Consider the following 72,089-nt stretch of genomic DNA (forward strand, 5'->3'; position numbering starts at 1 on the left):
GTGTCAGAATGTCTGCTGCAGTCCCACTATAAGTTGCTGATCGCTGCTATTACTAGTAAAAATTAAAAAAAGGCCAGTATGTATACCGCCATTTGTAAACGCTATTACTTTCACCAATTAATTTACATATATTTGGATTTTTTTTCCGCAAAGACATGTAGCAGAATATAATTTGGCCTATTACGAAATTAGATTTTTTTACTGGACATGTTTAATAGCAAAAGGTCAAAAATAGTTTTTTTCAAAATTGTTGGCCTTTTTAATAAAAAAAATATAAAAAAGGCACAGACGATCAAATACCACCAAAAAAAAGCTCAATTCGTGGGAAAAAAAAAAAGGATGAAAATGTAATTTGGGTGCAACACAGTAACACAAAAAATGGCCTGGGCAGGAAGGGGGTAAATCCTCAGGAGGATTAACATAACAAAAAGCAATGCTGGCATAGGCAAAACTTCCCTTACAAATAAACATCTTATATGAAATGGCAACAAGAATGGGTACAAAAGAACAGAACACGTTAACTACAAATTATAAAAACTTTGTGATCCACGCTCCTCTATAGAAGGGTAATTGGCGGCTGACTGTGGAAGAGGTGGAGGAGCTTGGACTAGGGCCCGGTTCCAATGGTGAGTATTATGTTAGGAAACGGAATGGATTCCATTCCAGTATTTCAAGGGGGGGGGGGGGGTGACCAAAGGAATTGGGGAAGGGATGGGATAAGGCATTCTGGAGCACAGGGCTTCATATACAGAGGATGTGTAATTAAAACATGAAGAAGAAGGGAGAGGATTATATGGTTAAGGTTGTCATTGGCTTCAAGGAAATGAAAAAGGAGGTTTTGGTGGCAGCACGTGCTGGCTGTGGAAATTGAGAATCCTGGCAGGGCATTGAGAATGAGTGCAGTAATTCTTGCACTGCAATTCTCATCTCAAAAAAACACTCCGACAATCCATTTTTACTTAGGGGAACTAAACTCATGGCCAAAATCGTATGCGGACAGAAATGAGATTCAGTTTTCTCTGTTATACCAGATAGGCTGCTGGAGATACTATCAGTAGCTACAGAGCTTGCTGCAGAAAGTGGTCTCCCAACTGCAGACGTTTGTCTGTTGGGCATGGCCTTTGGCAGGAATTGAAGGTGGGTCAGGTGTTGGGTAAGGCATTGGAGTACAAGCCTGCAGCATTAGGGCTGTGTCCATGATCTTGAAGTACTGGGTAAAGGTGGCTGTTCCCATGATTATTCTTCAAGGTCACCACTTGTTCTTCCAGGGCATCCTATTCCTCCCAAGAGGCTTGTGTGCTCTAACTATATATGTATTTTTTTTGGTTAACACAATGTCATATCACAAATACATTTCTATGACAAATGGTAGCTTACTCTTCCAAGACTTGTCTCAGAAATGCCAGGTCATCAGTGATCTTTCACCCATTTCTGACATGTTTTCTGTACGTGTCCCTCATGCTACACCACCCAGTACATAAGGCTGTCACTAAAAACATAACGGAAATAATTATTTTTCCCTTTCGTTTTAGGTGCCTAGATGCACGTACATCATTTGCAAGTCTGCCGTATGAGTGTATCCACTTAAAAATTGCTCACAATACTGAGGGCAGGAGCCCAAAAAGGTACGACGACGTAGCTAAAGGTTGCTGGCCTCTTCTGCGTACAGGGCATGTGCGTCCCTGCCCAACTGTACACAGCAGGAGTTTATCAGCAAGTTCTAGCCAATGATCCATGGCCAGGACCTGCTGATCAGTCATGTCCAAACACAGGGCTCTGTAGTGAGGGAAGAATCTCTTTGTTTCTTCTCCCTGCAAAGCAGGGGGAAGGAACAAAGACTTTTAGTAAAAAGCAGCATACAATACCCACATTAACAATAGTTAGGCACACAATTAACCCCTTGATTACCCCAAGATGTTAACCCCTTCCTACCCAGTGTCATTAGTGCAGTGACATATAGTATTGTCACTGATTAATGTCTTTATGACACTGGTGATGTCACTGTTAAGATTGCCTACTGAATCACAGTCCCAAAAAAAGTTGCTGATCACCTCCCATGAGTAGTTTAAAAAAAAAATCCATTATATACCATAGTTTGAAGACACTATAACCTTGTTATGGTTACCTTGTATGGTGTTTGCTTCATACTCCTATTAATTTGAACATGGGGAATTATATCTCTGCTGTAAAGTAGCATATAAACTCCACAATTTTGTCCATGAACGTGATGGCTACCTTCACTAACACATGACATGGAAGGAGCACCACCACTGTGGTACACACACATTCATAAGGAATTTAAATCATTCTTTAGGTCTCCAGCTAGTCAGGTGTCATGGCAACTTGATGCTATTATATAATTCTGTTCCAAAAGGTGAGTATCCTGTGGGGGGTTTTTTCCCGTCAATGAAAAAAATTTTTGATGTTCACATTAGTGTAGTTTATGACAGCATCATGCTATTGGATAATATAAAAATATTACACTGTCCTGAAAAAAAAAAATATCCTGTGTTTTTAAATGAAAATATATTCTGCTGTTTACAAGTCTAATCTTTTCTTCATGTGGTTGCATACTGAGAGTAGCATCACATATCATCCAGATAACATCTTCTATAGCAGACACACTATGGGTTAGTAAAAAATATATAAGTGAACAGCGCAAACATAGACCTCTACATCAAATCAATATACAAAGTGCAAACATATATAAAAAATTAAATAAATAGTGAAGTCCATCAAAATTAATAAACATAAAATTCAAAAATAGTTTGTGCAAACAGAAATTTTCAAATTTTTCTTCTATTATAAAGAAACTTCCACCTTCCACCCGTGAAAACCAACATCAAATGCACTCACCAGATTAAGGTGAATGAAACGCCTTTTAGGAGTTTATGGGATCCTAAACCCTCTTTGGTATCCACTCTATAGGAATCCTCACCTCCAGCATAGACTCCACCATCAACTCCACCATCCAACCAGGGAGAAAAAAACTCAGATAGTGTAATATTGCAAAACACCATTCATAAGTGAAATCAAGGATTAAGGCCACTCACATTATAATCACTTTAAAAAGGCATATTTATTAAGACCAGCTTCTTTCCAGATGAACAGTAGATGTAAGGCAACCTCTCACAGAATCTCACATCACAGCTCCAGGTTACAGCAGAAGCTCCACAGAGACCACACATATACAGATCCCAAAAGATGGCCGCTGGAACGCACCGCTCAGCGTGCGCTCCACTCACCGGAAGTGACGTCAGACGTACGGGGTAGTGACCGGAAATGCGTCATCTACTGTTCATCTGGAAAGAAGCTGGTCTTAATAAATATGCCTTTTTAAAGTGATTATAATGTGAGTGGCCTTAATCCTTGATTTCACTTATGAATGGTGTTTTGCAATATTACACTATCTGAGTTTTTTTCTCCCTGGTTGGATGGTGGAGTTGATGGTGGAGTCTATGCTGGAGGTGAGGATTCCTATAGAGTGGATACCAAAGAGGGTTTAGGATCCCATAAACTCCTAAAAGGCGTTTCATTCACCTTAATCTGGTGAGTGCATTTGATGTTGGTTTTCACGGGTGGAAGGTGGAAGTTTCTTTATAATAGAAGAAAAATTTGAAAATTTCTGTTTGCACAAACTATTTTTGAATTTTATGTTTATTAATTTTGATGGACTTCACTATTTATTTAATTTTTTATATATGTTTGCACTTTGTATATTGATTTGATGTAGAGGTCTATGTTTGCGCTGTTCACTTATATATTTTTTACAATTTGTGTTGATCACATTGCACAGCAGCAGGATAGAACCTAGAGTAGGGTGTTTCACTAGGCGCAGGAATAATTTTTTTAGTTTACACTATGGGTTAGGTTTGCTAAAACTGGTGCACTCAGAATCTGGTGCAGCCATTCATGGTAGCCAATCACCTTCTAAATTTAGCTTGTTCAATCTCACCACATGAGGCCAGGCATTGTCATGCACCAGGAGGAACACAAGGACCCACTGCACCAGCGTAGGGTCTGACAATGGGTCCAAGGATTTCATCCCGATACCTAATGGCAGTCAGGGTGCCATTGTCTAGCCTGTAGAGGTCTGTGCGTCCCTCCATGGATATGCCTCCCCAGACCATCACTGACCCACCACCAAAACGCTCATGGTGAACGATGTTACAGACAAAAAAACGTTCTCCACGGCTTCTCCAGACCCTTTCACATATGTCACGTGCTCAGGGTGAACCCGCTCTCATTTGTGAAAAGCACATGGCACCAGTGGTGGACTTGCCTATTCTGGTATTCAATGGCAAATGCCAATCAAGCTCTATGGTGATGGGCAGTGAGCACAGGGACCACTAGGGGGAGTCAGGCCCTTAAGAAGTCTGTTTCTGATTGTTTGGTCATTCACACCAGTGGCCTGCAGGAGGTCATTTTGTAGGGCTCTGGCAGTGCTCATCCTGTTCCTCCTTGCACAAAGGAGCAGATACCGGTCCTGCTAATGAGTTAATGACCTTTTACGGCCCTGTCAAGCTCTCCTAGAGTAACTGCCTGTCTCCTGGAATCTCCTCCATGCTCTTGAGACTGTGCTGGGGGACACAGCAAACCTTCTGGCAATGGTACGTATTGATGTGCCATCCTGGAGGTGTTGGACTGCCTCTGCAAACTCTGTAGGGTCCAGGTATCGCCTCATGTTACCAGTAGTGACACTGACCCTAGCCAAATGCAAAACTAGTGAAAAACAGTCAGAAAAGATGAGCATGGAAAATTATGTCAGTGGTCTCCGCCTGTAAAGCCATTCCTGTTTTAGGGATCATCTCAATGTTGCCCATCTAGTGCACCTAATAAACATAAAATTAGTGAAGCGCTTGTATCTCATGAATACAATCATATGTCTCCATAAAGTATAATAGTAAATCAAAGTGACCACTATATATATTAAAAATATGTGAACTCCCTCTAGTGGATAGAAAAAATAATGTCAACCGAAATGACTATAATAGCTAAATATCACACATTAAGAACCTAAATATGTAGTGCATAAATCAGATATACTAAACAAAGTATATATACATGAAAACAGAATAATTGGCCACATACAATGGTGTCTAAATCAAACATAACTAATATATGCCATAAGTGAAAAAGACAATATCAAAGGTGAAAAAATATTCCATGCATGTGACTGTGCTTTAAGCTGGAACACACACGTGATCTCCACTTCTAAGTGCAAGTACTCTCCTTCAAATGGCAGCAATGCCTGCTCACCTCCCTTCCTCGACCCACACAGGGCCTCAAAGCAGTTACCACCTCAGTGGTGTATTCCTCTGGCAGACTCCTTAATCCTCCTCCTCTCTTATGCAACTCATAAAAAGACAAGAAAGCCTTCCATAGTGTAGTAAGTTTTAATAGGCAAAGTAAAAAGTGACAAAGTAAACCACTCACATGCTCCTTTCCATAAACAAGCGTTTTTCCCAGCCTGTGGGTAGATATGCATGCACCTGGGGGAATCCAATATGGCCACTGCGTCCGGACATACGTCACCAGGAAGTAGACAAACCGACGCATTGCGTCACGTGCGTCGTGACTTCATCAGGGTACCCTTTTTCACTTATGGCATATATTAGTTATGTTTGATTTAGACACCATTGTATGTGGCCAATTATTCTGTTTTCATGTATATATACTTTGTTTAGTATATCTGATTTATGCACTACATATTTAGGTTCTTAATGTGTGATATTTAGCTATTATAGTCATTTCGGTTGACATTATTTTTTCTATCCACTAGAGGGAGTTCACATATTTTTAATATATATAGTGGTCACTTTGATTTACTATTATACTTTATGGAGACACATGATTGTATTCATGAGATACAAACGCTTCACTAATTTTATGTTTATTTCTTGCACTTATTGGTATTAGTTAAAGTGACAGCAGCTGTATTGTGTTAGTTATTCCCATGAGCGCAGGAGGATCCCATACCATTTAGCATCTAGTGCACCTGTTAATTTCATTAACACCAAAGCAGCTGAAACTGATTAACAACCTACGTACTGACCAGATCAATAACCCGGGAGTTTGACTTGATGCTATACGCTGATTAAGAAGTGTTCCTTTAATTTTTTTTGAGCAGTGTATATAGCATCCATAGGAACATAACTTACTTTTGTCTGTCCCCTCTGTGGCAAAAAAGGTGTCCCAGTCTGGCAGAAGCGTTTGGGCAATATCCAGCCAAGCTCTTTCTTTCCTATTGTGGTCTTTATACTAGGGGTCCCTGGTGTCATAAGAAGAGTCTCTCCCAGACCAGGCGGATGAGCTCCTCATTATAAATAGCTTCTTTCCTCTTCCTAGATACCTTTCTACATCTGGACTCCATAACTTGTCTTCCTCATGTGCCAATGAGAAGTGAGCAGGTGAGGTGGAGAGGAGGGGAGGAACAGGACGAGGAGAGCAAAGACCGGATGAAAATGTGCTGGAATGGTGTCACAACTGAACAGATAAGTGATCTGGAAGTCTTCACGTTCACATCTACAGCAGTGTGGTACAATTTCTAGCCTCACAAACGTACATAGGGCTCTTTTCAAAAATCGCACTGTGGCTGGACTGCATATGCAGTAAGTGAGTGGCCTCCACAGAAACCCATGTTATTTCACTTGTCATGCGATTCAATGCATTCTGCAACAATTAAAAAATCAGACCAGTGTGAACTAGGGCTTTAGTAGAAAGGTTTGTAGCCCAAAACAAGTCTGGAAAGTTACCATTTATTTTTTCATGGTGCTTTTCTGAAAGCCAACTTAGGTTTATTGATAACTCTGTTCCCAGGAAGTTTTAACTTTAGTTTTCCAAGGACAGCATTAGTTCCACTTTGTTCATTGTGACAACTGACCAGCAGTCTCTTGGGACCTCCTTTTAAGACCTTTTACATTAAGCTCTTCCTAGTTGTGATGGAAGGAGGGGGCTAAGTTACCTTCAAGTCTAACTTTAGTTTTTGTGGCTTTTATCTTTATTTTTACCTTGTGATCGTGCCATTAACTCAATTACTGTTCTAGGGTGACAAAAATCACCCACCACACTATATATACACAAAAGGAGAAGTGCTGTCAACCTTGGACAGGAAAGGTTTTAGTACAAAAGAAAAGGGGAAAAAAAAAAACACACCTTTTCTACCCTCATCTCCATACACAGAAAGAACTGGGAAGGCTGACACCATGGTTTGAGATTTTGGTTACGTGCACAATAAGTTACAAGGATACTGGATTTTTGGCAGTTTCAAACCAATATTTTTCTATAATTGCAGAAAATGTTCTTAGCTTAAGAAAAACAAACACTAATGCAGCCACAACATCTAAGGACTGGTAAGAGGCAATATAGAACATTTTTGCTCTTGGATTTAGACATACTAGAACATAAAGGGGTTGATTTCCTAAAGGAAAATATACTGTTTGCTGTGACTGCCATTGTTTTAGATCGGAGGGGAAACTCTGAAATCATGTGCAAGCAAAAATGCTGTTTTTTAAAATTTTCCTTTCATGTGATTGGGTATTCTTTGCAAAGTGAAGCTTTACCTTATTTACCAAGCTCTGGTGCAACTGCACTTGCAGTGAACAGTATATTTGCCTTTAGTAAATCAACTCCCAGTTGTCTTAATTCTGCTAAGTAACACCGGCACAATCCATAAAAAGACCAGAAAAACTGTAATGACTCATTAAAGCAATTTATGGAACCACTGTTTTTTTTTTTTTCTCTGGCAATAAAATAAGTTCAAGCTGCAACTCTTAATATTGACAATGTAGAATACATAATACACTCTACAATCCAAAGGGATCTCATTTCTCATTTACAGGACAGCAAGGCACATACAGAATTTTCCCTCATTTATACATGGCAGATGTAATCCCTGAAATAGAATTTTTTAAAAATTCTGAGACAACTTAGAAATACTATAAAGTTAGCATTTTTTTCTGGTTAAAAACTGTAGAATTTCATGCAATCTTTTTAAAAAGTGATGTCACAGATTATATACATACATCCTCTGATGCTTATATGAAGCTTTAGTGGAAAAAACACCCTGAACTAGAACACAATAGAGACAGTTATTGCTTTCCGCTTAGGTCGCACCATAAAGCTTTCAATACGCTGGGAAAATGAAACACAAAACAATGTGTTCCATATATAATACAATACTATCTCTTGACAAATTTCTGTATGGGAAACAAAAACCATCTGTGTATGTTACCACTTCAGTTCTTACATTACAGCACCCATACATTTATCTTTGCTTAGCCAGTTCAAGGCATTATGGGAAACAAATATTGATGTGTATCAAATCACACATATCTCTGCAAATATAAATTATAAGCTGCCTATTATATTGGTATTTGAAGGAAAACGTGATATGTCAACATTTGGAGAAGTGAGAAGATTGGACTACAAAGTCAAAATGTCCAGTGTGGTTTAGTCATCAGTGCATAATGGACACTATTTAGTATTTTATTTTTTTTTTTTAAAAGACAAGTCTGCTGATGGTGCTGAAACCTCCATCTCCACCACCGCCACTAGGCCCGCAACTGCCTGGAGGGTCATTGTCATCAAATCCATTGGGTCTGAACGAGCAGGAAGCAGATGCTGCTTGTAGAGCCCGTGCACGGGCATTAAGTTCCTGTTCCTGTGAACACAAGACAGATTACTATTAAAAGGGAGCCTTCATTAATTAATATTTATCTTTGTATATGCAAACTACCTAAATGACCTTTCAGAAACTCTTTGTAATATTACTGCTCTTCTGCAGCAATTTATAATATCAATGCTTCATCAAACATTAGTGACAACTGCTATTAACATCCCTCCTGAGCTGAACTACACTAACCTGATTCCCAGGTCTTTCACTCCAAAACACCACAACCTCAAGTTACTTACTGTTCATAGATCAGCTGCGGTCTGCAGCCGTATATACAGTGTCTGCAAAAAAACTATGTGCCATATATCAAGACTAGAGTTCCCTGATGTACAGTCCCATTTAAGACTATTGGGAAGAAGGCAGAGCACCTCATTCACTGCAATATCAGGCAGTGCAGTGAGTTTCAACCTGGTGCACTGCAATAAAATTATTAGGAAATAATTGTTTCCTGTGTGTCCCAGCGGTAACAGACATTTTACCATGTGATAAAACATCTGTCACTGCATAGTGTGAATTGGCTAGTGATGCAGACCTCCCAGCTCTTTTATATCTCCTGCCATTATCCATTGTGTCACCTGGTGTGAGCGACATGCTTTTCCATACCCAGAAATACCAGGTATTTTTGTCTCTCCCCCTGACTTTTAACAGAGTAGTAGTGAAATGAGGGAAAGGTGAGCATATGCTGCTGGGTGTGGGTGGATTAAACTATGTCCAACCAAAACTTTAATAGTATGAATAGAGTGGAAAAGCGTTATAAACCCCATCAGGTTTTTTAGATTTATTCCCACTCCCTGTCCTGCTGCTGATTTACCAGACAGGAAGGGCAACTCTCTAACAGCAACAAATACAGAAATAAAAAGCTTTTCTAAAGTAAAGTAGGGAAGTAGGTATATACTTACTCAATTTCCAGTCACGTGATCCCCTGTGTCAGCCAGTGGAGCTGCAGGGGAATGTAGAGGGGCACCTGAAAATTGCTCTAACAGCTGTAGAAGATGTCGTCACCCATAGAATCCCAAGATGCAGCCATTTTTGATAGTCCTTCCCCTTCTCTGCAGCCACCGCTGGCTGACACGGGAGCCAGATCACATGACCGGATCAGAGCTGGCTAAAAATAGGCAAGTATATGCATGTTTTTTACTCAGGTTGCTTAGTATGCGTGTTAGGAGGGGGAAGGGAGCATTTTTAATACTAGTTAGGATTTAGTTAGAATTTCTCTTTAAAGTATATTTGAAATCACCCACTTCAATAGAGGCCATCAAAACAAATGGTCCCACTGGAAGATTTTCCCTCAATTACAGTTCCAGCTACAACCCAAACATTTTGGACTTTCCCTCACAGGTCTAGCAGAAATAGTCCCCAGGACAAAAAAAAAAATGGGTGACCCTAGAACAGACACAAACAAGAACAATCTGCCAGATGCTCTAACCCTTCTCCCGTCTATTAAAAACATAAAAAGTGTTTTGGCTCAGATGCAAGCGGCATAGAACAGGTTTTAGAATTGTTTCTTTGACTGGCTGGATAACCATGTGGGTGGAAAACAACCAATAAACTAGATGTAATTGTACCTGTAAGTAGAGCTTATTGTCCTTGGTAATGGCATCCATCAGCTCCTTCTGAAGTGGTGGTTCCCCATTTACCCAAAGTCCATTTACTGAACTAGGATGTATATTACTGGCATCACTACAACTGTGCTTTTTATATAACAGCACATAAGCTGTGTCCTTTGGAAACCGACTGGTGATATTTAAAACAGACTGAAATGAAGTAAATGTCACTCTGCTATCATTAAACAGAAACCATTCTTTAGACATGTCATTACATGCAGTGTCATTTTCAACTACCGAGTTTGAGGTCTCTTTGCTCACTAAATGACCTTGGTAAGGTTTCTCATGGCAGAGATATCGCGATGTACTGGTGACATTCCTTGCATATGAATAGTAATGGCCGCTTTCTGAAGAGGTACCAGAATGGACCACAATAGAGCTTAGAACATAGGGGACAAGCTGTGTGCAGCATAGATCTTCAATACCAGATGGTTTCAGCTTTTTAGCCAGGTTCTCACTGACATCAGGAACATCTGCATCTTGAGTTCTATCTCCAGAACAAGCCACCGAGGTAGATCTTTCAACTGGCAATTCAAGTGCCAGTGGAATGGACACATTATCCAGGATTTTCCGTCTCACGTGACATTTAGGGTCATATGAAAACCTTAATAGCGTTAAAATGAGGTATTCTGGTTCTTCTATAATATGCATAGTCTTTTCAGCGTTCTGGAGGGAAGCACATTTTTCACAATGATATCGATTTTCTCCATCAAGTATCTCTGGTGCTAGAAAATAGCTCAACAAGTCCGTAACAGAGAGCGTTTCATTCTTATCAGTCTTTCTACACAGGTCACTGTCAGGCGGCAATGTGTTGTTACATGCTGGTACATCCACAGAGGTGTTACTGCTGGATTGACAACCGCCGACCGTGGACTTTAGTTCAGTAGACTTTCCACAATCATCTTGTGCTGAAAGAACAAAAACACTCTGCGCTTCGCCAGATGGGGTAACATCTATTTCTATGCAATCATCATCTTTCTCCTTTGGGGAGCAGACCATGCTTTGGACAGGTTTATCTGATGACGGACAAAAGGCCAGAGAAAGGTCAGTGAAGGCTTCCATCTTCTGAGAAGTGCTTTTACAGTTCAGGCAGCAAATGGTAGTTTGTAGCTTCCCTCCAAACATACTTTCTATTAAAGTCTTCTCTTCATGACCCCACCCTGTGTTCTGCACTCGGGGAAGGACGTCTGTCCCTCCAGATGCTGCTGCTTGCAAACCACCATCAGTAATCATTGGATCAGCAGCAGGCATTGAGGACAGAGCTCTGAAGGACTTCTCTTCTTCATGTAGTCTAAAATAAAATAAAAAGATATACTGTTTTACCAATTACAGACATCATTAATGTACTGTATGACTATTCCACAATCTTAAAACTCTATTATTGTTTGCAAGTTTGAAGTTAAAGCTAAACTCCAAAATATTTAAAGAAGAAAAAAAAAAACCACCACCAACAACACACAATGAACTGCATGTGTTAAATACTTGTTATTCCCAGGGGTACTGGATGAGACTATTACTTAACCAACCCACACCCGCCCTACTAGCCTATTCTCCTTGCAACTCTAGGTGGTCCTTTGACATTATCACGTACAATGCCTTGTACATGGAAGAGGCAGGCATGCAACTTCAGAAGCAAGCCACCTTTGAGAGGCAACAGCGCTGAACCAGTCACATGGATGTAGGAAGCCTGCTGCAGCCGAGAATACGGCAAGTATTACTACCTATTCCTGCATCCCTAGAAATAACAAGCTTTGATTTTTTTGTTTTTTTTCCAGCCCAGAGTTCAGCTCTGACAAATGGAAGTCTATATCTTTACTTCCAAGAAGACCCTTACCAGTAGATATAATATCAATCTTATTTAACAACACAGTGCAGAGAGTAGTGTCTATATGTAGGGTACAGGGACCAACAAACTTTTTTTTTTTTTACTTGTGAGCACAGTAAAATGAAATCAGACTGGTTGCTTTGGGCACATTGCAATGACTACCTAAAAGCCCATAATAATCCACAAGCCATTTGTAATGGCATTTAAAAAACGTCATATAACACTTTCCAGCATGTACAACAGAGACAATGATTATTCTCTTTTTAAACAAAATGATAATATGTAGTGTTTTCTTGCCAAAAGCTATTTATTAAGAACAATAACTGTAAGAAAATGAAGCTACCTGTCTAAAAGAAAGCGAAGGTACTCTGAACAGTCCTGCTGGGATCGTGGGGTGAACCAAGGTGGCCTAGAAGCCTCAAAGAAAATCTGAGGAGCATAAGCTTCCCTCTGAACACAGAGAAATAAAAGTTAGATTTTCTTTTTCTTAGTCACGACTGATCAAAGGCAATGGTCAAGGTCAAGAATGATGAAAAAGGTACCTGAGTGTGTGCCAGGAAAGCAAAGAGATGTTGCAGTTTTTTCATTAGTAAATTACACCCATTCAAATTCAGTGACAACACGTGCCTCCTGAAACTAAATATAGATTTAGATTATTAACTCATGCCATTAACATACAATAAACTCAGATAAAGAATATATAAACCCAACATTTCATATTCCTGGTATGTGCCTGCTGTACCATGTACTTGTATGAAAAAGTATCCTGTTCTCTTTGTATTGCTTTTTTTGTGTGAAATCTCTGGTGTTCCTGCCAGTCCCTCTGTGCTCCTATTAAAAACTGACCACACTAAGCATGAGAGCACAGCGTGGTCAGTTCTCCAATTGTGCTGGAAACTGAATCTGATCTCCAGTGATCAGACTTGTCCTGACAGCCCCCCCCCCCACACCAATTCACTGGGGGTAAGAATAATAAAAAAAAAATAATCTGTGTGCTGTGGTTTCTCCACCCCCAGCTCTTATGCAGCTGAGAACAGAGGGTATGCGATATATATATATATATATATATATATATATATAAATAAATAAATAAATAAAAAGGAGGGGGGGGGGGGCGTTTATAATGTATATGATATCTATACACAAAAATGTTCTGCCTTTCATTTCTAATATATAATGAATGAGTTGTTTTACAAGGCGAGTGTTTACAGATATTTTGCCTTGCATTTTATCAAACCTCACTGAGAAATGAAAGCATATTACTGGGCTTAACAATTCTGAATTTTGGATGGCACAGGTAAGAATTACACTCCATGTCAAATGTTTACAGCTGTCTGATCCCCTACTGTGTTTGTCTTGATGAGATCATATCACTTTGCCCTGCAGGGAAAAGTGACCGTGTCTCCCTAAAAATGTTTTCAATACCCTCTTTTACGTAAAGAATAAAACCGACATGCAATGATCTTTTGTTGCTTTGCAATCTATATTGTTTAATGGTCAACATTTCCCATTGGCCCATCCACATAGCCACTTTAAAAACTGAGCTACACTCACTTCTCTGTGTGTCAAGTGTGGCGAGTACAAAATCCTGCTTGCTGTATCTTTGGTGCAGTTTCTAGCAAAATGCTCCTTCCTTGGGGATGCATGATATTGCACGTGAAACGAATCAAAGGCGAATGAAAGTACCAACTACATACCAAATGGTACTAATAACATAGTTTCAGCAATAAGAGTGCTGTAATGGGTAGAAGGGGGGCGCCGTCAATATTAAGCAATAGAAAATTCCTTAATCTGACTTTGTCACCAGCAGAAGCAATGTTTAACATTTAGGACCCTGCACAGCCCTGAAAAGTTGATCCCAGTCTCTGGTGGTCAAAATAAGGTTTTGGTGTGCCTGCCGTATGGGATTTTTAAAAACACACTACATTACAACTACACCACAAAACAGATGTGTTAATGCAGATTCGGATTTCAGGTGACCTCTGACACTAGAAAATATTTCCATGTTTCTTTCATGCCCATTTTCATTTAAAGTTTAAAAGAGTAGAGATGATAAAATGGATCAGAAGCCTTTTTAGTTCCTGCTAAGAATTGCACCAGGTAATCATATCACATATATCTGTACAAGTGTACAATATGTAAATTAAATGACAGAACTTACTCTGTAGCCATAAAAAGTGCTTGTAGGACACTATTCATATAACAGGTATTCCCCAGGTTAATTAGACCAGTTTTTCCAGTTTCAGATTTCCCTGATAGCCTGGGTAGACATGATGCCAAAGCATTGGATTGCGATGTCCAGGCACTTTGGTTTAATATGAGTTTTACTTTCTCTTCAGAGGGCTTTGGCAAGTCCTGAGTGTATAAGAAGAATAAAAGAAATATATGCAGTCAACAAATTTATTTCACTTTAGCAAATGCTTCAGAAAATTCCCCCATGTTGCTGTTGCCTACAGTGATAAAACCCTTTATTAACTCCAACAATGTGCCAAAAAAAATTCCTTAAAAGAAATTGTGAACAATCCTTCCTTGCTGAAGGGCCAAAGTCTTTCTCCCGTTGTTTACTATACATCGGACTTGTAATGAACTCAAAAGCCTGTGCCTTGCATTCCAATACTTACATGTACACAAACACGTTATCAAAACCGTTTTCTTTCCATGTGTCAACATTTCCATAATACAACTTCTGACAGACTTAATGTGAAGCAAAAAACAGAGTGCAGTGGCCTTGTGAAGTCTGAAAAGCTTATTTACTGGAGAAAAAATAAATGCAACTCATGAACGTAAGTAACCAAAATCGCCATATAAAAACCATTCATAAGGCAGCATGCATGGGAAGGGTTAACCAACAGCTACCATCAGCATCCAACAAGTTAATCACCACAACTTGGTACTTGAAATGGCTCTATGTGTTTCTGGTGCCTAACCCTTTACCTCACACCCTCAGTGTCCTCGTGTATAATGCTTATATCACAAACTCTTGCTGGCAAGAGCCAACTCTTAGGAGTCTGCAATTCCATACAAAATTTGAGCACCATATAAGTCCCACAAAAGGTAAGAGTTGTTCCGAGTGACTCACCAGGTTGTCAAGCAGCCAATAAGAGCCATGGCCCACCTCAGCTTACGTTGGGTTTTCATAACAGCTTGTACACAATCCTGAATGACAAGTCTGGAAGCCAGCAACAGGGCCATATTGAGATGCAAAGGCACTACCCCTTGCTATGCCCACTTGGTTGTCTAAGCAACCTGTAAATGATCTAGAAAAGGTAGATAAGCAGTAGATCGCATAGGTCATCCATCACAATTGAAGGAAAACAGAAAACCATGATTTATTACTTATTAGAGGATGTAATACAGCACTTGTTAAACACATTATAAAAATACATTTTTTCACATTCATTTTTTTACGTATAATTTTGTAGGAGTTTGAAGAACACCTTTGCATCTCCTCTGCCATTTGTTACTTTTTTATACATACAGTTGTGTTCAAAATAATAGCAGTGTGTTGAAAAAAAGTGAATAAAGCTCAAAATCCTTCTAATAGCTTTTATTTCCATACACACAAATGCATTGGGAACACTACACATTCTACTCCAAATCAAAACATGAAGAAAAATAGATCAAATGTGTTGTTCCTCTAAAATCATTAAAGAAAAGTGAATATTAGACGGTTCAAAAAAATAGCAGTGTTTGTATTCTTCTTTACAAACTCAAACATTCACTATATAACCTGAAAATTTTTTGAAAATTTTGCTTTCCTTTGAATCACTTAATATTTAGGTGTATAAGGACTGTTTCTGAGAACTGCTGTACATCCGTGTTGCATGGAGTCAGCCAACTTCTGGCACCTGTGAACAGGTATTCCAGCCCAGGATGATTGGACTACATTCCACATTTCTTCTCTATTTCTTGGTTTTACCTCAGAAACTGCATTTTTGATGTCACCCCACAAGTTTTCTATTGGATTAAGATCCGGGGATTGGGCTGGCCACTCCATAACGTCAATCTTGTTAGTCCGGAACCAAGATGTAGCACGTTTACTGGTGCGTTTGGGGTCATTGTCTTGTTGGAACACCCATTTCAAGGGCATTTCCTCTTCAGCATAAGGCAGCATGACCTCTTTATGTATTCTGATGTATTCAAACTGATCCATGATCCCTGGTATGCGATAAATAGACCCAACACCGTAGTATGAGAAACATCCCCATATCATGATGCTTGTGCAACCATGCTTCACTGTCTTCACAGTGTACTGTGGCTTGCATTCAGTGTTTGGGGGTCGTCTGACAAACTGTCTCCGGCCACTAGACCCAAAAAGAACAATCTTACTTTTATCAGTCCATAAAATGTTGCACCATTTCTCTTTAGGCCAGTCAATGTGCTCTTTGGCAAATTGTAACCTCTTCAGCGCGTCTTTTTCAACAGTGGGACTTTGCGGGGGCTTCTTGCAGATAGCTTGGCTTCACATAGGCGTCTTCTAATTGTAACAGTACTCACAGGTAACTTTAGACCTTCTTTTATCTTCCTGGAGCTGATTGTTGGCTGAGTCCTTGCCATTTTGGCTATTCTTCTATCCATTCAAATGGTAGTTTTTCACTTTCTTTCGCGTCTTTCAGGTTTTGGTTGCCATTTTAAAGCATTTACGATCATTTTAGCTGAGCAGCCTATCATTTTCTGCACTTCTTTATAGGTTTTCCCCTCTCCAATCAACTTTTTAATCAAGGTACGCTGTTCTTCTGAACAATGTCTGGAACGACCCATTTTCCTCAGAATTTCAGAGAGAAATGCACTGTAACCAGCATGTACAACATTTGCTGCCTTCCTTCCTTAAATAAGGGCAATCATTGCCACCTGTTTTTAAAAAAATGAATGACCTCACTAATAGAACTCCACACTGCTATTATTTTGAACATGCCCCTTTCAATTAGTGATTCAATTACACAGAATCAGCAGCATGCATGTCATGACTGTTGGGTCTGTTGGATTTCTATTACTCTACTACACCTGCTAGTAAATTATTTGCCATGTAGAAATATCATTTCTACCAAAAACAGTGATTGATCAGGTTAGTGATGTCTGACTGCTATTATTTTGAACACAACTGTATATTTTATTCAATATGAAATTAAAGTTATATTATGCCATTTTTTGTATTTATTGTTGTAGTTAATTATAGATCAAGTCCTAGTAATTGACTTAGAACCTAGATTTCAAAGTTGTAATATTATCATCGAATAGTAATGTGTGTTAAGCAAGCTATTTATATTAGCACGTTTATAGGTGTAGTTGATGTGCTGTATTCGGTGCTCTAATAGTTTGGTTTGCCATTTTCCTTCACTTGTCACCATCATATTCAACCTGCTACTTTTCAGTTATTTACTACCTTTCCTAGACTGTTTGCAGGTAGCTTAGACACCAGAGGCAGTGCCAGATCAACAGGCTGGCCTCCCTGCTAATTGCCAAGAATTGCGTCATTTAGGATTGTGTACAGGTTGTCACGGAAACCAGAGGTAAACTGTGGCAGGCCAAGTCTCTTACTGGCTAACACTGCCAGGCCTTGCATCACCTGTAACAACTCTTACCTTTTGCTGTACTTACATGGCACTTAAATTTTGCACTGAACTGTAGGCATCTGATAGTTATGACCATTGAGGGTTTGTGATATAAGCAGCATATGAGAGGACATCAGGTATACTCTGAACAATAGGGACAAAGCCCACAGAAAAGCATCAGTCATTTCTAGTATTGCGCTGTGGTGATTAACTTGTTGGATACTAGTGGTAGCCATTACTAGCCAAATGTTATCAGACTGCCCTGTCATAAGCCACCCAATGTGTGAATATTGAAGATCTTTGTGTGACACACCAGCTGGTTTTGTTTGCCTATACCTGAAGCAGTGTAGAACTAAAATTACTAAGACTTAAAGAAGAATTCCAGACAGTGGGGCTGAGCCCACACTGCACAGGTTAAGTGCTCGTTTTTGTCTACGGATTTGGAAAGTGGAGATATACTTTCCTAATCCACCAACCCTCCGAGCACAAGACCACCTCCCCCCTACGCTAGCAGTCTTGTGAATGGGCTGTTCCTGATGTCACCAAGCCCATAGATCGGCTCCAGATGGCAAGAACAGTCCACCGCTGGACATGGGGGAGAAATGTTTTCTGGATGATTGGAAGACGAGGCAAATATAGCTTTTCCCTAAACCCCGGGACAAAACGAGCGGTTAATCCATGAAGTGCAGGCACAGCCCCACTGAATGGGAAAATAAAACATTTTGATCAGAGTTCTGCTTTAATGTGAACATTTAAAGCTGAATGCAAGGTAGATAATGTAGGTTTGCATAATATATGGATACAAATATATTCATCTGGATGACTCTGGGCAATCAGAGAGCTAAAAAGGAGGCACAAAACAGTAAATAAAAATGATAGAATACAAACCAATATAGATGTAGGAGTATCCTTCGGACACTCTTTATAACTGAAAAAAATAGCTTGGAGAAGCGATAAAAATTTATTTAACAATACAGAACAAGTGCAGCTCAGTGAGATTAACTACTACTAGCTTTAAATCCAAATGGTTTCTCAAGATGCATCTCAATGAAACAGTAGTTTTGGATTTTACAAGATAAACATTTTATCTGCCATTTTTAAAGCTCTCCGTGTGCCCACAGTCTTCACTTTATCACAATTTTTTCCCCAGAGAGCACCAAGGCACTGACCTCAGTTTTAGTGTGGATAACAACTCCCTTTTTTATATATGCACTGTATTTATGGGGGATAGATCTTCATTACTACACAAAAATATTCACTTTCTGTTGAACGTGAAAACAGTGTAATTCCATTTTAAATATACTTCTGCCAAATGTAGGTGTACATGCTGTAACAATGGTAAATCTGACAAAGGGTTAGTCTCTGCATTTTATAGGCTTCATTTTCAGCTTGTTCTATGTAGGCTCTTTTCACAAAGTGCTATTGTTCAGTATTACATGCATTGTATGGATTTACCATTGTTCTAGTGTGTATAGCTTATACAACAAAGCATTTTAGGGTACTGAATGTTTTGTCCAGTGTCTCATGCTTTGCTTTTCTACATAGTGTGTGATCAGATTACACATTTTGTGGCCTATAAACAATGTTAAAAAAAAAAAATTATCTTTTGGGGATACTATGAAAAAAACACAGAAAACAATACTATTTTTCAGATTCTGTTCTATTTTACATTAGAACAAATTTGCCTATTTGTTATCAGCACCCTTGAGTTTTAAAACTATGTATTATACAGTGTATATAGAAAAGAATCTCCCCCCTTTAAAATATTAACATTATTATCGCTTTGCAGCCCGAAATGGAGAGAAACAGTTTGTTTTATCCAGGTGGATTAAGTGCAACTTACAGTCAGGTCCATAAATATTGGGACATCAACACAATTCTAACATTTTTGGCTCTATACACCACCACAATGGATTTGAAATGAAACAAACAAGATGTGCTTTAACTGCAGACTGTCAGCTTTAATTTGAGGGTATTTACATCCAAATCAGGTGAACGGTGTAGGAATTACAACAGTTTGCATATGTGCCTCCCACTTGTTAAGGGACCAAAAGTAATGGGACAATTGGCTTCTCAGCTGTTCCTTGGCCAGGTGTGTGTTATTCCTTCATTATCCCAATTACAATGAGCAGATAAAAGGTCCAGAGTTCATTTCAAGTGTGCTATTTGCATTTGGAATCTGTTGCTGTCAAATCTCAAGATGAGATCCAAAGAGCTGTCACTATCAGTGAAGCAAGCCATCATTAGGTTGAAAAAACAAAACAAACCCATCAGAGAGATAGAAAAAACATTAGGCGTGGCCAAAACGGTTTGGAACATTCTTAAAAAGAAAGAACGCACCGGTGAGCTCAGCAACACCAAAAGACCCGGAAGACCACGAAAAATAACTGTGGTGGATGACCGAAGAATTCTTTCCCTGGTGAAGAAAACACTCTTCACAACAGCTGGCCAGATCAAGAACACTCTCCAGAAGGTAGGTGTATGTGTGTCAAAGTCAACAATCAAGAGAAGACTTCACCAGAGTGAATACAGAGGGTTCACCACAAGATGTAAACCATTGGTGAGCCTCAAAAACAGGAAGGCCAGATTAGAGTTTGCCAAACGACATCTAAAAAAGCCTTCACAGTTCTGGAACAACATCCTATGGACAGATGAGACCAAGATCAACTTGTACCAGAGTGATGGGAAGAGAAGAGTATGGAGAAGGAAAGGAACTGCTCATAATCCTAAGCATACCACCTCATCAGTGAAGCATGGTGGTGGTAGTGTCATGGTGTGGGCCTGTATGGCGTCCAATGGAACTGGTTCTCTTGTATTTATTGATGATGTGACTGCTGACAAAAGCAGCAGGGTGAATTCTGAAGTGTTTCGGGCAATATTATCTGCTCATATTCAGCCAAATGCTTCAGAACTCATTGGACGCCGCTTCACAGTACAGATGGACAATGACCCAAAGCATACTGCAAAAGCAATCAAAGAGTTTAAGGGCTTTAAAGAAGTGGAATGTTATGCAATGGCCAAGTCAATCACCTGACCTGAATCCGATTGAGCATGCATTTCACTTGCTGAAGACAAAACTGAAGGGAAAATGCCCCCAGAACAAGCAGGAACTGAAGACAGTTGCAGTAGAGGCCTGGCAGAGCATCACCAGGGATGAAACCCAGCGTCTGGTGATGTCTATGCGTTCCAGACTTCAGGCTGTAATTGACTGCAAAGGATTTGCAACCAAGTATTAAAAAGTGAAAGTTTGATTTATGATTATTATTCTGTCCCATTATTTTTGGTCCCTTAACAAGTGGGAGGCACATATGCAAACTGTTGTAATTCCTACACCGTTCACCTGATTTGGATGTAAATACCCTCAAATTAAAGCTGACAGTCTGCAGTTAAAGCACATCTTGTTCATTTCATTTCAAATCCATTGTGGTGGTGTATAGAGCCAAAAATGTTAGAATTGTGTCGATGTCCCAATATTTATGGACCCGACTGTATAACATCCAAATGAAAGATAACACCAACATGTCAGAAAAAAAATTCAAAAACAGAATCAGAAACAGAGTAGGAAAAAGGATCACCCCCTTCTAATGCAGGCCATAGATGGTTCGTTTATCGGCCGATTTTTCGTCCGAAAGAATAAATTGGCCGATTTTCACACCGTTAGTGGGGCATCGGCCGATTTTCGCAGTTCCTCCTCATTTCTTTTATTAGTCATGCTGGAAAATTTGCAAAAAACAGACGATTTTCACAGACATTGGTAGCAACAGAACAACCAATGTTTTGTTTTTTGGCCGAAAAATCGGTCGATAAACAAACCGTCTATGGCCTGCATAAGAATGACTTGTAAGCGCCATCAGGTATAGCTAATCACCTTCTCAATGGCACACAAAGCCATTTGACTTTCAGTTGTGATCAGCTGTGGTCATTTTGATTAACTCAGCACGAAACCAGCTTTCCTGGAGTAATTCAGTCACTGATTGCAATGGAAGCAATCAAATATGGGTGGCAAGGTACTGTTAAAAGATCTCTGGGATAACAGGAATGTGGAAATGTTTTAAAAAAACTACTAGTCCAGGGACTAAATCATGGTCCCAAACTACTTGTCCCGCATGACAATCTACTTGTCTTGATGAAAAAAAAAAATATATTTTTTTTTTAACCAAAACCATACTTAAATAAGGTCTTTATTTTTATACTATTACTGAATGAGACAGTTTTATCACTAAGGATTTTCAATGGATGTCCGTCCCTTTAAACCATGAAATGACTGCCAGGATGGAAAATATGAAGGGTTGAGGTTTTTTATTAGGCGGTGATATGGGGAGGTAATACTAGCAATGTATGGGGCTTTTAAAAAAAAAAAAAAAAAAAAAAAAAAAAAAAAAAAGGGTTTAATGGCGACTTAAATTTTTTATATTTTTAACATTGCACTGTTTATCTCCTCCTCCCCTCCCTGCCTGTCTCCAGCACCGGACCCGGGGACATCAGAGTCACCCTTTACATCAGTGTCCGGCGGGGTGCCCCCTTCAGCCAGAGCTCAGCAGGGTGCCCCCTTCAGCCAGAGCTCAGCAGGGTGCCCCCTTCAGCCAGAGCTCAGCAGGGTGCCCCCTTCAGCCAGAGCTCAGCTGCTAACTGGACATAAACTAAAGTGTGAAGCTCCTGGAAGAACAGGGAGGGGGGAGGTAGATAAAAGGAGAGAAAGGAAGGAGCTGAGTAAAGCGAATGCAGAAATCGCTCATCCCCAGGCTGCTCTCTGCAGGCTCAGACATCGGCAACCATACAGCTGGATGGATCTTCAAATTTCCAGCCCACTGGGCAGTCACGGAGGAGAGGGGCGGGAAGAGGTGGAGCAAAACGGAATCACTCTCCTCTCCTGTCTATGCGGGGAGGGAGGGGGGAGGGGGGAAGTGTGCTGTGTGAACGAGTGTCAGACACTGAGCGTGCACAACTGTAGCCTGTCTGCCCCAGAGTTTATCAATCACTTTCTTAAGCAAGCCCTGCTGCTTGTCCGCAGCAGGGCTAAATGTAAGGAAAAACAACCTGCCCGGCTCCCGTAACTACATGTCCCGGGCGTTGGGCAAACGATACAGTTGTGTTCAAAACAATAGCAGTGTTTGGAGAAAGTACAGAGAAGGGCAACCAAACTGATAAGAGGCATGGAGGAGATCAGCTATGGGGAAAGATTAGAGGAACTGAATTTATTCTCTCTTGAGAAGAGGAGATTAAGGGGGGATATGATCAACATGTACAGTTGTGTTCAAAATAATAGCAGTGTGTTGAAAAAAGTGAATAAAGCTCAAAATCCTTCTAATAGCTTTTATTTCCATACACACAAATGCATTGGCAACACTACACATTCTATTCCAAATCAAAACATGAAGAAAAATAGATCAAATTTGTGTTGTTCCTCTAAAAAACAAATTGAAGAAAAGTGAATATTAGACTGTTCAAAAAAATAGCAGTGTTTGTATTCTTCTTAACAAACTCAAACATTCACTATATAAACTGAAAAATGTTTGAAGATTTTGCTTTCCTTTGAATCACTTAATATTTAGTTGTATAAGCACTGTTTCTGAGAACTGCTGTACATCTGTGTTGCATGGAGTCAACCAACTTCTGGCACCTGTGAACAGGTATTCCAGCCCAGGATGATTGGACTACATTCCACAGTTCTTCTCTATTTCTTGGTTTTGCCTCAGAAACTGCATTTTTGATGTCACCCCACAAGTCTTCTATTGGATTAAGATCCGGGGATTGGGCTGGCCACTCCATAACGTCAATCTTGTTGGTCTGGAACCAAGATGTTGCACGTTTACTGGTGTGTTTGGGGTCGTTGTCTTGTTGGAACACCCATTTCAAGGGCATTTCCTCTTCAGCATAAGGCAGCATGACCTCTTCAAGTATTCTGATGTATTCAAACTGATCCATGATCCCTGATATGCGATAAATAGACCCAACACCGTAGTATGAGAAACATCCCCATATCATGATGCTTGTGCAACCATGCTTCACTGTCTTCACAGTGTACTGTGGCTTGAATTCAGTGTTTGGGGGTCGTCTGACAAACTGTCTCCGGCCACTAGACCCAAAAAGAACAATCTTACTTTCATCAGTCCACAAAATGTTGCGCCATTTCTCTTTAGGCCAGTCAATGTGCTCTTTGGCAAATTGTAACCTCTTCAGCACATGTCTTTTTTTTCAACAGTGGGACTTTGCGGGGGCTTCTTGCAGATAGCTTGGCTTCACATAGGCGTCTTCTAATTGTAACAGTACTCACAGGTAACTTTACACCTTCTTTGATCTTCCTGGATTGTTGGCCGAGTCCTTGCCATTTCGGCTATTCTTCTATCCATTCGAATGGTAGTTTTTCGCTTTCTTCCACGTCTTTCAGGTTTTGGTTGCCATTTTAAAGCATTTGCAATCATTTTAGCTGAGCAGCCTATCATTTTCTGCACTTCTTTATATGTTTTCCCCTCTCCAATCAACTTTTTAATCAAGGTACGCTGTTCTTCTGAACAATGTCTGGAACGACCCATTTTCCTCAGAATTTCAGAGAGAAATGCACTGTAACCAGCATGTACAACATTTGCTGCCTTCCTTCCTTAAATAAGGGCAATCATTGCCACCTGTTTTTCAAAGAATGAATGACCTCACTAATAGAACTCCACACTGCTATTATTTTGAACATGCCCCTTTCAATTAGTGATTCAATTACACAGAATCAGCAGCATGCATGTCATGACTGTTGGGTCTGTTGGATTTCTATTACTCTACTACACCTGCTAGTAAATTATTTGCCATGTAGAAATATCATTTCTACCAAAAAGTGATTGATCAGGTTAGTGATGTCTGACTGCTATTATTTTGAACACAACTGTATGTCTAGTGGAAATCTAATACAGCTCACTATCCAAATAACACCATTCCCACAGTAAAACATGGAGGTTATAATATCCTGTTATGGGGCGTTTCTTTGCACCAGGGACTGGAGCACTTGTCAGGATAGAAGGAAAAATGGATGGGGCAAAATACCAAATTATTGAGGAAAATCTGCTGCCCTCTGTCAGTTAGTTATGAATGGAAAAAAGGTTTGCCTTCCAACATTACAATGAGCCAAAGCACACAACAAAAAAATGACTACACAGCGGCTGAAGGAGAAAAAAAAATTAATGTCCTTGCATGGCCTAGTCAGAGCCCAGACTTAAACCCCATTGTAAATCTGTGGAATAACTTGAAGACCCCAGTCCACAAATGGTCACCATCAAATTTATCTGAACTTGTAGTAAACATATTCCAACAGAATAAAGGCTGTAATTAAAAAGCAAAAAAGGTGGTTCACCAAAATACTGACACAAGGGGGTGATCCATTTTCCAACTCAGAGATTCTAGTTTTGAATTTTTTAATTTTTTTTTCGGACATTTTGGTGTTATATCTTTCACTTGGATGTTATAGGTTGCACTGAGTAAATACAGCTGGATAAAACAAAAACTGTGTCTTCATTACAGGCTACAAAGCAACAAAATGCGATTATTTTAAAAAGGGAGGCAATTTTTTTTTCTATACCCACTGTATGTAAACATTTTTAAAAGCCAACTCCATCCTTTGCAGCATAACACTTGTTTTTAACATGTGCTCCCCCCCCCCCCCCCACAATTTAGAAATGGAAGTCCCTGCATTTCTCTGTATAGCCTTCTTTTATTAAAGTCCCTTGTGCTGCAGCTGTGGTGAGTGAAATGTTTATTGGGATTCTTACCACCATTATTTACTGTGTTCTCAGATGAGCAAATAAGTTTTTTTTTACTACTAGACATATTTGAAGTATTTATAGATCTCACAACACAGAAGATATAAAACTACTGGTAATGTAATCCCATGTACCAAACAAGAAAGTTAGATGCAAGCACAAAAAGACGGATACAATGCTTATATAAAATGGTATGCAAACTTCCAATGCCCCCACGTGAGAAGGCATTGTAACACCTGTATTCTCTAAGCCAGGGCTCTCCAAACTGTGGCCCTTTGCCTGAATTTATTGGGCCCTTGGGACACTATTCCTCCAGTTGATACAAAGCACTCTTCCTTCCACTGACACCAACAGAAACACCATTCCTTTAGCTGACACCAACAATGGAGCACTATTCCTCCCACGAATACCAACAACGGGGCATTATATCTTCCACTAGTACCAATGATGGGATTCTTCCTCCCACTGAGCACAGGCATTAGGTAATTTTCTTTGACTCTCACTGACCATCAAGCCTGAAGCTTTGTTAACTCCCAATGACGTTGGAACATTTACTACCCCCACCAGCCCCCTAAATGTCTGAACGAAAGTAAACTGTCCCTATGTTTAGAATGTTTGGGGAACTGTGCTCTAAGCCGATGTTTCTCAAACCTAAAACCTGACTTCAAGGACTGGTTTTGTTTTTCAGATTTGCAGGCACTCACACATTTGTAATATTTAAAGTTAAAACACTCTAATAATTTCCTCCATTCAACTGTGGAGATCTAGAAGACCTGTCCTGTTAGTGGACCCTGAGGAAAAGTTTGAGAGTGAAATAAGGCGGCTCTGTGGTGATCCTTATTTAGCATAAAACTTATACTGTACAGTTCTGGATTGCTGCTAGATACATGCAGCTTTTACCTTAAGAGCTTCCAAGATGGGTTCATAAAGGTCTGGAAATCCAGAATAGTGATAGATCATGCAGTGCATCAGCTCGGAAAACTGGACAAGGAATGCTGAACTGGATGGGAGGCCATCACTTTTAAAAGACTGGACCAGATTTACAACATGTGGTACAATCTGAAAGAAAACAAACAAAAATAAAAGGCAAACCATAACTATAAACACATATGTAGCGCCAAAGAAAAAAGGTAGTCTGAACTATATTATTATATGTGCCAGTTACATGTGCATATCACAAAAGGGACCAAAGATCAACTCTGTTGTCATCCACGTAGCTCTAAAAGCAAACTCACCACTCTGCATTTAGTTAGCAAGTTTCTGGGGGACTAGAGAACACATCTAGTAACCCACCTTCATCATGGGGAGTCATCTACAACCAAACCTTAGCCTTTATAAATACAGCTGGTGGTGGTGGAGACTGCTTTCTTGCATCTGCCTTCTTTCTTCCTCTAATTTCTCCCCCCCTTCCCTGCTTCCCCCATAGCAATATTCAAACGATTGTAATCCCTTAATGGCATCCCAGCCCTACTGATTAACCACTTACCCTCCAAAGAATTTACCCCCCTTCCTGACCAGGCAATTTTTTGCAGTATGGAGCTGTGTTACTTTAACTGACAGACAATTGCACGGTCATGCAACGCTGCACCCAAATTAAATTTACACCCCTTTTTTTCCCACAAATATAGCTTTCTTTCAGTGAAATTTGATCGCCTGTTTATTTTTTGCGCTATAAAAAAAAAAAAAAAAAAATCTAATTTCGTCCTAAATTTAGACCAAAATGTATTCTGCTACATATCTTCGCTACAAAAAAATACCAATAAGTGTAAATTAATTGGTTTACGTGAAAGTTATAGCATTTACAAATGGTGTTATATATTGGGTTTTTTTTTTTTTTTTTAAATTTTTACTAGTAAATGGTGGTGATCAGCGCAGGACTGCAGCAGGCATTCCGACACTGGGTGTGGAACTGACTTGGTGTCACTTACATCCCCAGTGACACCAATACAGTGATCAGTGCTAATAAAAAAAAGCACTGACACTGTACTAATGGCACTGGGCAGAAAGGTGTTAACATGTGGAGCAAAGGAATAACTGTGTGCGGTTTTACTAGGGGCTGTGTGTTTGTGCTTCACTGTAAGCACACTGCTTTGCATGACTGTACTATGCACAGCCATGCAAAGCAGTGTGCCGGAGTTGGCAAGGGAGAGAACTGTTTTGTTTACGAATAGTTCTTCCCCCCCCGCGCTTTCGGAGATGCTTGGCAATCACCGGCGGGACCCGGTGATTGACAGCCGCGGCCACTAATGGCAGCACTGGTATGATGTGCGTCCCCTACCCAGAAATGCGAAATCACACACACACACAAACACACACACACACACACACCGCCCTGTAGCAGTAATTCTGGAATAGGGCAGACTGGAAGGGGTTAAAATGGTTGTAAACCCTTACATATACCCAGCAAAGTGACTTACCTCAGGTGATACTCAGAGATGAAACAAATCATCCTACTTAAGTTGTACCTGTTTATCTGCAGTATTCCCTTCTCTACATTCGTTCAAAATGCAGAATTTATAAAGTTTGTCTAAGCTTAAAGAAACGGAACAGACAGCTGAAACTACACACTGCAGGACTCAGTTAGGAGAGCTCTGAGAGCTAATTGGATGGATGGAGCATACCCTTCTCACCGCACACAAGAACAGAGCTGAGGCTGACAATCACAGGCTGTGTGTTGGAGGTCTCTTCCTTTCACTTTTCTCTTGGTGACAGGAACACTTGTCAGAAAAACTCATGCAGACAGCAGACAGAAATGACACTTAGTGTTCGTAACTGAGACAAGAACACACTAAACTACACAGGGACATGCTTTGTTCATATTTTGTGTCTGAGGTTTACAACCACTTTAACTTGCAATGAAATATCATTATAGATCTGTTTGAGGTCTGGAGAAACACACATTTGGACAAGTCTGCATTGATAAGTTTTGGAGAATCCCTGATTTTACTCGCCTTTACCTTTTAGTTTTGTCCTCAATCCTCCTATCCTTGAATGTTGGGAAATTATTTAGTGTTAGTGAATAATACATGGTTGAATTTACTATAGGAGTTTCTGGAATTTTGAAAAAAAAAACCAAACTGATGCAGAGTTGGCATTTTTTTTGGTTTAATAAAAGTGCTGCTAGGTAAATGCTTTTCTCTCTTAGTAGATGGCAAACATTACGAGCTCTGTGTTATACAAATTTGCTTTGAAACACTTGCTAACCAATGAGCTACTACACAGTAAATTGGAGAATCATTTAGTAATCTTAACACAATTATCAATATCTATTTACCCGCTTGGTAACTGCGCTATAGCCTAATGACGGCTACAGCGCAGTTACCCAGTTCTGGGAAAGCACTGAAAGCTGAAAATTGGCCTGGGCACAAAGGAGGTATAAGTGCCCTGTAGGCAAGTGGTTAACTGTGCAAGTTATTCACATTTAGCTATTTGAATATAAACAAGTACAAGCTCCTAGATTTATAAGAAACATTACTAAATTTTCTGCAAGAATTTGGTTTCACATCCACTGTGCAACTTCACCTTACTAGCAGGTCTCTTTCTAAAGAGCAGCCAGAACCTATGCACCTCCCAGTATAACCTCATTGATACTAAGAACCCAGATGTGAAGAGTGTAATAGATGACATCAAAAACATCAAAACTATGCAATAGAAAATCCTAAGATATTACTGTATTGTCAAGCCAACATATGAAAACTGCTCCATCTCTAGTTGAAATAAAGAATATTTAAACTCCATGCAAATAGCATTAACCCCTTTGAGAAATATAAAGTGAATAATGGCGCTCTGTATGTCTGAGAACCCATCACTCATACAGTGAATGACAGTGTTCTTTTTAATGAAGATTTCTTTGGCCCATTTTAAAGCGTTAGATAGAATACATTTACATAATTGTATTATGCAATCTGTTCACTTAGAATTTAATCCTCTCTAATTGACAAAGTTCTTTTTTCACATATGCTGGAAAAGTAAAACAATAAATCTGAACCCGCAGTCTTTTTAATTTTTTTAAATATGTTTTTATAGGTCACCTTCTAGAGAAACTAGAATTTTCTCTATAGTCTGGACTGTGTAATAGTAAGGACTACACTGGGGGGATAGAGGTGAGGCACATTTCTGCCCCTCCCCATATACCTGGAAGTAGCCTTATATGCCCTCATTTTTGGAGCACCTATTGGCTAGTTACCAACATTTTTCAACTGGCGGCTACTCCATATCACTTGCTGGAGGCCCTCATTTCATCCAGGCAGCAGTGAATTGTCCCACATTCCCTGCAAAGGCCATTTGGGAGGTCATCGGCATCGTCAACTGGAACCTGTGCTTTGTTTCCCTGAGGAAGCAGGCATTGTCCCGTGAAACGCGTTGGAATATATTAACCTTTCATATTTCAAGGCTTGAGCTATCTACTAATATGTCAACTGATACCTATTATGCGACTTCAACGTCTTAGGTATCAGCAACAATATGTAGGAATAGATCAACCAAGCATCATTTCATCTTTAAATGTTGTAGCTATCTACTAATATGTACACCGATACCTATGACGCCACTCCAACGTCTTCGGTATCAGCAACGATATGTATTGCAGTTAGGCTACCAATTGTAGTTCTGTTCATTTGAATTTTTTTTGATCCTCCATTTATGTTTGATTGTCATGTTCCACCACTATGGTGGTTTTTTAACTCAATAAAAAGGTGTTAAATTCTTTATCTTTTGTTTCCCATTTTTTGCATAAATTGACGTGGTTTGGTACCTTTAAAGCCCCATTAGTTTCTTCTTGTTAAGGTTATATTTACATTTCCAATTAGGGGTGTGGTACCAGTAAAACCTTTCCACAAGGATCTGGAGAGATTTTCTGTCTCCATCTCCCACCTCGTGTATATTGAATGCAGAGACAGGCACTTCCACACGTGTCAGTTTCCCCAGTGGACTTTGCTGGACCAAATCTCGGGATCAGAGAGAAGCAGAAGAGGCAAATATTTACTCTCTACACAGGTATAAGTTACTTTTGTATGCTTATAATAGCAACAGAGTTGCTTTAATAAAAAAAAACAAAACCAACACATCATCACTGTGAAGACTGATACAGGATATACAGCATTAATGTAAGAATTTCACCATATATGAAACATACAGCGGGTAAAAAGTATTGCACACGTCACCATTTTTCTCAGTAAATATATTTCTAAAGGTGCTATTGACATGCAATTGTCACCACGTTGGTAACAACACATGCAATCCACACAAAAGAAACCAAAATAAATAAGTCCAGAAATTAAGTTATGTGTAATAAAATGGAATGACGCAGGGAAAAAGTACTGAACACAAGAAAGGGAGGTGCAAAAAGGCATGGAAAGCCAAGACACCAGCAGAAATCTATCAGTAATTAGAAAGAAATCCTGCCTCTTGTCAGTGCAAATACCAGCTGTTTCAGTCTCAACTAATGGCCTTTAAAAAGATGTCTCATTACCAAGAAACAACTCATGATGGGTGAAAGCAAGGTGCTATCTCAAGATCTTTGCAACCTTATTGTTGCAAAACATACGGATGGCATTTGTTACAGAAATATCTCAACTTCTGAATATTCCAGTGAGCACTGCTGGGGCCATAATTCGGAAATGGAAAGAACATTTCACCATAAACTGGCCACGACCAGGTGCTCCTTGCAAGATTTCTGACAGAGGAGTGAAAAGAATTATCAGAAGAGTTGTCCAACTAATGCAGTCAACCGCCATGGCCTGTTTGCATGCTCACCATGCAAGAATCCACTGCTGAAGAAAAAGCATGTTGAAGCTCATTTAACGTTTGTTGCACAACATTTAGACAACACTGTGAAATACAGGGAGAATATAGTCTGGTCAGATGAGACCAAAACTGAAAACCTTGGATGCCATAATACACACCATGTTTGGAGGTCAAATGGCACTGCACATCACCCCAAAAACACCATACCAACAGTGAAGTTTGGGAGGTGGAAACATCATGGTGTGATGGTGTGGGGCTGTTTTTCAGCATACGGTACTGGCAAATGTTATGTCATTGAAGGAAGGATGAAGGGAAAAATGTACCAAGACATTCTTGATAAAAATCCGCTGCCATCTACCAGGATGATGAAGATGAAACGAGGGTGGACATTTCAACAAGATAATTATCCCAAACACAAGCCAAGGAAACTCTCAACTGGTTTCAAAGAAAGAAAATAAAGTTGCTAAAATGGCCCAGCCAATCACCTGACTTGAATCCAATAGAAAATCTATGGAAAGAACTAAAGGTCAGAGTTCATAGAAGAGGCCCACAGAACCTTCAAGGTTTGAAGCCTGTTTATGTGAAAGAATGGGCCAAAATCACACCTGAGCAATGCATGCGACTAGTTTCTCCATCCAGGAGGCATCTTGAAGCTTTCCTTACCAACAAAGGATGTTGTACGAAGTATTAAATACAGTTAGCATGTTCAATACTTTTTCCCTGTGTCATTCCATTTTAATACATAAAACTTAATTTCTGAACTTATTTGTTCTGGTTTCTTTGCATGTATGGATTGTATGGGTTGTTACCGACATGTGGTAAAAAATTCATGTCAATAGCATTAGAAATGTATTTACTGAGAAAAATGGTGACATGTTCAATACTTATTTTACCCTCTGTATCGTGCACAATATGACAAACATACTTTGTGTAATAGCCATAAAAAATGTTTGCATTACGTGAGATGAAAAAATGGTTTATGGAACACTTATTACTATATCTGAATGGTGAAGTAATGATGTTCATATGCTTTGGGCTTTTAACTATAAAAACATTGTTCTCAAAACATACCATATGAAAAGCCTCTGGAGAATGCTGAAAGCTAAGTAGCATGTGGGAAAGCACGGCCAATGCTCCGGGTCTTACCAGTGGAAACCACAGTCTGTTGAATACCTGAAACATAAAATATATGAAGACTAAGTATATTATATAACGTATCTGTAAATACTGCTTGTACTTTAAATTCATGTTGTCTCCTTATACGAGAATACTGAAAACCACATTTCAACTGTAGCAGGGACATAAAAAAAAAAAAAATCAACGAATGTCTAAAGTGCAGTATATGTAAAAACTAAGAATTAAAGATTATATGAACCCTGTATTTTTTAAAAGATTGGAACAATCTATAATCATAATCTAAAGGCAAAACTTTATATTAAAAAAAAAACGAAAAAAAAAAACAAAAACGTAAAAGCCTTGTTTGTCGCCAGTGTTTACAAGCGGTTACAAGACCACCATGCAGAAGTTGCCTCCCAGGCTCAAAGTAGTGGAGACTCCTTGTGATGATTGGCAGCTTCTGCAGACATCAAATATCTCAGGCACTGTCATTTAAAATGTGCAGGTCTGGTGGTGGGGGAGCATGTCAACAGCAGTCTGACCACAGGAGCAAAGTCGCAGCACCTTGTAGCTTTCAAGCAGAATGCAGGGCTGGGATGTGTCAGCAGCAGACTGACCACAGGAGTACAGTGCGCACTGTGTGAAAGTATAGCATATTGACCATGGAAGGATAGATCCACTTCTATGCCTAGCATGGTCAGAAGGATATAGACGGGGTGTTATTGAAGGGGAATGGCATGATCAACACATATGTAATGTATTTAAGTTTTTTTCTTTTTAATAAAAAGGACTAAAAGTACGAAGGAAATGAATCCCCTTTTTACATTGGGGTTCTCTTACGTGGTGCATTTTGTCCTTTAAAAACATACCATTAAAAAGGGCTTTATATATCAAGGCACTACATACTAAAACGTTTTCCACAGCCACCAATCCAATTCAAAACAGTCTGAAACTGACTGGTGATCGTGCATTTTGGCACATCACAAGCTACACTAAGCACACTCCCAATTAACTTGTGAGGAGCTCCGCATTCTGGCTTTTAGAGATTACAGTTATTTTAGATTCAGGTACATTAAACAGAAGTCAATACAGTTTTAGGGTTGTTGGTTAAATATATACCTGATTGACTGGCATCATCTGTTGCTTGGAATTGCTCTTTAAAAAAAGAAAAGTGATTTTTGTAATAGTCTTTGGTCAATTTAATTCATAGTTTATATGATTGGCACTATTTTTATAAAACCTTTATTTAACAAGTACCTTTTAACTCAGATTTGATCTATGACACTTATTTTCCAAAGTATACTGGCCTTTCTACTAATAAAATCAAGCACTGCCTGCTTACTTGTTGATAGGCTCTGTTCAGCTTACTGATACAAATACCCTAGCCTCTTCTAGCTTCTGTCTTCAGAGACAGTACAGCGTATCCTCCATTCAGCTGTTTGTGGGTATAATTTGATCTCCTGTTATTCAGATCTATTTACAACATAGGTTACTTAGACTATTCAAAAAGGACAGCATAGCATATTTTCCTTAAAAGAATGCCACACACATACTATGGCTTTTTTCCTAATTAGATTACTTTTCATTTCAAATTTTTAAGTGATGAAATAAAATCTGATCATTTACCTGGACACATTACAATTCTATTAGATAAAAGAAGTTGTGTTTTTTTTTTTTTAACAAAAAGCATCACCATATAGAATACAAACCTCAAATAGGTGCATCAATTGAAACAGGAAATCTAATTATCTATTTGTCAACCATGTTAAGGATAAAAAGGAAATCTGGGAGACTAAAGATAAAACTCATACATGTGTATCATTGTGTACTATGTACTCCATCAGTAGAAATCAATACCAGAACTTCAAAGGAGCTGGATCATTAAAACAGGGGTTTACTTGTACCCCATTTAAAATAAAAAGGAAAGATATATATATATATATATATATATATATATATATATATACACATATACATATACATATATATATATACATATACATATATATATATATATACACACACACATACATACATACATATATATATATATAGTTGGAAAGTCTTCTACATGTATTGTGCAGCAGAGTTAGAGAGTTATTATATTATACAGTATTTATATAGCGCTAAAAAGGTTTGCTCAGCGCTGTACATTATAGTGGGGGACAGTACATGAGACAATACAGTAACAAAACAAAACACGAGGGGTTCAAGGGCCCTGCTCTTTCGAGCTTACAATCTAGGAAGGAGGGGATAGTGGTACAGGAGGAAGTGGCTGTGGGGGATGGAGTGGTGGGCAGAGAGGAGGAGATCGGCTGTTAGGTGAGGGCGGGGTAGGCTTCCCTGAAGTGATGGGTTTTCAGGGTGTGCCTAAAGGTGAGGAGGGTAGGTGACAGTCTGATGGATTGGGGTAGTGAGTTCCAGAGGATGGGGGGAGTCCTGGAGAAGTCCTGCAGTCGGGCGTGGGAGGTGGAGACCAGGGAGCTAGAAAGTAGGAGGTCTTGTGAGGAGCGAAGATTACGGGTAGGGTGGTATTTGGGTATCAGGTCAGTAAGGTAGTGTGGGGCAGCATTATAAATGGCTTTGTACGTCAATGTTAGTAGTTTGAATTTAATGTGTTGGGCAATCGGGAGCCAGTGGAGGGAATGACAGAGGGGGATGGCAGAAGCGGAGCGGTTGGTAAGGTGGATGAGTCTGGCCGCTGAGTTCAGCATAGACTGAAGAGGGGATAGTCTGCGATGAGGTAGGCCGGTGAGAAGGGAGTTGCAGTACTCCAGACGTGAGATAAGGGAGTGAACAAGTAGTTTTGTAGTGTCTGGGGTTAGGAACGAACGTATTTTTGAGATGTTGCGGAGGTGGAGCCTGCATGAGTTTGCTAACGATTGGACATGGGGTTGGAAGGACAGGTTTGAGTCTAGAGTGACACCTAGGACTATGGCTTATTGGGTGGGACTGAGGGTGGCGTTGTTGGTCGTGATGGCGAGGGTGGGGGGGGCGCACGGGCTGGGGGGAAAATCAGGAGCTCGGTTTTGGAAAGGTTCAGTTTGAGGAAATGGAGCGACATCCAGTCTGATATGTCATTCAGTAGGTGGGTGATACGGGCGGAGACTGAAGGGGTGAGTTGAGGGGTGGAGAGGTAAATTTGCGTGTCATCGACATAGAGGTGATAGTTGAAGCCGTGGGGGTATATCAGTTTGCCGAGGGAGGAGGTGTAGATGGAGAAGAGAAGGGGCCCGAGGACAGAGCCTTGGGGGACCCCAACAGAAAGGGGGAGAGAGGAGGAAGTGGTAGTGTTATAGGTAACGCTGAAGGAGCGTTGGGATAGATAGGAGGAGAGCCAGGAGAGAGCGGAGTCTCTGATGCCAAGGGAGTGTAGTTTATTAAGAAGGAGGGGGTGGTCGACTGTGTCGAAGACCACGGAGAGGTCAAGGAGTAGGAGGACTGAGTAGTGGCCATTAGATTTGGCGGTTAGCAGGTCATTAGTGATTTTCAGTAGGGCGGTTTCGGTGGAGTGTAGGGGACGGAAGCCAGACTGTAGTGGATCGAGGAGGTTGTTGTCAGTGAGGTGGGCGCCTAGGCGATTGTAGACTAAGCGCTCAAGGAATTTGGAAGTAAATGGCAGCAGGGAGATGGGTCTAAGGTTGTTCAGGTCGGTGGGGTCCAGGGAGGGTTTTTTGAGTATGGGGGTGATGTGCGCATGCTTTAGGGGGGAGGAGAATGCGCCAGTAGAGAGGGAGAGATTGAAGATGTGGGTAAGGGAGCGTAAGATGGGAGGAGGAGGGTGACCGGAGGAGTTGTGTGGGGACAATGTCAAGGAGGCAAGTGGTGAGGTGGGCTTCTGAGAAGACCTTAGTAACTTCCTCAGTGGTAGCAAGGCTGAAGGAGCGGAGTGTTGGGGAGGTTGCGAGGTCAGAGGAGGGAAGAGTTGATGGGGTTATAGTGGGAGGGAGGCTAGGTGGGGAGGTAGGTTGAGCATTGGCGATGTCCTTACGGATTGCGTCGATCTTATTTTGGCAGTGATTGGCAATCTTGTGGGCGGTGAGTGAGGTACTAGGTGGGGATGGGGGAGAGAGTAGGGAGTTGAAAGTGGAGAAGAGCCAGCGGGGACAGGTGGAGAGGGTGTTGATGAGGGTTACGAAGTAGGCTTGTTTGGCGGCGTGGAGGGAGGAGGAGTAGGTGAGGAAGGCGGATTTGTAGAGGGAGAACATTTACTTCAAACAGCTAAATGCCAAGTTATGAACCATTGCAAATAATCTGAAATTCTGTTCACCTTTCAATTCTCAAACCTCTTCAAACACTGCAATTCTCCAATTAGGAAAACTACTTATTTTATGTTGAGATGGGCTGAGAGCAAAATCAAAAGACCTTTCCTCCAAAGCACTACAAAAAGGAAAGGGTTAGTCATTTTAAAACAAGATCAGGACATCACACTGACTTACAGTTGCTATTTGTATACTCTAAGTCATGTGTTCCATTCCGATCACATCCCTACACAAAAGTTAGAATAAAAGACTCTGAAGTAAGCTGCATCTGTGCTATAAGATTAGCAGAAAAAAAAAATTTGCATGGCTCCACCTAATTACTCAAAATGGGGAATCAATCCTTTTTTTTTTGGTTTCACATTAAAAGTAGTTCTAAAGCCTAAGCATTTTTTTTTTTTTTACCTTATTTCATTTTTTGCATCGGTTCTGGCCCTTCACCCCCCTTATACCTGAACCCTCATACAATCCAGCGCTGTTGAAGTCTACAGCGCTTTTCTCCCCTCACTGGCTTTGCTGGGGCACCATTGGCTTCTGCTGTTGGTGGGGGTCGAGTCCCGCTGTCTGTTGCAATGGAAGCAGCAGCGGGACTCGAAAGCGAGCATGTAAAAGTGACCCCATGGGAAGTGGCTTACTATGAGGGCACTGGACAGAGAGGAGAAGCCCGGAGCGCCAGCCGGGAACCCAAGAAAAGGAGGATCAGGGCTTCTATGTGCAGTTCTATTGCACAGAGCAGGTGAGTACAGAGCTGTTTATTTTTAAAAATATCTTTTACAAATCTCCTTAAAAAGAGACAGTATGTTGAAAGTGACAACAAACCTTCTGTTTTAATAAGGTATAATCTTCTTTGCAGTGCTCTAGTGAAAGGACTCTTGGTTACTTCTCACCCACCGCAGTATAAACTGTCTGGTTAACGTATATCTACATTTTTTTTTTTTTTACTAAACCCAGGACCCTGCATTCACTATATCTGGTCTCCCACAGTACACACAACATGGAAATGCAATTAGTTTAGTACAAATAAGCTTGTAGGAGGAGTTTTCTTTCTGCTCTAGGAGAATGAAAAACCCTTGACCTCTGTCTGGACAGTACTGACTTGGCCTGTGCTGATCACATGGACTCTCCCAAGAAAAAAAAAAGAAAAAAAACCTCTCTAGCAATACACACCAAACTGAACATGTGCATTGTGTGTCCACACATATGTCTTATCAGGAGATAAGAGGGGCACACTGAAAGAAGGGGAGGATCAGAGAAGTCAAGATCAAACTGCATTTTTACACAATGCAGAGGATTAACCCGATGATGTAAGCCTCAGGTTCGCGACCTGAATGCTGATACCCAGGGTTCTGGTACACTGACTTGGGGGGCCATCTACTGAAGATTAGGTCTGGTATCACTGAAGAAGGCATCCAGTAGCTCTTGGGCCTTGAGTACAGACACCCCTTAGGATCTTAGAGACTGTGTGCTGTCTGGTGCTAGGATGTCAGTTGTGGGTTTAGCAAAGGAAATACCGGCTGGTATTCAAAAAAGCTTTGTCCATCTGCCCACTACTACTTAAAGTGTTACTAAACCCAGAATCAATGTCCAACACTGGTTAAAACTTGTAGGAGTTTTCATTCTCCCCCGAGGTGTAGGACCCCTGACACTCTGTCTGGACAGCACTGATTGGCCCTGTGCTGATCACATGCACTCTCCCAAAAAAAAAAAAAAAAAAAATTCTATAGCAATACACACCAAACCGAGCATGTGCAGCTTGCCCCCAAGGCTCTGCTCTATCAGCAGATGGATTGGGGACTGCGGAAGTAGGGGAGGATCAAAGAAGACAGAACGAAAAACACCCTTTTTACACAGTGCAGAGGATTAACCCCTTTTTCCCACAGTGAGTGAGATCAAGCATGCTTTAGTGTATTTACTAAGTTTACTGTTGTGGGTTTAAGAACACTTTACATTTTAATATTAGCAGGGATGGTCAGAAGCCCTGTCCAATTTTTTTTCCCCCAATCTCTGTCCCATCGGAAAGATTTTCCTTCTCTTTGTGCAGCGGTTGAAATCAAAATTTTGGATTTTCCCCTCAATTTCAGTCCACATCATGATGGTCAGCAGAACAAATAGGGCGATTCCAAGCTGGGATATAGAAAGCAGTAAAATTCTGACAGGCGCTATTTCTCGCTACTCTATCCTAAACCAAAAAAAGTTTTGCTTTATATTCAAAAAAAGATTTAAAACCATTGCATTACAAATGTTAGTACCCAAATGTGTGGTGGTTTCATCCTCTGCACAACAGCACTACAAAAGAAAGGGTCAACACTATTAGCCTATTAGGACTTATTATTTTGCAGATTGACCCTAACACTAAACATGCTTACATAAGGGGAGAGAAAAGTAATAGGCTCATCAGTTTGTTACAGCTGACCGTTGGAAAAAGGGGTGAAGCAGAACTAAAATGGGAGAGTACCATTTGAATAACAGTAAAATGATAGATTTCATAGACTTGTCTCATATTCCCCATGCATATGTATCAATCTATAGGCATTTGAAGCTGTCAATTGTATCTGGATAAAAAGTAAAAAAATTAAAAAAAACACAAACACTGAATTTTTTTTTTAAACATTTCAATATTTACAAACTGACAGTTTGATGTTCGGATTGAGAAAAAGCTGAAGTTTGATTTTTATATTTCTCCAAGTAATTAATCTATCGTGAAAGTGCATCTATCATGCATCTATCTATGCAAATAAAACAAAGAAACTCTCTGACTTGGCAGAAAGGTCAGATCTGATTATTTATACATAGTAGTTCGCAAGTATCAGGATTAGGTTTGTTAGCAAGTACTCAGATTAACTTTTATACAGAACAAAGATAAAAGATCTTTGCTTTTCAGGAAGCACTATAAAAATGCATCTATATATGAAATAATTAAGTAGAGAGATTAACTTACATACCAATTCAATTTTAAGCAAAGTAACATCAATTAGAATAGTAAATTTCTGGACTGCTGCCAGTCCCTTTAGCAGGGCGATCACCCATGTCTCCACATGCTGTGCTAGAGGCCAGGAAAGCCAGTCAATCATCCTGAAAGAGAAGGGACATCATGTTCTAAGCACTGAGCTTCTCTAGCCACAAGAGATTTAATAACGAATTACACATTTTTTCTAATGAGCCTGTCTGTTAAAGTAAACATGGCTACATATCACTTTAGTATTGCCATGCAGACAGTAAATAGCATTCATCATGTACTTAAATCCCCAAGTGATTTGCATCTAAAAGTGATGGCACCCAGAAACCACAAGGTAAAAAAAAATATATACATATATAAATAAAATAATAAACAGCATATGCAAGAAGCTATTCCCCGTATTCTTGCAAGAGCCCCAGGAAGCGGGCATCTGCTTACACAAGCATATTTCCAAACGCATTGCTAGATAACAAGTAGGTGCTATGCAGGACAGCCAATATGGGAAAATTCTCATGCTGGCCATGTTCCTGGCAATTTTATTGCAATGCGGCACCCATTGTTTTCTTTGTTTCCCAGTTTGATTGCAAATGATTGCAACTATTGTGCAAATCAACAATTATAAAGCCAGATGATCATTTAAAATCAACATTGGTACCACTGAAATTGGCAACTCAGAACTAGGTTGAAAGTCCATTTGTTGAGAGCATTACCAGCATGTACATCTTCAGGCAAAGGTCTACTGTTTCCACCAATGCAATAGCAGTGCCAAAGGACTTTTTATTTAAAAAAGGTCCACACTTGTTCTCTCCTAAATGCCACACAGTTGAAACGTCATACAAAAACAGAACATACCAATATGGTACTCCCATTGCTTTTCATAAACCCCAGTCAGCTTGAAGTACCATTTGCACTACCGACATTCTTCTGCAAAATTCCATGAACCAGAAAGTACTGACGCAAACTTATGAGATATGCAAACTATATGCTTTGGCTTGATCTAACGACCACCAGCATGCTCCCATCAAAGTTGTGGGCATTTGCAACGCGTCCCTATTTGCTTGAGTCTGTCATGTTTGACAGGCTTGCCACCCGCTGATTGCTTCATATTGGGTAAACATGGGGGCGAAGCGAAGAGGTGCAACCACAGCATTTAAACATCCCTGTCTACTGCTTATTGCAACTTAAGGAGTGCAGCTGACAGAAAAAAGGAGACTCAACTGAGCATTTTTGCTGCCTACCCAAAAGCACAGCTAAATAAAGACGTAGGTCTTTTGGGTTCCCCTGGAAGCCTGGCTGAAAAACTTAGCAATCACCCACGTCCTAAATATTGCAGAGACAAATGCCACACAATGACGATGCCACACCCTGCAGCATTTTATTGAGTCTTCAGCAGGGTGGAAGCGGAGGTCTTGATGGTGCTGCTGTGATTTCTATGAGCTAATGTTCTATCACCAGGCTGGAAGTTCCTTATTTTTTATGTAAGTGGATAGTTTTTATTGAAAACGTTTATTCTGACACCGTTATCGTCCTGCGCTCTATTTTGTCTTTCCCGTTCAGAGGCTGGTGGATGTTGTGTCTGATAAATGGTTGATTCCCATCAGAAGTACCATCACCCCTCTTCTTGGTGTGTCCACATCCCCGAGACAAGATCTACATCACTTAGGGCTATTTGTGGCGCACTTCAGTTCACTGGCTTTTTGGATCCTTTCCTATATTCGATCAGTACACAGGCTAGTGCTTCAGTTTATTATTATTTATTTTCTGCCCTTAGACTGCGTAGTTGATGGTAGATCCAAAGGAGAAATGTACACTCAGATTGTATAGCGTATGACCAGCTTTAAATTATTTAGTATACCGTATGTATGCTGGACCCAACACACAATTTTAAACATTTTCAACCAACTTCCATCCACAAAAATGACCAAGTGCATGAATACACCTTAACGCTAACATTGACAATGCCTATACTGGTTACTTAAGATTTCTCCACAGGGAGTTCCTTTGTCTACAAGTTATGTGCAAATAATACTTTGTACACAGCATGGCATAATATACCTGCAGAGAGCCTGAGTCATGCTTGCATCTTTCACATTAGGATCGGTGGTCAAACTTCTGATGAGAACAGTAATCATCTGTAAGGGAATGTGCTGCACAAGGCTCGCCAGAGCAACAGATGGTTCAAATGAAGCATCTGAAACAGAAATTAAATTGTCAGTTTTTAGCCATAAAAGGTTATATTAAATAAAAGGCTTGGCTATTGGTATATTTAAAAAACATGAAACCAAAATGTTAAGGCTTAAGTATTAAGAACATAACTGGAAGACCTCCAATACATATTTTGGTATGAATGTGATTACTTTTTACAGTGTTCTTATAATAAATTATACATTGTATTTGTCATATCGTCACATAAATGACCATTTAATAACCATTAAAGCACAACTCTGGGATTAATGACTTACTGTATCTTTTATAATACTTATGCCCATCCATAAATTGAATGCATTTAAAATTTTGTAATATCCATCTTCAGAGAATATTTTAACACTTGTGATATCAAAGTGCAGCCACTTTTTAAAGGGATAGTTCACCTTGACCAAAAACTGCCTATGCAGATAAGAGGTGTCTGTAGATAAAAATAAACTGTGCAGCTCTGACTAAAGTTGAATAATACCCTTGTTATAGAAGTAGGACATTTACGTACCTCATGAAGCCTGACTGGAATACTCCCAGAACAATGCTAAGCCAGGCCTAGTCATTACTGTTCAACCTCCTCTATTACAGGAGTGAGCTCTCAGAAGCTGAGCCCAGAGCTACTATATCAGGAGAAAAAGCATGTGAGGGGTCTGAATCAGAGATAAAGCTCACTCTTGTGATGGTGGGGGTGAGCAGTAAATGAATAGGCCTCATTTAGCAACGTCCTGGAAGTACTAATCAACGTCCTGGGTGTATTCTAGTCAGGCTTCATGAGATACATAAATGGCCTACACTTATAGCAAGGACATTATTCAACTTTAGTCAGAAACACAGTTTGTTTTTATCAACAGATGCCCCTTACCTGTATAGACAGTTCTATGGTGAAGGTGAACCATCACTTTTAGTTATAAGCTAGTGCTCGTAGGAGGGTTTGTGCAGTACCAACTCCTCACTTCATCTTCCACCTGAATGAGGATGGCTAATGCTAGCAAGCAACAGCTCTCATACAGAAAGGTTATTTAAAGTGGAGCTCCACTCAGAAGGGGAAGATCCAGTTTAAGGACTGGTCCCCACGAGGAATTGGCACCTTTAGGAGAGCGGGTCCCCGATTTTGACAGGTACCCACTTCCTAGGCGATTGGAAGCAGAATTTGCACCCCCCCTTCACGTAGTTTTCTGGGACACGTGACAGGTCCTAGAAGACTACGGGACCATTCACGATGCGCAGCACTACTCGTGCATGTGCAGTAGGCATCCAGCTGCAAAGCCGCAAGTTGTCACAGCCGGGTGCCCGCACTTAAGATGCCAGCGATGGGGAGAGGGTGGCCAATGAACCCAGCTGGTGTAAACACACCTTTGGATCCTTGCACAGACGAGTGGCTGTTTTTTTTTTTTTTAAAAAGTCAGCAGCTAAAGTTTTTGTAGCTGCTAACTTAATTTTTTCAAGTGACACTGGAGCTTTGCTCTAACAAGTGTGAAACAAATCGTTCTTACATTATAAACGGCACATCATGTTTATTCCTTCTAACATTCTGGTTTCATACTGTTTGTTCTGCTCTGGGTACTGTTTGGATTCCTTGGATAGTGGTCTTTTTCTGCCCTGGAGAACAAGCGGGAGTTTGTGGGCTGACGAGGTAAACGTGTGCATAAATTGTTTTACATCTGATATCTTTTGGTCACATCAATCCCCCTTCACTAATGATTAAAGAAGTTTCTTATGTGCCATAACTCATATCCTTTGAGAAGAGATTGGCATTGACACCAAAAGAGAGGTGGAATGGGAACAGAGCAGACAAGATGCACTTATCAGTAAGGTGTTAATAATCCCACCCAGTAAACAGTAAGGGGACCAGTTACCATGCAGACAGCGAATGTCTGATCCTAAGACAATAAATAAGGATGACAAGGATAGAAAGACTTTGAAAAAATATATCACTGTGTATCACGATTATGTGTTTACAGAAAGTGCAAAAGAAAAAAGGGAAGTTTTTGGCAATCCACAGGCTGACTTTGAATCTCTCCTTGAGTTAAACTTATGTATTTAAAAAGATTACAGGTTTGCGATTTTTTTCCCATTTTACATGGTTTCATATCAAATCTCCTGTCTGATAAGGACAATGTCAAAGTCTTCAGGCACAAGAAAACACTTATCAGACAGCCTGTTGTGGGCTCTGTTTAGACAAGCATGCAGCTCCTGGCTTAATTTAGTGGTGCGTAATTTGAAACTTAACTACTTGCCTACCAGGCACTTTTACCCCTTCCTGCCCAGACCAATTTTCAGCGCTGTCGCAATTTTAATGACAATTGTGCGGTCATGCAACACTATACCCAAAATAAATTTTTGTCATTTTTTTTGAGACAGATAGAGCTTTCTTTTGGTGGTGATTATTCACCACAGGTGTTTTTATTTTTTTCTAAACAAACTGTAAAAGACTGAAAATTTTGTAAAAAAAAAAAAAGTTTTAGTTTGTTATTTACAAAATGTTATAAGTAATTTTTCTCCTGGACACTGATATGTGGCATTGATGGTCACTGCCAGGTGGCACTGATGGAGCTACACTGATCATCTGGGCACTGATCACCAGTGTACTGATGATAAGTGTAGATGTCCCCTCTGAGGAATGCCGCTTACCAGCTCTCCTCTCCTCACGAGCTGTCAGCGGGAGGAGAGGACTACTGACAACCGGCATTTCCTATTTACATGTGATCAGCTGTGATTGGACACAGCTGATCACATGACAGAGCCGACGCCATCAGCTCTTTACAGCGATCGGTAATCCGCTGTGCCCCAGGAACACAGCGCACCACTGATTGCCGCGTGCCCCCGAGGGTGCGCATGCGCAGTTAGAGTGGGAGGACTTGAAATGACGTCCTCCCAGAACGAGGGAACCACCGCCCACCCATCATTACCTTATATGGCGAGCGGGAGGCAGTTAAAGAACACCCGTACCTTTAGTATCGTTCCTACAGTACTTTATTTATTCTCCCATTGAAAGAACAGTTCAACGATCTTCCTCCACAATCCAGCAATCCTTATTCTTTGACCCTGCCTCATGCTGCACAGGAATTGCAGCAAAAACCTCCCTTCTGGGTCTTCTTGTTTCACATATTACTAAGCTTACTCATGGTGGTCTCCAGCCATCCAGCATATCCAGTTAGAAGGGGATCCTGTGAGAATGTTTTTATTGCAAGAGCTGTGCAGCGGTGGACAGGACCATATTGAAAGATCACTGGAACAGGGAGATAAGTAGGTATTTTACTAGGCATGGCATGACTGGACTGGCAGTATTCGTCTAGTCTTATGTATAATGTAACAAAGGAAAAGTAAATCATTTAGCAGACATTAACACTTACCTGTGGAAGAAATAATTGCAAACACTTCTTGCAATGATGGAAGTAAAGTGCATGGCTCAGCTTTCCAGATATTTTGTAGCAAACCACTAACTTTGGTAACTTGAGAAACATACTCCCTTAACTCCTTTTCAAGTGTAGAGATACACTGAAAATGTCCAATTGTTCTAACAAGCTGCTGGCAAAATGCAATGGACATTTTACCTTTGGGCACACATTGCACAAAGTCACTTAGTAGTTCACTTAACCTAGCAGATAACAAAGGCTCTGGCCTTTCACATACTATTCTTAATACTTCTACTTGCAAAACAGCAAATATGTCTAAAACAGATGGACAACTCATAATCAACTTGAGCCCACTGTGAATATAGTCAATAATAGCTACATCTTTCCGATCTAAAGATCCATAGCCTTCTTGCAAGAGGGTTAGAACAAAGCTTCTGTTGAAAAAATTTTCAAACTCAGCACGGTGATATCTTGCATAGGCTTCCAAAACTTGATGCCCAACTTGCTTTTGAAAGTAGTCATCTCCTTCTAGTATCAAGCGGGTGGTGAGACTGAACATAGCTTTGCATTGTTCTTCATTTATAGAATTTTCAGCAGACTCGACAACCTTTTTAACAATAACTTTCTTCAAATTTAGAGGATGGTTAGAAGTCACCAAGCCTTCCAAAATCTTGTCCATTCTGACTCCAGATAGTTAGTTCCACATCTAAAACAGAAATAAAATGGCTATTAAATAAAGTCCAGAAACCTCATTTAGTCTTGATATGTGATCATTAAATATCAGTGTTAAAGCAGGGCAAAACTTACCATTTCTTCAACGGTCCGTGTCCTTTGCCGGCATCTTCTTCTGGGTGCCAATCTTTGGCCTTTCCATCTTTGTTGGCCGGCACAGGATGACATCACTGCTGTGCATGCGCAGGAGTCAGTCATGCCCACACAGGAACCATTCCAGCAATGTAAGCGGAGCTGCACATGAGCAGCTCAGTTTACACGCCAGAGCAAACAGGAAGATAAATTCTATTGCAGGAGAGCATGTCTCTTCTGCAATAAAGAACCTGCCTGCATGCATTTTGTGATAGCTAAAACTTTAGTTCTTCTTTAAATACAGCTAGTACATGAAATATTTAAAAGTTTACTGCAAAACAAGAAATAAGTAGAATGAATGGTTTTTCTTGAGGGACAAATTTATAAAAAATAGTTCCTCAAAGTAATATCTATTCAGATATACATTTACCAATATTTATTAACAAAAGGGGTTGTTACTAGAACAACCATTCTGTTTACATTCCCTGTACAATGGCTAATCAGTTTAAATAAAGAGATTCACCAGGTCTAAAATGGCAAATCATTACCTAAAAAGAGTGCTCACATTATGTCTTTAAAACAGATTTAGAACTTTCAAGGTCCACTCACGCTTACGAGTTAAAGTGACTGTAAATGCTGCAATTTTTTTTAAATTTAAAATAACAAACATGGCATACTCACCTGCTCTGCGCAATGGTTTTGCACAAAGCAGCCTTGAGCCTCCTCTTCTTGGGTCCTCCCCCTTGCAGAGTGCCTCTACAGCAAGCCGCTTGCTATGGGGGCACTCATGTGTGCTCACTCCTGAGCCCTCCTCTCTCCTCACTGGCTCCCGCGGCTGTCTCTGAGCCAATGAGAAGGTAGAGAACTGAGACAGCTGCTCTTCTTGTGCACATATCTCTGGATCGAGTTCAGACTCAGGTGTGTATAAGGGGGGAGCTACACGCAGAAGGTTTTTTTTTTTTTACTTTAAAGAAATACTAAAGGTTCTCATTTAAAAAAAAAAAAAAAAAAAAACACCATGTCATATTTAGCTGCTCTGTGGAATGGTTTTGAACAGAACAGCCCCAATCATCCTCTTCTTAGCTCCTACCCCCACCCCGCAGAGTGCTTCCATTGCAAGCTGCTTGCTTTGAGAGCACTTGTGCTTGCTTGCTCCTGAGCCCTGCTCTTTGTGTAAGTGGCTCCACCCCCTCCTAACTGGCTCCTCACGCGGATGGCTCGGGTGTCAATGAGGAGGGAGAGAGTTGACAGCTGCTGTTCTCGTACACATTGCTGGATCAAGATTGGGCTCAAATTAGTAAGGGGGAGCTACATGCAGAAGATTAGTTAGCCCAAAGCAATACTAAAGACTCACTTTTTTAAAATTAACAAACGTGTCACACTTACCTGCTCTATTGAATGGTTTTCCACAGAGCTGCCCCAGATCCTCCTCTTCTTGGGTCCCGGCGCTCCTGACTCCTCTCCCCTGCTGAGTGCCCCCAGAGCAAGGTGCATTCTCTGAGGGCACTCATGTGTGCTCGCATCTCAGCCTGCCCCCTCCTCACTGGCTGTGATTGACAGCACCCTATGAGGAGAGAGAGACACCCGGGAGAGCCGCTGCTCTTGTGCATGTTGCCGAATCGAGGTCAGGTAGGTATTAGGAGGGACTGAGGGGGAGCTGCAAACAGAAGGTTTTTTACCTTCAGCCTTTAGAACCACTTTAATACAGAGAACGCAAAATTTTCAACCTTCAGAACTACTTTAACCCTTATAACAATGCACATTACTTGCATTGATGTGATGCCATTGATTTTGGATGGCACCAACATGAAAATTCTGGTTCCGAAACGGATACCGAAAATTCAGAATGCATGTGGCTGAAAACCGAACCGAAATGTCTGCGTATGTGAGGGTGGGGAGGCCCCAATTTTGTGTATTTTTTTTCTACGTGTGTGTGTGTGTATTATATATACACACATATATACACACACATTTTTTTTTTAACTTATGATTTTATTGCTATAACATAGGGGACCAATAGTCCCCTATGTGTTAGCATATGAGTGATAGGTTCTCTTTGTAGAGGGGAGAGGGTGGGGACAGTGTTTGCAAGGAGGGGGCAGGAGAGGAGCAGTGTATACAGAGAGACTGTCACTATATGTCCCTCACTGGCTGTCGGTGCCGATTTTTAAATGCAATTGCCGACTTTTTTTTTTCTTCACTATAGCTCACAGAATTAGCTGCCACTTTCCCCGGAGCTAAAGGAAACTTTGTTTCTTTTATCTCAGGAAAGAAACTAAAAGGAAACCTCTCCCACCTTTCTGAGCAGTCGTTCCCTCCCCCCCACATCTGCAGTACACAGTCTCCTGTATCGGCTAAATTTTTCCTATTGGCCGATAGGGATATTTGCGGCCGATATGTTTCGGTGGCTGAAATTTCGGTGCATCCCTAGCACCAAACGCACACTGCTGATGGATGTGCATTGCATAACCACAAGTGGTTAAATCACCGCTTATTAGGTAGCCTATTCAAATTAATGGGCTACTATAACATGTTTTCACATAACACAATGATGTGAACAGGCCCTTAGCCTTATTTATTTTTTTTATTTGTCATAGAATTCAGGGAAGCACATATGTGGGAATCTTCAAACATCAAGATTGTTTGGATTAAACAGGAAAAGGCTAGATATAACTGAAATATAGAAACTAATATATTATTTTACATTTTGACCAAAAATACACTTTAAAGTTGTTTCAATTAAACCAATACATAGTGATCCTGCCATAAAAGACCTTGTTCAGGCACTTCCTGGTAAAGTGAGAGCGCTCTGTCTTTGTCTCCCAATTTAGAAACTGCATCATTCCCTGTCACAGAGGCCTCCAGTTGAGACTACAAGTGATCATTTCAAACACACATTATGCAGGCACAGTGCATTGCAGTCACCGTCAAGAAACCACTCTGGGAAACACCATGCATTGCATAACGACAGAGTGGTTGCAACGAGGCTGAAGGAGATAAGCAGCGCTGATATACAACGCAGTATAAAAAAAAGTTGAAAGCAAGTATTCTATTTTTAAAAAGGCATTTTTTTCTGATGGTGCAATTTATGTATGGATAACATCCACTCAAATATTCACACCACAATTTTTTTTTCTTTTCAAAACAATCAGCATAGCCCCATCTGGAGAATAGACAATGAAATAATTAGGTAAAATTTATCATACAACATTTAGACCCCTCTCACACAGGCATTCCATCAGTCTGTTTTGACCTGTGGTCAGACGGATCAAAACTGGACTACAATCCCCATGGGGAACTGGATGTAAGCGGAGGTGGGTGTTTACACTGCTTACATGGCTATTCAGGTTTGTTGGGTCAAACTCACCTATGTGACTGAATGCCCGCTTTAGCAAACTTGACCGGCTGTGGGCAGATATAGGCAAGAAAGATGGGTGGGGGAAATCACAGACGGGGGTTATGGTTTGGGGGGGCGGGGGGTCACAGATGGGGTGCAGTTCTCTGCATGAGTGTGGTTTATGCTGGAGTGTGAAGATGAGTTGAACACAGCAGTTGAACTAAAGCAGGATAACTCAAGCAGCAGGAAGACAAAGAACTCTACCACACGCTGGATGGACTGCAAGCAAACACCCTGGGAAACATCTCTTACAAGCCTGAGTCCCACTCCATCTACCTTTTATAATGCCAGCTCTACTCCCCCTTTTCAGATTACTATCCTGTGTTCCCAAAATCTCATTTCTTTACCCCTCTGCTCCACCCCAAAGCTTATACATGTCACCCTCACTCCTATCATCTCCCTACTACAGCTCTCATCACCTCCTGCTGATACTTTACTCACCTGCTGACCCAAACACCAGGACAGGAAGGCATGTGCACTCATATACATCCTGCTCCCATGTTACTTTCCTCACCCTTCTTCTCCTAACCTCCTGGGGATATCTCCCTGAACCCTGGTCCTCCACTATCTCACCCCCACACCAGGCACCCTCTTTCCTCCAGGTATAGCCGCAATCCCCTCAATTTAATGTCAGTCCCCATGCTCCCAAACACCACCCTCTGTTTTTCATGTGCACTCTGGAATGCCCGCTCTGTCTGTAATAAGCTCACCTCTGTCCATGACCTTTTTGTCTCCTGCTCCCTTAACCTACTAGCAATTACAGAAACCTGGTTTAAAGCAGCAGATTCTGCTTCCCCCGCAGCACTTTCCTATGGAGGCCTCCTCTGGACCCACTCACCCAGACCCAGTGGTTGGAAAGGTGGTGGAGTTGGTTTGCTTCTATCCCCACTGAGCACCTTTCAAGTCCTCCATAACCCTCCCTCTCTATGCTTCTCTTCATTCAAGACTCACTGCATTTGGCTGTTTTCTCCCATTTCTCTGAGGATTGCAGTGATCTATCAGCCTCCTGGACCGGTGTCCAGCTTCCTTGATGATTTCTCTGCCTGGCTACCCTACTTTCTCTCCTCTGAACTACCCACTATCATTCTTGGAGATTTTAACATCCACATTAATGTGAAAAACCCGGCTACATACCAGCTCTTCAACAAAACCTTATCTTTTGCCTTAACGCAATGGACACAGTCCTCCACTCACTCTGATGGGAATACATTAGACCTCGTTTTCTCCCATCGTTGCACTCCCTACAACCTCACAAACAGCCCCTTTCCTCTCTCTGATCACAATCTCGTCACCTTCACAGTGTCCTCATCTTCAAACACATATCCCTCCGAACACCAAACAATTACCCGCAGAAACTTTCACAACTTGAACCCTGCTCCTTTCCACTCTGCAACTGACCGCCTCTATGACAGAATCTCTCCCCTGTCTTTCCCCGACCTGGACACTGCTGTCTACAACAATTCGCTTTTATCCACATTAGACTCACTTGCTCCTCTAACAACATGAAGCATCAGGCCCGACCATTACAACCCTAGCAGACTGATGACACCAGAAATCTTAAACGACATAGCCGTGTGCTGGAGTGATTGTGGCGTAAAACCAAATCTCCCCAAGCATTCGCCTTATATAAATCTGCTTTCTTAACATACAATTCCTCCCTCCATGCTGCCAAACAAGCCTACTTTGTCACTCTCATCAATAGCTTATCATCCAGTCCTCGTAGTCTTTTCTCCACTTTTAACTCTACTTTCTCCACCTCCACCCAGTACCTCACTCATTGCTCACGAGATTGCAAACCACTTCAAAAACAAGATTGATGCAATTCGTAGGGGCACCTCCATTGCACAGACATCCATCCCACTTAACATACCTTATACTAAACCTCCCTCAACACTTTCCTCTTTTGACCTTGCTACTACCGAAGAGGTCACTAAGGTTTTCTCAGAAGCCCGTCTCACTACCTGCCCCCTCCCAACTATTACGGTCACCCTCTTCTTCCATCCTATGCCCCCTTACTCACATCTTCAATCTTTCCCTCTCTAACAGTGCCTTCCCCTTCCCTCTAAAGCATGCACACATCACTCCCATACTTAAAAAGCCCTCCCTGGATCCCACCAACCTGAAAAACTTAAGACCCATCTCCCTGCTCCCGTTTACCTCGAAACTCTTAGAACGCTTAGTCTACAATCGCCTGAGCTCCCACCTCACCGACAACAACCTTCTTGACCCTTTACAGTCTGGCTTTCGCTCACTACACTCCACTGAAACTGCCCTACTAAAACTCATTAATGATCTACTAACTGCTAAAACCAATGGCCACTACGCCGTACTCTTACTACTTGACCTCTCAGCGGCTTTTGATACTGTTGACCATCCCCTCCTCTTAAAAAAAACTCCACTCTCTTGGCCTCCGAGACTCTGCTCTCTCCTGGTTCTCCTCCTACCTATCGCAGCGCTCCTTCAGTGTTACCTATAACGCTGCCTCCTCCTCTTCACTCCCTCTTTCTCTAGGGGTCCCTCAAGGTTCTGTCCTTGGACCCCTTTTCTTCTCCATCTACACCTCCTCCCTTGGTCACTTGATAAACTCCCATGGCTTTAAGTACCATCTCTGTGCTGATCACACACAAATCTATCTTTCTACTCCTCACCTCACCCCTTCAGTCTCCTCTCGCATTACTAACTTACTAAGTGACATATCGGCATGCACTTCCTCAAACTCAATCTTTCAAAAACTGAGTTCCTAGTATTCCCTCCAGCCTGTGCCCCCCCCCTCCCCTTGACTTCTCCATCAAGATCAATAACACAACCATCAGTTCCGCCCCTCATGCCAGGTGTACTCCTAGACTCCCATCTGTCCTTTCAGCCCCAAATCCAATCGCTCTCCAAATCTTGTAGACTTCACCTCCACAACATCTCCAAGATACGCCCATTCTTAACCTTGGAAACTACCAAGCAACTTATTCACTCCCTTGCTATATTCCGCCTTGACTATTTTAACTCCCTCCTCATTGGCCTAACGAATCGCAGGCTATCCCCTCTTCAGTCTATCATGAATGCTGCTGCCAGACTTATCCACCTTACTAACTGTTCCGTATCTGCCACCCCTCTCTGCCAATCCCTCCACTGGCCTCCCATTGCCCAACGGATAAAATTCAAAACAATAACATATAAAGTCATTTATAACTCTGCCCCAAATTACATCACCGATCTTGTCTCAAAATATCACCCAAACCGTACTCTCTGCTCCTCGCACGACCTCATGCTCTCTTGTCTCCTCCTCCCATGCTCATCTCCAGAGCTTCCCCCATCCTCTGGAACTCTCTACCCCAATTTATCAGACTATCGCCTACTCTGCTCACTTTTAGGCGATCTCTGAAAACCTCTCTCTTCAGGGAAGCCTATCCTGCCCTCAGCTAATAATGGAATCTTCTACTCCTCCTACCAGTCCATCCCCCACAGTTAATACCTTTTGTACCACTAGCCCCTCCCTCTTAGATTGTAAGCTCCAAGGAGCAGGGCCCTCCTATCCCTCTTGTATTGTACTGTATTGTTGCTGCATTGTCTCCCTTTATATTGTAAAGCGCTGAGCAACCTATTGGCGCTATATAAATCCTGTATAATATTAATTATAATACAGGATTTATATAGCGCTAACAGTTTGCTCAGCACTTTACAATATAAAGGGTTTCATTGCATTCAAATTAACTGTTTTTTGAAACTCTTAAATCGATGGGTTTAGTTCCACTTTAAGGGCTCGTTCACACCATGGTGCAGAGACGTCAGTTTTTCTGAAAGAGTTCTGCTAGGGCACAACAAAATTTATAGTTCTCTATGTGCCCTGCTCACACCACAAAACTAGAATCAATTGCAGATTTTTTTGTACACAGGAATCTGCAATGTGTATAGGACACGCATGAAAACGAATATAAACTGATCTGCAAGTGAAATCTGCGCATCATTTTCCATCAGTTTTTCTGCACATATGGTGTGAACCAGGCCTAAAGTGGAACTAAACCCTCCTTATCCTTTAGATCTTGTTCACACCGTTGGTGAAGAGACCTCAGAATAGTGTGAACGAGGCCTAAGGCTGCTTTCACATCAATCACTTTAACTCAAAATAGAAGAAAGAAGAAAAATGCATGACCATTAAAGCCTATGGAACTCTTCACACTGGTCAATTGCAGGTCGCATCCAAAAAGCATATGCGTTTTAACAGAGCAGCCTTGCAAGCTGCAAACTTAGCCTCTGTTTGGTCTGCAAGTGCCAGGATGCTGCACATGTGATCAGTGATGACACCAACCATTTGATGTTTTGACAGTTCAGTTGAGAGCACAAGCAAATATGACAAGTTTGCATCTCGGCATGCCCGTTTTGGGAAACCGTTAAATTGATGGGTTAAGTTCAGCTTTACTGCATTCCGTACATTAAAGCATAACTTCACTCTCTCATTCAACATGGACTATTTTTAATCCTTATGCTGCTAGCATTAGTAAATAGATTGGAAAGGAAAGTATATCATAGTTACTGGTTTTAAACTTTTTTTTTTTTGTACATTTTTTCAGTTACTTCCTGGTTTCCAGGCCTAGGCAAATGATGTCCTACATCCAAGGAGTCTCTCTCAGCTAAGGCAGATGAATTGCAGATTTCAGGAAATAAATTCATTTGCCCTTACTTAAAATGGCCACGGCCAGAAATGCTAGAGGAGTGTTTTTCACAGCAATTTCTCAGCACAATAAAGCATGGATGGATGGGAGAGTGTGCTTTGAATATTAAAAATGAATTAAATAGCATTTTTGGTTTGTGATGCTCAGATACAGTGTAGTTTCTCTTTAAGGACAAAAATGTCCCAGTATTCATATCACCCTCTCAATACTTACCCGAGTCCTCACTTGATCCAGCACTGTGCCCATCTATAGTGGCGCTGTCCTCGCTCACAAGATAGAGAGGCAGTAGATGCAACCATTGGCTTCTGCTGCTGGTAATCCAATCCTGTGAGCTGTGACCAGTGAGGATTAATGCTGACTTAAAGTGTTACTAAACCCACAACAATAAAATCAGTCTGTATATGCAGTAAAGCATGCTTGTTATACTCACTGTGGAACCCAAGGGGTTAATCCTTGCATTGTGTAAAAAGGATGTATGATCCTCCCCTTCTTCCAGTGTCCCCTAAATATCTCCTGATAGAACAGAGGTTTGGAGACACTCTGCACATGCTCAGTTTGGTGTATATTGCTAGAGATTTTGTTTTTGTCTTGGGAGAGTGCATGTGATCAGCATAGGGCCAATCAGCACTGTCCAGACAGAGGTCAGGGGTTCTGCATTCTCCTAGAGCAGAATGAAAACTTTTCCTACAAGCTTTAACCAGTGCTCTGCTGTACACTGATAGAAGTCACAAAACTGCTCTAACGGCTAATGAGAAAAGGTATTTAGCAGTTTATATTTACTAAAATAATTGCATTTCCATGTTGTGTGTAGTGTGGGAGATCAGATATAGTGAATGCAGGGTCCTGGGTTTAGTAACACTTTAAAGAAAAAAAAGAAACCATCATACTTACCAGTGCAGAGCCCAGTGTCTTCCCCGCAGCAGATTTTTCTGAGAACCATAGGTCCCCAGAGCCACCATCTTGAATTTATGAGCAGGCCGTGACGTCCTTCGGCGCGGCGCAGAGGGACCGGCCCCGCAGCTTCCTGGAATGTGACGTTACCCCAGAAAGGTGCAGCCTGAGGTGAGCTCATCCTCGCCTAGGTGCGGGTTAAGATAGTGGTAGCAGCGTACCTGTGGACACAAAAAAAGGTCTCTCTCCTCCCACAAAATGCAGAACTTCAATTAGAAGCTGGGGTGGGGGGGAGAAACTTGAATTTGCAGCCGAGGTTCCTATTCCCCTCACTCGGTCATTTTGTGGCCCTCAGCAGAGAATTCTCCTCAGCCTCCTCCATGGGGACAATGGCAAACACCATGACTGGACAGATTCAGTGCTGTCCACCCAGCAGCATGCCGGGAAATTGCGGCCCGTCTCTCGGTGTACACAGCCCCGTCCTTCCCTCACAGTCTATCTCATAGCCTGCTTCTCCCGCTCCCATTGCCGGCCTGTATCTGGCTCTCATCTCACACACACACTTACTGAGCAGTGACAAGGTACGCCGGGCGCTCTCTCCTCCGCTCCTGTCTATGGAGCCTCTTCCCTTCCTATCCTCTGTAAGCGTCACCTCTCAGCGATCCCACACACAGCGCCGCCATATTGCTCCTTCCCAGCCGGGCTCTCCAGGCGGAGCCTCGCCTAGCGTTCAGTGATTGGTGTACGGCTCGGCGGCTGCCCCGCAGTCCTCTCTCTCTCTCAGCTCCTGTTGCCATAAACATCCCTCTCCTGCAGCCGGCGAGAGCCGCATCACGTGATCCGCTGAGCGGACATGTTTACTGTGGGCAAAACAAAACCGTTTTTGAGCTATTTAAACTTATTACCCTTTTCGAGCGTTGTCGTTGAATGTGCCGTTTACAGAAGCGGTTGTGGATTTACTCAGTGGTTTTCAAGTTTCGAGTTGTGCGGCAACCGCAGTCATGGAGCGCACGGAAAAAAGATGGCTGACACGGCTTCATCACTTTGTCTATGGCAGCCAATTGGATCCTTGCCAAAGGGTCGAACGAAAAACAAAGGGGAGAGGTCCCGCCCACGTTGCGGTGTGAGGCCACCTGCGTCATCGTGATTGTGGACAACCGAGAGAAGCTGTTGTGGGAGCTGTGATGTGATATGCTTGGAACAAGGGAATGTTTATATCTCTTCCTTGGGATCGTGACTAAAATGCTGCACTAGCTCATTCCATATTTCCAGTCATTCACCCACGACAAGTGAACTTCTGACCAGGGGCGGACTGACCATTTGGAAATTTGGGCACTGCCCGAAGGCCCGGGGTCAGTAGGGGGCCCCGTGAGATGCCCCTGGTACCTTTTTCATAGGCTTTTTTGAGTTTGGGCAAGGACACGGGCCCCATGAGTTGTGAGTCTGCCCCTGCTTCTGACTGATCTATGGCTTTAACCTGTTGAGGCCGACAGTACACAAATATGCGGCCTCTCGGCGGCTGGGCCTTCATGTGCTTTTGCTTACCAAAATTAAACCTGTGACTAGAGTGTGTGCCCTGCTCACTCCCTAGAAATCCTGAAGGGCCCTCTGCACACTGAAATATACCCTTTTAAGCAGACTCTGCTCACTTCTGGTACATTTACCAATGCCTCAAGGAACGGTACCAATCACTACTTGCAGCCGCTCTCCAGGGTCTCGCCCTCCTCATTGGCTAATACAGCAGCGGGAACCATTGTCTCCTGCTACTGTCAATCACAGCCAGTAAGTGAATGAGGATACAGTGGGGGTGGGGTTAAGTTCTGTGTCTGAATGGATAGAACAGCGGCTCGGGAGCAAGCCTGCTTGGGTGCCCCATAGCAAGCTGCTTGCTATGGGGGCACTCAGTAGGAGGGACAGAGCAGATAAGTATAACATGTTGAAAAAAAAAATCAGCCTTTGATATCACTTTAAGGTGGAAGGCAGAAGCATGGCCAGTTGTGGCACCAGGCAAAGGATCAGTGCAGATGTTAGAAATGGGAAAGTGGCAGGCTGTTAGAAATATGGGCACTATACCGATAGTAATAGCTTAGTGATGGGTGGTAACATCAGACTCAAATGCATAGGGCCGTTGGGAGGAACACTGGAGACAAAGAAATTGTCATCTCACCTAACTCCACCTCTACTGCATACCTGACATTTATTTTGGCGTCTATGGCCTGTTTCCATGGGTGGAATGTTCTCTGGGGAATGTCACTCATGAGGTCTGCTTACAACATCAGAGCAAATATTTTCTGGTGGAGAGCATTGCTGGTAGATAAGGCACAGTAGTGACTGTGGCTTTTGGAGGGGACTGCGGGCTGGCCTCTTGCCTACTGACTGTGGGCTGTGGTTTTACAGGGGGCTTAATTCTTTGGGAGCTGGGAGACCTCTGGAGTAGTTTTACTTCAGATTCAAGACCATGTCTCCCCAAAATGCACAGACTTTGAGAACTGGGAGGACCCGGATACAGATTTAACTATGTAACTATAAAGATATGTTTTGTTGAGGTATAGACAGCCCAAATCAGCATTGACTGCTTCAACCCCCTCCTAGACTCAGAGTCTAAAATCAAATTATTATAATCAGCCTAAATCCTCATGCACACTAGACGTTTTAACAGCTGTTGTTTTTGGCTTTTGACATTTTTTTTCTACAGCCAGTAAACGCCCCAGCATGTCATCCCATGTGTCTATGCACACATTAACTGTAATCAACGTTTTTTGGCAGGAGTGTTTTTTGGCTGGAAAAAAAACCCAGAAGTAGCAGGTTTCTAGAGGAGTTTTTTAGCTGTAAAAATGCTCTAACGCTGAAAAACGCGGTAAATCGTGGCAAACCAACGTTTTTGGAAAACATTTTTTAACCCCCCCAATTTTTGGGGAGTCAACCTAAAAAACGCAAACTTGAAAAAACGTGGCAAAACCCGCTAAATGCTAATACAAAAACGCTGAAAACCGAGGGCACTTGTGAGCAGCAATTTGGATGGTCGCACTGTAGGCCTGCTCCTCAGCCGCCAGACACATCGGCCGATTTTTCAGCCATCAGCAGGGGTTACTTGTCTTCCCTCCAGCCCCTCCTAGCCCCCTTTCCCCCCGCTGCGCAAGAAATCAGCGGCCTTCCATGCCTCCAGCGCCCGGAGGGATTCGCCGGAATGTGCGGCCTACCCACCGGAGGCCATGTTTTAAGCTGTGGCCTTGATCCGCCGCTGGAGGCCGCATCCGAAGTCCCAGCCTCGAGTTCGGGTCTCCCGCCGGAGGCCACAGCTGAAGCCCCGTCCTCGATTTGGGGTCCCCCGCTGCCACTACCCACGGGTGTGCCGGATCCCAGCGGTGAAGACGACCAGGCATCAGAGGCATCCCTGCAGTCCCCCACTCCAGCTCTGAGGGATGCTGAGTTCCTGCACCGCTTCAAGTCCATGCTGCAGTCAGAATAATCCTCCGCTACTTCCAAGCTGGCCGACCGTCTTTCACGAGAAATTCGGGACTTGGGCAATCGAACGAACGATCTTAAAGATAAAATGGATGCTGTGGCCACGGTCATTGATAGTCACGAACAGGATCTGTGTGAGCTCTAGAAAGATTTGGCAGACGCGCTGCTCCAGCTTGAGGTATTTGAAAACCATTCCCGCCGTGGCAATTTGCGATTAAGGGATATCTTAGAAACTGTCACAGATCTCATCTCAACCGCTACCGCTCTGTTTCAGGAGCTGACGCCCGCCATTCCCATTGATCGGCTTGAATTTGACCGCATACACAGTGCATTGGGCCCCAGGCGACCGGATGGGCCCCCCAAGGGACATTCTCATCAAGTTCACTTACTATCGCATTAAGGAAACTATCCTCTTGGCGGCCAGAAACAACCCAGACCTCAGATTCCAGAGGCATCGCTACCAGGTCTTCGCTGACCTCTCCCAGACCACTCTTCAGAAGCGCCGTCAGTTGAAGCCTTTCACTTCGGTCCTGGTGAACCGCAGAATTAAATACGCCTGGGGCTTTCCGTTCCGCCTTACCTTCAACTACTAGGGCCGCAGCCACTTTTTTGCCATGCTGGAGGAGGCCCACTCTGTCCTGGAATCTTTACACCTTCTTTCACTAGGAGGCGCTACTCAGAGCCCAGCTCATTTTTCCCGGTCCCTGGTGAGGCCTCTTCCTCTGGGAATGGCTGTCCAACAGGAAGAGGGCCCTCCCTCCGACCCCTCTACGATCAAGTCCGTCCTGCTCTTCTCTAGGCTGAAGATGTATCTTGGACCTCCCACGTTGTGTTTCACCGTTGGACTCTCCTGAAGGGACTGCGAGTTTGGCCCTTAGGGCATTCCCAGTTTGTTAGTGTTCCAGGTTGGGCCTGATCCGGCCTGTTCCCTTGGGTTCCATCCTAAGTGGGAGAGGGTCTCCTCCTGGACTTGAGGATTATGACTTTCTGCTGTTGCGGCCTACCACGGGTCCGGGTGACGTTCGGGTTCCCATTGGTGGAATGGGCTGATGGTTCCCTTGGGCGCCGGGGTGGGAGGTAGGCCAGGGTTGGGTGTCGGTCCTACTAGGAGGTTGATGGGGGACCACTTGGATTGTGTTGTGGGGTACCATGGCGGCCTGTAGTTGTCCTCCTCCTGGAGGGGGTTGTCCCCAAATTGAGCAGGGTTTCCATGGGGAGATCACCGCGGATGTTCTCACTTCTGGGACTCATATTTTTATTACTTTGGTACCCGGTTCTATACTGTTTATTGCCTTTTTGCCCCCTGAGGGCTTATCTTTTTCATGTTTTCATTTGCAGCCGTGTGTCTGGTGGTAGAGCCACCCCCAACTGGTATCCTTCAAATGTAGGATGCACGTCACCATTGGCGTGATACGATTGTGCTGTTGTACATCTTGTGTTTTCTTTTCTTGTTTTCTTTTCTTCTATGGTTCTTCTGTTCTTGTTTCATGCAGGATTTCGGGACACCATGGTCCGATCACCATTGGGAGTGGAAATTGTTGGCTTACTTATGCTTTTTCTTTTGAGTGTGCTATGCTGATGCCGCCATGGCCTCACCCCTTTTGAAAGTACATTCACAAAATGTTCAAGGCTTCAATTCGCTTCAGAAGCGGGCTAAAGTTTTTCATCACCTCAAATTGCAACAAATTGTCGTGGTATGTTTACAGGAGACCAGGTTTTCTCAGTCCTCCACCCCACGGTATCTTTCGCCGCCTTATCTCACTTTTTACACGGTCTCGGCTCCTGAGAAATGTCAGGGTGTACTGATAGCTTTCAAACGCAATCTCCCCTTTGTCTGTGCTTGGAATATAGCGGACCCCACTGGCAGGTATTTGCTCCTGCAGGGCACCCTCTGGGACTAGGAGGTTACTTTTTGTCTTTTACTACGCACCCAATTGCTTTCAGCATAAATTCTTTTCTCATCTTTGCACCATCGTTTCCCAACACTGCACGGGTGTTCTTTTTTTGGGAGATTCAAATGTTACCTTGGATTCCACATTGGATAGGTGCTATGCCCGGGGTGCTATGCCCGCCTTCTCACAACTTCGTGCTAGAGGAACGTATGCGCTCTCTTTTGCAGACAGTGGGGCTGGCGGACATCTGGAGGGAACTTCACCCAACTGAACGCGACTTTACCATCTATTCCAATCATTATGACAGTTTTTGTAGAATTGACCATATACAGTAGTCATGCATGGTCAGGCGGATATCTAGTCCCTCCTTACTCTGGTCGGACCACGATCCCCTGGTACTCCTCCTTGCCCTCTCTGGGTCGGTATGGCACTCCGTTCACTGGCGCATTAATGATTCTCGATTGACCATTCAGGTTACCTGCCAACAAAAAGAATCTTTCTTACGCACATACAGTCAGGTCCATAAATATTGGGACATGGACACAATTCTAACATTTTCGGCTCTATACACCACCACAATGGATTTGAAATGAAACAAACAAGATGTGCTTTAACTGCAGACTGTTAGCTTTAATTTGAGGGTATTTACATCCAAATCAGGTGAATGGTGTAGGAATTACAACAGTTTGCATATGTGCCTCCCACTTGTTAAGAGACCAAAAGTAATGGGACAGAATAATAATCATAAATCAAACTTTCACTTTTTAATACTAGGTTGCAAATCCTTTGCAATCAAGTACAGCCTGAAGTCTGGAATGCATAGACATCACCAGACACTGAGTTCTATCCCTGGTGATGCTCTGCCAGGCCTCTACTGCAACTGTCTTCAGTTCGTGCTTGTTCTTGGGGCATTTTCCCTTCAGTTTTGTCTTCAGCAAGTGAAATGCATGCTCAGTCGGATTCAAGTTAGGTGATTGACTTGGCCATTGCATAACATTCCACTTCTTTCCCTTAAAAAACTCTTTGGTTGCTTTTGCAGTATGCTTTGGGTCATTGTCCATCATCACTGTGAAGCGGCGTCCAATGAGTTCTGAAGCATTTGGCTGAATATGAGCAGATAATATTGCCCGAAACACTTCAGAATTCATCCTGCTGCTTTTGTCAGCAGTCACATCATCAATAAATACAAGAGAACCAGTTCCATTGGCAGCCATACATGCCCACACCATGACACTACCACCACCATGCTTCACTGATGAGGTGGTATGCTTAGGATCATGAGCAGTTCCTTTCCTTCTCCATACTCTTCTCTTCCCATCACTCTGGTACAAGTTGATCTTGGTCTCATCTGTCCATAGGATGTTGTTCCAGAACTGTGAAGGCTTTTTTAGATGTCGTTTGGCAAACTCTAATCTGGCCTTCCTGTTTTTGAGGCTCACCAATGGTTTACATCTTGTGGTGAACCCTCTGTATTCACTCTGGTGAAGTCTTCTCTTGATTGTTGACTTTGACACACATACACCTACCTCCTGGAGAGTGTTCTTGATCTGGCCAGCTGTTGTGAAGGGTGTTTTCTTCACCAGGGAAAGAATTCTTCGCTCACCCACCACAGTTGTTTTCCATGGTCTTCCGGGTCTTTTGGTGTTTCTGAGCTCACCAGTGCATTCCTTCTTTTTAAGAATGTTCCAAACAGTTGTTTTGGCCATGCCTAATGTTTTTGCTATCTCTCTGATGGGTTTGTTTTGTTTTTTCAGCCTAATGATGGCTTGCTTCACTGATAGCGACAGCTCTTTGGATCTCATCTTGAGAGTTGACTGCAACAGATTCCAAATGCAAATAGCACACTTGAAATGAACTCTGGACCTCTTATCTGCTCATTGTAATTGGGATAATGAGGGAATAATACACACCTGGCCATGGAATAGCTGAGAAGCCAATTGTCCCATTACTTTTGGTCCCTTCACAAGTGGGAGGCTCACATGCAAACTGTTGTAATTCCTACACCGTTCACCTGATTTGGATGTAAATACCCTCAAATTAAAGCTGACAGTCTGCAGTTAAAGCACATCTTGTTCGCTTCATTTCAATTCCATTGTGGTGGTGTATAGAGCCAAAAATGTTAGAATTGTGTCAATGTCCCAATACTTATGGACCTGACTGTACTTTATGGAAAACTCGGGATCTGTCTCTTCGGCAGTGCCCCTGTGGGAGGCGTATAAAGCCACGGTGTGGGGTCATGTTATACAGCTGGTGGCGGTGCGGGAGCACCGAGTTTTGGAACTTCATTCTCTACTGGCCTCTGCGGATGCTCGTTGGAAGTAATTTCCATTCGTGGCCCATAAACACGCACGGGACGCTCTGGCTGCAGAGTTTGACCTACTTGCTTCTTCGGTGGCGGAACCGGCCCTACGTTGGACCAAACACAAATTTTATTCCTGTGCTAATAAGCTGGGGCCAGTGCTGGCCAGGAAACTCAATTCTGTGAGGAAACCCCATAAACCGATCTGATTGCGACTTCCCGCGGGTGGCTGTACTTCTAATTTCCAGCAGATTGTTTCCCGTTTTGCAGATCCCTTCCCTGTGGCTCAGGCAGAGGCATTCTTCCAAGATCTCCGACTTCCTAGATTATCCGAGGCAGCTCAGATGGCCCTCAACGCCGATGTCATCGTATCAGAAGTGCTCTAAGCTATCAAATCTCTACGGTCCACAGTGGCCCCAGGTCCCCACGGCTTCTCCGGTCTCTATTATAGGAAATTTGCAACCCTGTTGGTGCCCTTTTTGGCTGACTATTTCAATGAGTTAGGACAGGGCTCTTTGGCCTCTCCGGACACACTTAGAGCTCATATCTCCATGATTCCTAAAACGACCGATGATGTGCAGGGAACCGCAAGGCTTCCGGCCCATTTCTCTTCTCAATGAAGACCTGAAGATAACGGGCAAGATCCTTTAGTCTCTATTATAGGAAATTTGCAACCCTGTTGGTGCCCTTTTTGGCTGACTATTTCAATGAGTTAGGACAGGGCTCTTTGGCCTCTCTGGACACACTTAGAGCTCATATCTCCATGATTCCTAAAACGAATGATGATGTGCAGGAACCGCAAGGCTTCCGGCCCATTTCTCTTCTCAATGAAGACCTGAAGATAACGGGCAAGATCCTTTAGTCTTCGTATCAATATATATTTACATAGTCTGGTCCACATGGACCAAGTAGGTTTCGTCCCTGGGAGGCAGGCAGGTGATAACGTTCGTAAGATGGTCCATCTTCTACATTTTCCACAACAGCGGAAAATCCCAAGATTCTTACTGTCCTTAGACATATATAAAGCCTTTGATTCTCTATCCTGGGAATATCTGTGGTTTGTGCTGTCTCGTCTGGGTTTTGGGGATTCTATTCTTTCTTGGTTTCAAGCCTTGTATTCTTCTCCTTTTGGCTTCCGTTAAATATGCTGGGTATTTCTCAGTTCCCTTTCCTATTTGGCGAGGGACGAGACATGGCTGTCCCCGGAGCTCTTTGTCCTGGCGCTTGAGCCGCTGGCTTTAGCGCTCCGGACCGATTGTAATGTATTGTGTGTTCCATACGCAGGACAGGAGTTCAAGTTGAACCTTTTTGCGGACAATGCCCTCTTGACTCTCACTAATCCCCTGACAATGCTTCCAAATTTGCAACAGGTTCTTGTGCGCTTCTCCTTGATTTCGGGTCTCCGTATTAATTTGGATAAGACTGTCACTCTCAATATTACTTTGGCCTCAGATTTGGCGCCTACAGTCCCACTTCCCTTACAAATGGGCTTCCTCTTCTCTTGAATACCTAGGCATTCGCTTGACATCTACCTATGGCTCGTTGTTTGCTGCAAATTATTATCCATTGCTTCGCTCTGTGTCTTCTCTTATGCATTCTTGGCAATTTCAGCACCTGTCTTGGATAGGACGGGTTAATTCAGTGAAAATGACCATTTTGCCGAAATTGTTATACTATTTTCGCACCCTCCCAGTGCGGGTTTCCTTCGGTTGATTCAGGCAAATATGCGTTTTATCTGGACCGATAAGCGTCCCAGAAACTCCAGAAATACGCTCTTTGTTCATAGACTCCAGGGTGGTCTTGGGGTGCCTAATGTAACTATTATCAGGTAAGCCAGATTGCCCCGCTGTCTATGTTGCACGCTTCCTCAGACATTCCTCTCTGGGTCCTGCTGGAACTACCTAATTGTGCCCCTATTGCAACATCGACGCTTCTATTGCTTCCCCATGCCCTATGGCACTGAGTCCGATTTAACTCAATGGCTTACAAGTGTGGGACTTGGTATGTTACTCCAGTGGCCTGATGTTACCTTTCCTACCTTTGCTCCCAATTATTAACAACCCTCTCTTCCCACCGGGTTTAGATCAACCAAGGGCGTTTTCTTGGTGGGTGGCCAATGGTTTTTCGCAGGTGTGACACTTTTTGACTTCTCGGTCCTTCCCCACTTGGAATTCTTTTTGGGAGTCACAGGATGTCCCACTGGCGGAATTTTTTTTCATTACCTTCAATTGCAGCATTGGCTGACCTCACTGCGGGGCACTTCCGATTTCCCGTACCAGAAATCTGCCTTTGAACTGCTTTGCCAACAGCATCCGGGCGCCCCGGGCCTTATTTCCCTTCTTTATGCAGCTTTGAACAGACGCTCGACGTATACTTCTTTCTCATATGTCGCTCAGTGGGAGCACGACCTGGGGGCAGTCGTGGATCTGGAGGACTAGAATAGTGCCTGGTCACTTATAGCTAAATGTTAATTTAGTACGACCACGCTGGAGGCAGCATACAAGGTATTGTTTCATTGGTATTGGGTTTCAGCTCGTTTGGCCCAGGCGAACCTTGCCTGCAGTGATCGATGCTTTCAGGGTTGTGGCTATCGTGATGTATTGCCTATCTGGTGGTCATGCCCGAGACTGTTTCGTTTTTGGTCTTGTGTGTTTGGCCTCCTTTTCACCTTGTTCCATCTCTCCATACGCTGGGATGCTTGGTATATTTTGCTTCATTGTCCCATATCTTGGCTCACCAGCAGAAGTTGGCTTCCTATTTGTTTTTGTCTGCTACTAGAACAATTGCTCAGGCCTGGAAGAGCCCGTTTGTCCCTCTTCAGGGGTGCGGGACCGTATGACCACTATGATGCTCAATGAACAGATATTGAGTATCTGTAACGACTCCCAACGGAAATTCTTGAAAATATGGGAGCCGTGGTTTGCAATATGCCTTTCCCACGCTCCCCCCGGCTAGTCTGGGGTTGTTATGTTGCACGGTATCGGCGTTCTCAGACCCCTGCTCTTGGTCTTGTTATCTTTTTCCTTTTGTACTCCTTTTCTTTTTCTGTTTGTTTTTGGTGTGGCAGGAGATAGCTGCCTTTTTGTTTGAGTTACTGTCCGTGTTATACTAATGTTTTTGTCATTTATCTGCCATTCACAGCCCATCTGTATCATGTGATCAGCTTTGCCCAATCACAGCTAATCACAATAAAAGACTGAATGAATCAGTTTCATTCAGTAACAATGATTGCAAATATCAATGAAATACATTGGTATTAGCAATCATAATGCGTAAAAAAAAAAAAATAAATCCTGATCACTTGTCCAGAGTAGTTCAATGTTACTATGGTAACATTGTATTGCTTTGGTCACAGTGTGTTGAATAAAAAAATAGTAAAAAAAAGAAAACATAATGTAAGAAAAAAAATTGAAAAATGTGATTATTTTCACCAAAGAAATGTAGCAGAATACATTTTTTTTTTTTTTTAATTTAAATATTTATTAAATTTTTCATATTAATACAAAAACCCAAAAAGGGAAATAATTCTCATACAGGTATACAATTATATAACATTTCTACCTTTCCGTTACTGAAGACTCTTTTCCTTCCCTTCCCACTATCCCCCCCTCCCGCCCCTCTTCCCCCCTGCTCCCCCTCTGCAGATTCTAACCCTCTCTAATCTCTTGAGGCCTATTAATTTTTTATTTATTTTTTGCTAACATCCTAGTTCATATCTTCCTATATTTCTCTTTCAGTCCTGCTCTTTCCCACTTTTCCCATCTCCTGGAATAAACTCCCATCCTATCTTCTTGCATATGGTATGATCTTTCCATTCTACCTATCTGGTTTACTCTATTAATCCAGTCTACCTCCTTCGGTACCTCAACTTTCCCCCAAAACTTGGGTATCAACCCTTTCGCCGCATTCAAGAAGTACCAAATCCCGGAATCTTTATATTTATTTAAAGATGTCTCCACATTGTGTAGGAGGCACGTCGTTGGGTCTAATCCTATGTCAATTTCAGTTATTTCTTCAATTAATTTAACTATTATCTTCCAAAAAGCCTGGATTTTCGGACATTCCCACCATATGTGAAACACCGTGCCTATCTCTCCACATTCTCTCCAACACATATTTGAGTTTTCCCCATTCATCTTGTGCTCTACACTCGGTGTAATGTGCCATCGTGTCTCACACTTATAATTAACCTCAACCTCTCTTATACTAACATTATCGTGTATCAGTCTAAACATCTTTCTCTGTCTATCTTCATCAAACCCAACTCCCATATCCCTTTCCCATTTTGTCATAAAAATTAACTTTGTGTTTGTGTCTAATTCTGTGAGTATTCTATACACTTTTGAGATACCGTGCTTCCCATCCCTTCGTGTCTCTAACAACCTTTCAAACATATTCCACTCCTGTTTTAGTCTCAGGGGTTTCGGTAGATTTCCAATAAAACTTTTCAGTTGCTGATATTTCCACTCATCTATTCTAATAAAAATATCTCCCTTCTTCTCTATTAACTCTTTAAGTGATCTCAATTCTCCCTCCACCAGGACATCTCTCAATTGGGTATCCTCCTTTCTAAACCATCTCCCTGATATCTTATTCTTTCCAGGGGGAAAGTACTCAGTATTTATAAGAGGCATTAGTGTAGAATTAAATTCCCATTTCATGTTTTTGTGTAAATTGTCCCATACCCTAAAGACATTTAAAGTGTAAATACTTGTGCTTTCTTTAATTCCCCTAAACTGTGGTGGGACCCATATCATCTGACTCAATCTAATGCCACTAAGATCATTTTCAATTGTTACCCAGCTTTTCCCCTTGTGGTTAAATGTCCAATCGTATATTCTTGCTAAAACCACTGCTTTATAGTATCTCTTGACATCTGGTAGGCCCAATCCCCCTTTCTCTTTAGTCCTACTCAATGTTTCATATGCTATTCTGGGTTTTTTATTCTTCCATATGTATCTTGTTAACATTTTTTTCATTATCTTAAAGAAGGCTTCTGGGATTTTAATTGGTACCATTTGAAATCTATACAGTATTTTAGGCATAACTACCATTTTGACTAGGTTTATACGTCCTATCCAGGATGGGTTTCCTCCTTCTAGTCTTTTTAAATCTTCCCTGATTTCGTTTATCAAAGAGATATAGTTTAATCTATACAAATGCTTAGGTGAGGCAGTGAGTTTTATTCCTAGGTATTTTATCTCTTTTTCTCTCCATATAAAAGGGAATTCTTTTTGTAGTTTTTCTTTTTCATTCTTTGATATATTAATATTCAGGATCTCTGTTTTCGCTGGATTAATTTTTAAATTTGATAGTTCACCATACTCTTTCAGAATCTTCATTATATTTGGGAGAGTTATTCGGGGATTCCCCACATAGAACAATAAGTCGTCCGCAAAGGCCGCTACTCTATGTTCTGTGGATTCTATCTGAATTCCCTTTACCGATCCACTATTTCTTATTATTGACAACAGAGGTTCGAGTGACAATACATATAGCAGAGGGGACAGTGGGCAGCCCTGTCTTGTACCATTAGACATTCCGATGGGTTCTGATCTCTCCCCATTTACCGTGATAATTGCAGTAGGCTCCCTATATAATTTACCTATCCACTCTCGCATTCTATCACCTATCCCCAACACTTTTAAGTTGTCCATCATAAAGCCCCAGTCCACTCTATCAAATGCCTTTTCAGCATCAATTGACAAGAGCACCACCGGGGCTTTCCCTTTTCTACTTTTCTGAATAAGCATCAGGGTTCTCAAGCCGTTATCTCTGCCTTCTCTCCCCGGTACAAAGCCCACCTGATCTCCATGGATCCATTCAGGCATCAGATTCCTCAACCTGTTTGCCAACACCTTTGCATACAGTTTAGTGTCTACGTTCAATAATGAGATAGGCCTATAACTGGAGCACTGAGATGGATCTTTTCCCTCCTTGTGAATAAGCACTACATGGGCCTGTAGGGACTCTCTCCTCACTTCCATCCCCCCTCCCAGAGCATTCATATATTCCTCCAACTTGGGTAGAAGTACTTCACTAAATTTCTTATAATACTTAACTGTGTATCCATCCGGGCCTGGGCTTTTTCCTCCCCCTGTGCTTCTTAATGCTATTTTAATTTCTTCCTGGGAGATTTCTGCATCCAGGGAGTTCAACTGTGCTTCACTTAGTTTTGGTAATCCCGCATTTTTTAAGTATGTCGTCTTTTTTTCGTTAATTCCCTCTTGGGCTTCTTTTAGGGGGCCTTGGGGGCTAATATTATATAACTTTTTGTAATACTCCGTAAACTCTTTAATAATCTCTTTATTTGAGTGGACCAACTCCCCCTTTAAACTTTTTATCTTTTCTATATAATTCCTAGTTTTCTTTTTATTCAAAGCTTTCATTAAGTATCTTCCTGGTCTGTCTCCCCATCTATATCTTTCGTTCAAAACCCTGTTGTATACTCTTCTCTTCTCCTCATCCATCAACCTCTCTAGCTCATCTTTTTTGTCCGATAACCTCTGTCTCGTGTCTTTTGTTATTTTCTTCTTATGGATCTGCTCCAAGTCTAATATTTCTTTTAAGAGCCCACTGACCCTCTCTCTTCTTTCCTTTTTCTTCCTTGCTCCTGCCGCAATCAAGATTCCTCTTATGAATACCTTATGGCTTTCCCAGACTGTAGCTATCGATACATCCTCTGTTTCGTTCTCCTTAAAGTATACCTTAATCTCTTTCTCGATTTTCTGAACTACATCCTTATCCAGAAGAAGACCCTCATTTAACCTCCACCCCATTCCTCCCGTCCACCTTCTTCCCCATCCCATTTTCATTACAACCGGGGCATGGTCCGAGAACGTCCTTGTCTCTATGTCAATTTTAACCAGATGATCTATAAGTTGATGGTCTATTAAGATGTAATCTAATCTCGAGTATATCTCATGTGCATTAGAGAAGAAGGTATAGTCTCTGTCTTTCATATGCTTTATTCTCCAAGTATCCACTAGTTGATATTCATGCATCACTTTTTTCAGAGCTCTCAGAGACCTACTCCCCTCTCTTTGCACAGAAGAGGTATTATCCTTTTGTGGGTCCATACAGAAATTTAGGTCTCCAGCTACTATCAGGCGCCCTGTTTTAAATTCCATTAATTTTTTCAGCAGACCCTTCATATACATCTCCGGGTTTTTATTAGGGCAGTATATATTGGCTAAAGTACACTCAATCCCCTGGAGTCTACCTTTTAAAAATAAAAACCTCCCCTCAGGGTCGGTTCTTCTATCCTCCAGCTCAAATCTCATATTCTTTGCAAAACCTATTGCAACCCCTTTCGCTCTTTTAATTGGAGAGTCTGCATAGTACCATGTTGGGTAGTGTTTAGATTTCAATTTCACGTTTACCTCTATCTCAAAATGCGTCTCCTGTAAAAATACCACTGATGTAGCCCTATGATGTAACTCGTTAAACAACCTAAATCTCTTCCCTGGACAGCTCAACCCGTTCACATTATAGGTTATAAACTGTATTTCTTCCATCATTCCCAATTAACTCCATCTCTCTTCCAAATTGCCTCTTCCTCTTTATCTCTTCTGTCATGCAGAGTATTGACCCAATACCTCCTCCCCTCCCTCCCTCCCGCCCAACTCTCGTCCCCTCCCTCCCCCCTTTCCCTCCACCCCTCCCTCCCCCCCACTAGGCAACTAATACACCTACTAATCATTTGTGTTTCTAAGAACCACTGTTGATTATTTTTGGGGTTTGAACTCTGTCCATGGACAGCTCCTCCTCCTTCCCCCTCCTCCCCAGCTGTTCCCGTCCGTAATCTCATTTCTTCCTTTGCTTTTAACAATCCGCGGTTTCACCCCTAGGGAAAATCTCAGGAAAATCTCTATTTGGACAATAATTAATTCTGCTTTCTCCCTCTAACAGTCTGCCATTCCTTTTGTCTTGCTTCTCCTCCTTTATTTTCTTCTTCCCATCCAAGGATCTCCATCCTCTGCAACTCAAGTTTTTCACAAAAAACTCTCATATCTTCTGGGAATCTCAGGTAGGCTGTTATCCCATTTTTCCACCCAATCAGACAAATCGGGGTTCCCCATCTATAGAGGACCTTCTTTTTTCTCATCTGCTCTGTCAGTGGTTTCAAAGTTCTTTTTCTCCACAAAGTTTCTGGTCCAAGGTCTGCAAAGATCTGAATAACCATTTCTCCATATTTAATCGTTTTTTTCCCTTTAATCTTCCTCCAGATCTCTTCTCTGTCTCCATACCTATGTAATTGGACTATAACATCTCTTGGATTTTCCTTCCCGTCATTTTGAAACTTTCCTTTTCTCCAAACACCATCTGTTTTAATCACTTCTGACGTAGCTCTATTCAATATGGAATTTAAAATTTTACATATTTCTTTTTGTAATATTTCCCCTTCTATGGTCTCTGGGATTCCTCTCAGCCTTAGGTTGTTCTTCCTGTCCCTATTTTCTTGTACCTCCAATTTATACCGCAGCTTTATTTGCGTTTTCTCCATATTTTTTACTTTTTCCTCCAATTGAGATATATTCTGGGCCTGATGTTTTACTTTTCCTTCCATTTCCTCCACTCTTGTCAGCACCTGTCCCAGATCCTTCCGTATAGTTGCCATTTCATTCTTTATTATCTTTTCTAAGGCCTCAAACATTTCTGCCATCTCTTTTTTATTTGGTGCTTGTAGGTCACTTTCCATTTCTCTCCCATCCACTATTTCTGATATCTGCTGGTTAGTGACATCCAAGCCCAATGATAATCTAGGGCTTTTTTCCAGACTGGTATCCCCTTCTCTTTTCCCATTTATACTTTGTGATCTTTCTGGGGTTATATTTCCCTGCAATGTATATTTTTTAATTGTTCCTGATTGGGATCCTTTAAGACCACTTCCTTTAATGCTCTTATTCTTCATGTCTTCTATAGAATTCTTTTATTCCATATGCTATTAAATAGTATACTTCTATAATATGGTCCCCTTTTTGCCTGTTAGTTTGTCCTCTAGTTTTCCTGCTTTAAGTACTAAGTTAGTCTCTCTTTCCAGATCCCCTGGGAATCCCCTCCTTTCTCTTCTCTTTTGTTTTCTATTATGTTGTGTCACATGCAACAAGTAAATACGAGGGAGACAATTTTTCAGTTTTCAGCAGCTTCCACTCACCCAGCTCACCCCTCCTTCTCCTCGGGCTGGCTCCAGCTTGCTGTCTGTAGTTCCAGTTAGGTTGCTTGGGGATTCCACAGGGTCCTTTCCTTTTACTTTTCCCACTCTTATTTCTTCTCCTCTTGGGGTATTTTTGGTACCTGGAGCAGCAGTTGTTTTTCCCTTTCTCCCCTTCGGTGCAGGCTCAGCAAGGGGGGTACTCGGAGAAGCCGCCTTGTCTCTCCCTGCCTCTTGTGAGACGCCAGCCGGCTTTCTCCTTTCCCAACACTCCTTTGCGGCTGGTCACATGGTCCCACCGTCCTCCTGTCACCTCGGCAACCCGGCTTCCCGGCTCTCTCACTTGCCGCTGACCGGGCTGCCGGGTAGACCTAGCCCGCAACCACAGCTCCTCTCTGCCTCCGCACCAGGGGTCCACTCTGCCGTCAATTACCCCGCTCTCCAGGTAAATCTTCGGCCGCTCATGCCTCTGTCCGTGCGGGGTAGCTGGGGAGGGTC

The 72,089-nt window shown here is 41.9% G+C and overlaps 1 protein-coding gene across 3 annotated transcripts; it reads right to left on the reverse strand.

Moving 5' to 3' along the window:
• Positions 1–7,695: 7,695 nt before the first annotated feature.
• Positions 7,696–55,600, reverse strand: USP38 (ubiquitin specific peptidase 38). Of its 3 annotated transcripts, none has more exons than XM_089670505.1 (11): positions 55,349–55,600; positions 45,023–45,731; positions 41,529–41,664; positions 39,460–39,589; positions 32,214–32,315; positions 26,298–26,456; positions 14,265–14,458; positions 12,646–12,739; positions 12,447–12,553; positions 10,240–11,569; positions 7,696–8,662 (listed from the first exon to the last, which is right to left on the reverse strand). In XM_089670505.1, the coding sequence occupies exons 2-11, from the start codon at positions 45,702–45,704 to the stop codon at positions 8,501–8,503; spliced, it is 3,096 nt and encodes a 1,031-aa protein (XP_089526631.1). In that variant the 5' UTR covers positions 45,705–45,731; positions 55,349–55,600; the 3' UTR covers positions 7,696–8,500. The 3 variants fall into 3 exon arrangements, with proteins under 3 accessions (XP_089526631.1, XP_089526632.1, XP_089526633.1); XM_089670506.1 differs by lacking the exon at positions 55,349–55,600 and adding an exon at positions 47,216–47,804; XM_089670507.1 differs by lacking the exon at positions 45,023–45,731 and having other exon boundaries at positions 55,349–55,594.
• Between the last annotated feature and the right edge of the window lie 16,489 nt (positions 55,601–72,089).

This window comes from Staurois parvus, unplaced genomic scaffold, assembly GCF_062004578.1.
Source record: "Staurois parvus isolate SC_StPar_1 unplaced genomic scaffold, SC_StPar_1.0 ptg000090l, whole genome shotgun sequence".
Classification (NCBI taxonomy): Eukaryota; Metazoa; Chordata; class Amphibia; order Anura; family Ranidae; genus Staurois; species Staurois parvus.

Bases quoted from the DNA above. Each gene is read 5' to 3' on its own strand.
- USP38 (XM_089670505.1), bottom strand. From the start codon at position 45,704: ATGGACAAGATTTTGGAAGGCTTGGTGACTTCTAACCATCCTCTAAAT. The intron at 14,459-26,297 runs GTAAAAGCTGCA...TTATACACTCAG, and splicing joins CCATCTTGGAAGCTCTTAAG to GACTTGCCAAAGCCCTCTGA. The intron at 11,570-12,446 runs GTAGCTTCATTT...ATTTTATTTTAG, and splicing joins CTTCGCTTTCTTTTAGACAG to ACTACATGAAGAAGAGAAGT.